Source organism: Stenella coeruleoalba, assembly GCF_951394435.1.
Source record: "Stenella coeruleoalba genome assembly, chromosome: X".
In the NCBI taxonomy this organism is placed as follows: domain Eukaryota; kingdom Metazoa; phylum Chordata; class Mammalia; order Artiodactyla; family Delphinidae; genus Stenella; species Stenella coeruleoalba.
In genome coordinates, this window is record NC_137152.1 from 97,412,919 (window position 1) to 97,484,758 (window position 71,840).

General features: G+C 44.9%; 2 protein-coding genes across 5 annotated transcripts; one reads left to right on the forward strand and one right to left on the reverse strand.

Moving 5' to 3' along the window:
- Nucleotides 1-3,162: 3,162 nt before the first annotated feature.
- Nucleotides 3,163-11,922, forward strand: ZBTB33 (zinc finger and BTB domain containing 33). Its single transcript, XM_079911091.1, has 2 exons — nucleotides 3,163-3,412; nucleotides 6,731-11,922. Exon 2 carries the CDS (start codon nucleotides 6,733-6,735, stop codon nucleotides 8,749-8,751), a length of 2,019 nt encoding a protein of 672 aa, XP_079767217.1. The 5' UTR covers nucleotides 3,163-3,412; nucleotides 6,731-6,732; the 3' UTR covers nucleotides 8,752-11,922.
- A 2,507-nt stretch (nucleotides 11,923-14,429) lies between these two features.
- On the reverse strand, nucleotides 14,430-59,553 carry TMEM255A (transmembrane protein 255A; the record flags this gene model as incomplete). Of its 4 annotated transcripts, XM_079911139.1 has the most annotated exons (10): nucleotides 14,430-14,588; nucleotides 21,200-21,343; nucleotides 27,684-27,846; nucleotides 34,848-34,936; nucleotides 35,345-35,416; nucleotides 36,792-36,860; nucleotides 41,926-42,015; nucleotides 44,176-44,238; nucleotides 52,831-52,973; nucleotides 59,496-59,553. In XM_079911139.1, the coding sequence occupies 10 exons, from the start codon at nucleotides 59,551-59,553 to the stop codon at nucleotides 14,430-14,432; spliced, it is 1,050 nt and encodes a 349-aa protein (XP_079767265.1). The 4 variants fall into 4 exon arrangements, with proteins under 4 accessions (XP_079767265.1, XP_079767267.1, XP_079767266.1 ...); XM_079911141.1 differs by lacking the exon at nucleotides 36,792-36,860; XM_079911140.1 differs by lacking the exon at nucleotides 35,345-35,416.
- Nucleotides 59,554-71,840: the final 12,287 nt, after the last annotated feature.

The window sequence follows — 71,840 nt, forward strand, 5'->3', positions numbered from 1 at the left end:
CCCATACTCCCAGTTTGTCCCTCCCCCTCTCCCTCTACCCTTTGGTAACCATGAGTTTGTTTTCTATGTCTGTGAGTCTGTTTCTGTTTTGTATATAGATTCATCTGTATTATTTTTAGATTCCATATATAAGTGATATCATATAGTATTTGTCTTTGATTTATTTCACTAAGGATAATACTCTCTAGGTCCATCCATGTTGCTGCAAATGGCAATATTTCCTTCTTTTTTATGGTTGAATAATAATATTCCATTGTATATATATGTACCACATCTCTAAGCCAATCATCTGTTGATGGGCATTTGGATTGTTTCCATGTCTTGGCTTTTGTAAATAGTGCTGCTATGAACATTGGGGTGCGTGTATCTTTTTGAATTAGAGTTTTTGTTTTTTTACTGATATATACCCAGAAGTGGAATTGCTGGATCACATAGTAGTTCTATTTTTAGTTTTTTAAGGAACCTCCATACTGTTTTCCATAGTGGCTGCATCAATTTATGTTCTCACCAACAGTGTACAAGGATTCCCTTTTCTCCACACCTTCTCCAGCATTTATTATTTGTAGACTTTTTGATGACAGCCATCCTGAATGGTGTGAGGTGTTATCTCATTGTGGTTTTGATTTGCATTTCTCTAATAATTAGTGGTGTTGAGCATCTTTTTTTGTGCTATTGGCCATCTGTATGTCTTCTTTGGAAAAATGTCTATTTAGGTGTTCTGCCCATGTTTTTGATTGGGTTGTTTGTTTTTTGGATATTGAGTTGTATGAGTTGTTTTTATATTTTGGATATTAACTCCTTGTCAGTTGCATTGTTTGAAAATATTTTCTCCCATTCTTTTAGTTTTGTTGATGGTTTCCTTTGCTGTGCATAAGCTTTTAAGTTTGATTAGGTCCCATTTATTTTTGCTTTTATTTCTTTTGCCTTGGGAGACTGAGCTAAGAAAATATTGCTACGATTTATGTCAAAGAATGTTTCACCTATGTACCTTTCTAGGAGTTTTATGGTGTCATGTCTTACATTTAGGTTTTTAAACCATTTTGAGTTTGTTTTTGTATATGGTGTGAGGGAGTGTTCTAATTTCACTGATTTACATGTAGCTGTCCAGCTTTCCCAACACCACTTGTTGAAGAGACTGTCCTTTCTCCATTGTATATTCTTGCCTCTTTTGTCATAGATTAATTGACCTTAGGTGCATGGGTTATAGGTAGCTTTTAAATTTTAGCTTAGTTTTTGCTGAGTTAGGGGCTGAGCGACATGGACAGAAGGGAAGAGACAGTTTCCTGCACTTCGAAGTAATAGGCCTTCATCATACCTCAGTTGTGGCTCCACACTTTTAAAGCCCTTTCAGGAAAGGGACAAAGGGAAGGCAATTCTGTTGGGGGCCTTGGTGTTGTTGGTGCTGGTGCAAAAGAAAATGTATTGCATCTTACAATTTACTGAGAGGTAACCAACACACATTTGATATCAAGAGTGGCAGCTACTGCCACTGTGATCTGTATTTCAAAGAAATGTCTCATTTTAGTTTTAGTCAACTAAGCTACTGAAAGATAAATAGATCCTAAACTTTCAAAATGTACTTTGTCTTATTTCCTAATTTTTTTTTTTTTGCTACTAAATTTTGGGGGAGGATGACTCAGAAAAATGGTCATTAATCTGCTAACTAGTTTTGTTAAATGCTCAGTTACCAGGAAAATACTACCATCTGTCTTCGTTTCTTTTACAACAGCACACTCCTATTTTCCATGAAATGTTTTTATATTAAACAATAAAACTTTCATAATTTTAAGGCATAATCAAAAACTAATAATGCAGTAATTCCCACATAGATTGTTTTCCCACAATACCAAACCTTGGAGAAACGCCTAAGGAATTTCATTTGGATTTCTTATCTCCATGTGAAAATACAGCTGTATTACACTACTTTGATGTTATGCTATGTGGCTTTACTTTATTGAGGAGAATGTAGAATAGATGAGAGATCGATAGATGATGACATCTTTGTCTGATTTTATGTTGAAGAAAATTAGAGATAGTGAGTAGCCTGGTGGACATTCCAACTGAATGGTAAATAAGTGCCAATTCAAGTTTTTGGAAACTGATGCAATATTATCCTATACGTATTTTTTAAAAGAAAATGAAGGTAGTGCATGGCTCTAGTTGTTGAAGAAAATGCTGCTATTTTGTTCTTTAGTTGAATATGATCAATAACCAGCCTAAAGGGAAATATTTTGCTCTCCAAACACCCATCCCATTGCTCCATTCATCGTGGTACTCAGTCGGAAGTGTATTACCAGAAGAGTTTTTAAAATTAGCACAACTCATTCATATATTCATTCACTAAACAATTATTGAACACCTACCATGTGTCAGACAGTAAAGCCCTCTGAGGAGGAAATGCTATGTAAATAAGAATAATAAATTAACAATGCAAGTGTTAATATTATTTATCTTTCAAGATGCAGCTCAAATTCAGTTTGCTACTCCTTTCTCTGTGTTCTGTACCTTACAAATATTTTGTCGATGTTTGAGTACCTATCTACTGAGCTCTTTGAAAAGGTAGAGACCTTGGTTTATTCATTTTTGTATTCCACAGAACCTAACATAAGATTTGGTACAGATCAAACAGGTGGTCAGAAAACGATAGTTGAAATGAAGGAATTAACATAGTGTTGCATCATTTAGTATTCAGTTAAGAAGATAGTACTTGTCCAAAAACTGAATTTATTTCTTCAAAGTATATATTATAATGCAGTTGTCATCGTGTTATCCTAGAACTTGGATTATCATAAATCATAATGAGTCGATACATTGTTTGATTATATTTATTCTGATTATATTTCAAGGTGGTTTATCATCTAACAGGCTATTAAATAGAGCAGTTTCAAACTTTCAAAAGAAATGAAACCCGTCTAGTCTCTCAGTTTTTACTCCCTAGAAGCTTACACGGAACGTAGACGAAAGCGACTACCTTCCCTCGCATCCCAACCGTTTGTGACCGCATTACCCCATCTTTCCTTTTTCCCACCCTTTCGCCCTCCGGAAGGGGCCGAGCTCTCCCGGTACTTCCCAGTCTTCCTCCGCCCCCTGCGGAAGGAGCCGAAGGCGGAGTGGGGCGCCGAAGCGGCGCGGCCTAACGCTCGGGCCCCTCCGGAAAGAGCCGAACCGCACTCGGAAGAGGAGGGCGCCTTTGCCTTTGGCGCCTCGCCCCCGCGCGGTGCCCTCTGTCGGCGGCTTGGGGCAGCTGTGGCAGTGGTGGCGGCGGGAGGCGGTAGCCGCGTCGACGTCGACCAAGACTGGAGCGACGTTTAAAGAAGGAGCCGAGTCGCCGCGGAGTCCGGCTTCTGGTTGTTGGAGGACTCCCACCCTTCCGCGCGGCCCGACGACGAGAAGCTGCAGCGCCGGGAAGCAGGTGAGGAGCCGGCCGCGACCCGGGAGGGGGCGAGGGATCGCGCCTGCTTCCTCCGTCCCTGGGCCGCGCCTGCCTTCGCTTTCTCCTCACTTGAACCAGGAAGCGGCGGAGACGGAGGCTCCGCTCCTCCGGCCCTTTCTTTGTGTGGGCCCGGGAGCGAAGGAGGGGACGAACCGGGAGGGCCGCGGCGCGGTCCCCTCCGCCGTCAGGGGCCGAGGGTCTGCCGGCGCCCGGGGTAGGCCCGGAGCGTGGGGAGCCCACCGCGGAGAACCGCTCGGCGTTTTCCTCGCCCCTCTGCCTGCCTTTTTTGCGCCTCTTTTCCCCTCCTAGCCCTTTGATTTAGAGCTTTTCGGCCTGGCCCATCCTCCCCTTCCGTCCCCTTCCCAGGGCATAACAATGCCGCCTGCTTGGCCTCATCCCCTCCCAACACCCCACCCTCCGGTTCGCCACCTTCTACTTTCCCCGGCTCGCCTCGCCTTACTACCCCCGCCCTGACTGTGCTGGCTGGACCTCCATCTGTATTTGCGAGAAGCTGCTTTTCCGCGTGAATGGGGGTTAAAAACCTCGGTTGCAGCCGGCCGGGTGCGAATGGGAAGAGGGGGTGGAAGGAGGAAGATGGGGTTCAGCTGCCGCAGGGAGCCGCGTGTCGGTTGTTTCAGTCTCGCGGGTGGTGTTTCTCTTTCCCACCTTCACCTGCCCTCGGTCAAGGATTTGTCTCACAGGAATGAGGAACGGCTTTTCCACAGTCGGGTCGCAAATCTTGGTTAGGGTGGGTTCAGACCGATTTGTGCTGTTCCTGGGTCCACCTTAACAGGGAAGAGGAGGTAACCTAAACAACAAAATGAAACCAAGTCCCGGTGTCACCTGGACACGTACATTTAAATCATTCCCCCATTGGGAACACCCATGTGCAAACGACAAAAATAGTGGGACCGTATTCAGAAAACCTATCTATCCACTGAAAAGGGACTTGTGTCGAAATCCCCATATTTCAGTAGCCCAGGTTGCTGGCTCGCTGTCCAAAGGTCACCCTTTCTGATGAATGCCTTTATGGTAACCTGGAATTCCTTGGTACCGTTAACAAGCAATGTCTTATAACATGATGTTTTAAATCCTTGATTTCTAGACTTTTCTCCTATTTTTTGTTTTTAAGCTATTATTTTGAAAAATTTAGAAGATATTTGAGACGCCCTGTCTTCCACGTGTATATAACTTAAGAACTGTGACAGTGGTACTACTTTGGTAACTCTAAAGAGAAAGAATATTAGCAATAAAAAGTGTTTCTTTACCAAAAGTACTTATCAACTAATTTTTCCCCCGCTTATCTATTTTATTTTATTTTATTATTTTTCAACATCTTTATTGGAGTATAATTGCTTTACAATGTTTAGTTTCTGCTGTACAGCAAAGTGAATCAGCTATACATATACATATATCCCCATATCCCCTCCCTCTTGCGTCTCCCTCCCACCCTCCCTATCGCACCCCTCTAGGTGGTCACAAAGCACCGAGCTGATCTCCCTGTGCTATGCGGCTGCTTCACACTAGCAATCTATTTTACATTTGGTAGTGTGTATATGTCCATGCCACTCTCTCACTTCATCCCAGCTTAACCTTCCCTCTCCCCGTGTCCTCAAGTCCATTCTCTACGTCTGCGTCTTTATTCCTGTCCTGCCCCTAGGTTCATCAGAACCATTTTTTTTTTAAGATTCCATATATATGTATTAGCATACGGTATTTGTTTTTCTCTTTCTGACTTACTTCACTCTGTATGACAGACTCTGGGTCCATCCACCTCACTACAAATAACTCAATTTGTTTCTTTTTATGGCTGAGTAATATTCCATTGTATATATGTGCCACATCTTCTTTATCCATTCATCTGTTGATGGACACTTAGGTTGCTTCCATGTCCTGGCTATTGTAAATAGAGCTGCAGTGAACATTGTGGTACATGACTCTTTTTGAATTATGGTTTTCTCAGGTCAACTAATTTTTAATTATATATACATGTATTTATTTATCTATTTATTTATTTAAATTCCGTGTCATTGTTATTGGATATATCTTCTGCAAAGTGCCAAAAATTGTTTTGGGGGTGGTACACAGCAATACTATTTATTGACAGTCCCCCTCCCCTTTTTTCTAGAGTGATGTCTGCTCTGTTCCAGTAAGTTTATATCTTAATTTTCACTAGTTCATTTGGTGTGAAGAAAGTTCTCATATCAATGCTCATAATTCTTTACCAACAAAATTCAATGTTTTGTGTTTTCATGCAAATGAGCTTTAAGAAATGGTAAACTTTTCTTTTCCTTTGTTTTATTTTTTCACAACAGCATCTGCTGACTTCATTTGGCACTCTGTTTAACATTCCGCCTCTGGAGATTGTAAGGGTAGGCAGGTGAGGGGAAGTGGCAAGGGGAAGAAGAAAGAGGAGAGGGTAAGAAAGGTGTTTCATAGTTTATCCAGATGAGGCATCCCAATCAAAGTAAGAATAGAAAAATAATAGAGGTAATAATTGCCAGTGTTTATAAATTCTGATTTAGTCACTGGCTGCAGGGAATAGCTGTTGAATATGTTCTTAAAGATAAGTTAAAATTTAGGAAGACTACATATTTTGGACTCAGTGTTGCACACACCAAGCTTTTCTGACATTCAAAACATTCATTTACAGGTGAAATAACTTTTATGTGTTCATGATGAAGATTTTTCTTAAAGTTTTAAGACAGTTAAAAATTAACTCTTGGGCTTCCCTGGTGGCGCAGTGGTTGAGAGTCCGCCTGCCAATGCAGGGGACGCGGGTTCGTGCCCCGGTCCGGGAAGATCCCACATGCCGCGGAGCGGCTGCGCCTGTGAGCCATGACCGCTGAGCCTGCGCGTCCGGAGCCTGTGCTCCGCGACGGGAGAGGCCACAGCGGTGAGAGGCCCGCGTACCGCAAAAAAAAAAAAAAAAAAATTAACTCTTAACTCTTCTTGAGGAGAAAATCCAAAATTGGAACTAAGAAAATTAATTTTAGTCTTTAAAACTAGCCTAGTGGTGATGCATGAATCTAAGATTCAAAGGAAGAGATTAATGTTCAAATCTGTAGATCAATTTAAAACTGGCTTGTCTCTTCTCAGGGGAAAGTCATGAGATTTGACATGTGGTCCAAAAACCAGCCTGTAAGAATAATTTATATAAAAACCAAAAAGTTATATCAAACTTCGGGTAAAACTCCAGTAAACTAGTTAATGATGCTGTAGCTGAAATTCTGAATGATGAAGTGCTTTTGTCCTTCTTTCCTAATCTCCCATCCTCCCCTTCCCTTTCTCTTACAGGCATGGAGAGTAGAAAACTGATTTCTGCTACAGACATTCAATACTCTGGCAGTCTGCTGAACTCCTTGAATGAGCAACGCGGCCATGGACTCTTCTGTGATGTTACCGTTATTGTGGAAGACCGAAAATTCCGAGCCCACAGGAACATCCTTTCAGCTTCTAGTACTTACTTCCATCAGCTCTTCTCAGTTGCTGGGCAAGTTGTTGAACTGAGCTTTATAAGAGCAGAGATCTTTGCAGAAATTCTCAATTATATCTATAGTTCTAAAATTGTTCGTGTTAGATCAGATTTACTTGATGAGTTAATTAAATCAGGGCAGTTATTAGGAGTTAAATTTATAGCAGAGCTTGGTGTCCCATTGTCACAGGTTAAAAGCATCTCAGGTACAGCTCAGGATGGTAATGCAGAAACCTTACCTCCTGGTTCTAGTGACAAGAACCTTGAAATACAAAAATCAAAAGATGAAGCCCAAGAAAATGGGGCCACTATAATGCCAATTATAACAGAGTCTTTTTCCTTATCTGCTGAAGATTATGAGATGAAAAAGATCATTGTTACCGATTCAGATGATGACGACGATGACGTCATTTTCTGCTCTGAGATTCTGCCTGCAAAGGAGACTTTGCCAAGTACCAATACAGTGGCAGAGGTCCAGCCTAACCCAGGCTCTGTTGCTATTTCAGATGTTGCACCTTGTGCGAGCAATAGCTCTCCCCCTTTAACAAATATCACACCTACTCAGAAACTTCCTACTTCTGTGAATCAGGCAACTCTGAACCAAACACAAGGAAGTGAAAAATTATTGGTATCCTCGGCCCCAACACATCTGACTCCCAACATCATTTTATTAAATCAGACATCACTTACTACACCACCAAATGTCAGTTCTTCACTTCCAAATCATATGTCTCCTTCAATCAATGTACTTGTGCAGAATCAGCAGCCACCAAACAATGCTGTTTTAACAGGAAACAAGGCCAATGAAGAGGAGGAGGAGGAAATTATAGATGATGATGATGACACTATTAGCTCCAGTCCAGACTCGGCGGTCAGTAATACATCTTTGGTCCCACAGGCTGAGATCCCCCCAAATACCGCTTTTGATGGATCGTTGATACAGAAGATGCAGATTCCTACACTTCTGCAAGAGCCACTTTCTAATTCTTTAAAAATTTCAGATATAATTACTAGAAACACTAATGATCCAGGTTTAGGATCAAAACATCTAATGGAGGGTCAGAAGATTATTACTTTAGATACAGCTACTGAAATTGAAGGCTTGTCGACGGGTTGCAAGGTTTATGCAAATATTGGTGAAGATACTTATGATATAGTGATCCCTGTCAAAGATGACCCTGATGAAGGGGAGGCCAGACTTGAGAATGAGATACCAAAAACATCTAGCAGTGAGACGGCAAATAAACGTATGAAGGTAAAACATGATGATCACTATGAGTTAATAGTAGATGGAAGGGTCTATTATATCTGTATTGTATGCAAAAGGTCATATGTCTGTCTGACAAGCTTGCGGAGACATTTTAACATTCATTCTTGGGAGAAGAAGTATCCTTGCCGTTACTGTGAGAAGGTATTTCCTCTTGCAGAATATCGCACAAAGCATGAAATTCATCACACAGGGGAGAGAAGGTATCAGTGTTTGGCCTGTGGCAAGTCTTTCATCAACTATCAGTTTATGTCTTCACACATAAAGTCAGTTCATAGTCAAGATCCTTCTGGAGACTCAAAGCTTTATCGTTTACATCCATGCAGGTCTTTACAGATCAGACAATATGCATACCTTTCTGATAAGTCAGGCACCATGCCTGTCATGAAGGATGATGGTATTGGGTATAAGGTTGATGCTGGGAAAGAACCTCCAGTAGGGACCACATCTACTCCTCAGAACAAGCCAATGACCTGGGAAGATATTTTTATTCAGCAGGAAAATGATTCAATTTTTAAACAGAATGTAACAGATGGCAGTACTGAGTTTGAATTTATAATACCAGAATCTTATTGAACTCCTTTGAAATATCAGAAAGTTTTGGTTTGGATTAAGGGTCAGGGCTTTCAGAAGACCTGTAAAACAAAGGTGAAAACAAGTTGATTTGATCTGCCATGTCATCTGAAGGTAGTCTAGTTGGATTATTTGTTGATAATTTTTTAGAAGCAAATTATTCTGAAAGTTTGAATAGAGATTGAGAAGTTTTTCCCCCCCAAGTATCCATTTTTATAGTTAGCTTTCAGCACATTTAAAAGAGGCAAAAAGAAAAAAAAAGCTTGGAGAGATAGTTTCCTGAATAGAATTTGAAGCAGTCTGAATGTTCTTTGAAAATAACTGGAGTTATTAGCATACCCTAGTATATCTTGCAACTTTCCCCTTCCGTGTTAGCACTTTACTGATGATTCTCAATTTTCTTATTATTGAGACTATAAATGTGTCGTGTCTTATATATGGCATAAAAAGTAAACAAGAACTTCTAAAGTTGTCCTGGAAATTTTCAGAATAAATCTCTGCTTGGTTGTGTATTCTGCTAACCCAAATGGATAGCAACCTCCTGCCCCTCATGAAAATGGCCGTGCAGACAAATCTCTCATTTGAACAATGAAGTAGTTTTAGCTAATTAGAATTAAACCTTGCTTTTATTGCCATAGTCTGGAAAAGACCTGTGGCTGGACTACTGTATATATACCTTTGCAGTGTGGTTTCCATGGGCAAAAATACTAAAGGAAAACAAATCTCTGTAGTGCAGACAGGAAGAGGTGAAATGATCTGTCGCATTTGTTTTGAATTCTGCACTCTTATATGATAGCGACAGAGAATGGAAGTAAATGGAGATTTCCTTTTTGCTTGTTATGGTTAAAAATATTCCCATGACATTTTTCAAATTTTGAATCTGAAAGCCACCAAATTAATCTTTATGTATAAATCTTTATAAATGACAAATTTCACAAATGAGACGCCTGTATATTTTGGGCGGGAGGCTACTGGCATATATTTTTAAATGTTCATATTACTTAGAATCTCTAATAGGAAGTTTTTATTTGACATAGTTGAGTCAGTGATCTAGTATTTTCCTTTCAGCAAGACCTTTTAGGTTTTTACTCCTTCTAAAATAAGTTCCATTCCATCTGCAAATTGCTGCAGTATTATAGCATTCAGAAGCTATACGTGGAAGTTAAATAGGCTTGTTGATTCCCATTTATCTTGAGAACAATAAATACCACCTTTCTCCCTTTTAAAATGACACATATTTAAACACTTAGAAAATAAAGTAAAAACTTATTGAAGTGCTAGTACTAAAAGGGAAGCAGGTTGGAACAAATATATAGCCTAGCATTTATAACAGGATTGACTTGTCGAACTTCTGTAAATGAATTTTTGCAAAGGAAAAAAATTAATAGATATTGAAAAAGATTGTTGTGCATAGTTATTAGTCATTTGTAACCTTGCTTAAGTATTTCTTAATTCAACATAGATATTTTCTTTCTCCTTAACCACGTATTTTTGAAAATAGTCTATTTCTTGACTTTGAACTTAAAGCTTTAATCATAATTTCTCATGTATACGTCATTCTTACAGTAATCTAGACTTGAAGATAATGGTTTCAGTGTTTCTTAAGATGGTAGCTGAGGGTATCAGGCATCAGTATTTGCAGTAATATGAGAAGAAAGAAAAATAATATACTCCTTTGCTTTACCAAGGATTAGAATGATGTGCATCTTTCCGTTTTCTGTTCTGTGAGTTGAGACCTTAAGACCATTTTGTAAACTAATCCTTGGAAATTTTTTAATTACCTTACAACTTAAGAGTCTGATCTCTGGAATTGCAATATCTGTTTCCTTTCTTTGTAGGTACTGATAACATTACTCTTTGACTATAGGGTACACTCTGAAATCTTTTCAGTGGAAATTTGTTTGTTTCATTAATGCTGTTTTACCAGTTAGACATAATTCTTCTACAAGTGTGAATGATACTGATATCAGCAGAGCTTCCAGTCCTTTCAGACTAAACTGCTAGGTAAATTAGTTTGTCATAATAAAACTTGGTGGTTTCTACAAGGCCATTATGACAAACCAGGAGTTAATTCTATAATGGAAAACTATCCATTCTTAATTATCTGGATATAATTATTTGCTGCTGCTGTGCTCTATGTAAATTCTGAGGGTGAAATTTCAACTTGGCCTACTGAAGGTATCTTCTAGAGTTTTTTGGGAGGAGGAAAACTGGAAAAATCACTTTAAATTGTATTTTTGCCAGAAGACTTTTACTTGCATGTATGTCAGGGTCTTCTGTTTTTCTACAAGTCTCTATATACAAAGTTCAGAATTCATGCAGAATACTCCTTTGGGATTAAAACCATTCACCCCCAATATTTATGGGGTTGGAAATCTGTGGCAAGAGGCTGTTCAAAGCTTGTCATGGGGTGTTCCTATTTTATACTTAGTTTTCTGGCAATTGAACTTCCTTTTTTTCCTTTCAAGTTGGCTTCAGATTTGCTCCTATGCTAAATTACCTATAAATATTCTGGATAGGAACTTTGAAATAGCAATTTGTTAAAAGATGACAAAATGAAAGTGCTCAAACAAAGCAAAGATTTTTTTTTTTTTTTTTTTTTTGCGGTACGCGGGCCTCTCACTGTTGTGGCCTCTCCCGTTGCGGAGCACAGGCTCCGTACGCGCAGGCTCAGCGGCCATGGCTCACGGGCCCAGCTGCTCCGCGGCATGTGGGATCTTCCCGGACCGGGGCACGAACCCGTGTCCCCTGCATCGGCAAGCAGACTCTCAACCACTGCGCCACCAGGGAAGCCCCTAAGCAAAGATTTTTAAATGTTGTAGCAATCTTGCAAGATTCACTTTAGAATAAATCTTAAATGATTATCATTTTGGTGGTAATGATCCCACACACACAACCGCTATGAGGAATTGATGCTGGGTTTTTCCCATTGTACCAAAAAGATAAAACAAATGGTAAAAATGATGAAGGTATTTTGTATTGTCAAGGCGTGCATATTCTAAAGAATTAAATACTAATTCAGCAGCACTGGCTTTCTCATCTCTGTCAATCATATGAAACCTTGTTCATTTCCATCCAATACTGTAATGTTCATACTTGTTCACTCTTCTCTGTCATGACTTTAAGTTCTACTTTTCATTAACCGTTACCTGATATTAGTTCGTAGAGCTTCTTATGGCAAAAATAAAATGTTTTAATTCTGATTTTTGAGTGCATTTTTTACAAGATGTTCTTTCAGAAATTACATAGCTTATGTTCTGTTGTTTTTCAGTTTTTGTAGCAGGAGACTGGAACTGTATTTCTGATGACGGCATGACAGAATTTCCCATTAGGTTTTATATGTTGGTTAATCACATGCCCATTGTATCTTGAACCATAATAGTCAAAAGTGAGTCAGCTGCTGTCAGTTGCTTTAGAGTGTTTGTGATACTTCTGTTGATTCCATGAAGACACATGTAAGTTGATAAGGAGGAGGATAGTTTTATTAATTTGAAACATCACAAAAGCAGTCTGGGTTTCCAACATGGCAGTGATACAGATTTTAAGCAACATCCAGTTATACACGTTCTGGATTAATATTTTAATGTTTCATGCCCAGTTCAATACTTTAAAGCAGAATTAGGAATAAAGCAGTAAATATTACAAAATGCAGTCAAGGTACATTTTGGAAATACAAATTCCTTCATTACAGCAAATGTTTTTGCAAAAGAGTAAAGCAGCAAATATTAACTTTTCTAAGGTAACATGCACTTTTTATAGTTCAATGTGATAAAAAAAGAAGCTGCTCAAATTAAGTGTTACAAAATCTATACTGTTTCAAGTTACTTTGTAAAGTAAGAAAAATACATAGAAATGAGTCATAGAATCTTGACACTTTAAGAAATGTGATGAATGTAGGATATACTATGTAATGGTGCCTTTAAAAAAATTAAATACCCATACACGTTCACTAAAGCAAAATGTAAAGTGTAAACAGCAAGAAATTTCATTGAGTATTACAAGTTGATATTTGTATAGTAAGTCAATTGGTTATTAGTCCCTTTTTGAAATCCAATAGAATTTTAATATGCTCAGAACTGTAGAAAATAATAGTAACTTTATATAACACAAAAGGATTATAGTTGTTCAGATTTGAAATCCAGATGAGACATCAGTCGTGATGCCGAAAGTTAAACTGAATGTTTTGCAAACATTTACTGTGAACAATGAGCACACTGGTTGTACCTTGGTAACTCTTGATGGCTGGGTGTCTACAAGGTAGATGGGAGCACCAGCATTTGCCTGCTACCTCTAATCCATGAAGTTGGGAGGTAGCGAAATTGGCTGGAAATTTTTCCTGTATGTGTTCTGTGTTTGCAGAACTGTCTAATTAGGTACCCTCCTGTAGCCCTGTATTTTTATGTTGTACAAGTATAGGATTATCAATCTTCCTTTAAATCAATCGATTCTCAGGTTAACATAAGATCACAATGAAAGTGTTCATTCTGAAATGAAGGCATGGTGCCGAAGTGTTAAATTCATCAGATTGAGGTTTAAAGCTATGTATAATTAAAAGAACTGTACAAATACCTACCACAATGTGCCAGATGGATTTTAAATCTACGATAACACTTAAGAATTTGTCAAGTTGGCTACATTTGAGGTATTGCAGACAAAGCGGCATTGTAACACTTTCATAACCTTGAACACTGTCATGATTGGTCTCAACAGAAAAAAGGACCAATAAGAGCAGTGGCATTAAAATACAGATGATTCTTTTGGGGTGGGGTGCAGGATACGTGCGGTTTGCTGGGATTGAAGCACAATATTTGAAGATAAACAGTCACAACGATTAGTAACAATCATAACACGACCCAAGAACCTAATCTAGCATTTTTGAACTCAATTTTAACCGTAAGATTTGTATCTCCTGCAGCAAATGCAACATGTAGTAGAACCGCTGTCTCCTAAGTTACCCGATGTATAACTGAGATCCACTTAAAACATCTCACATGTTCTGTGTATTTCAGTGCTTCTTGAACAATCAATCCTGTTCCCCACTACTCAAAGGACTATTGCACTTTTCCCTTTGGGAGGTACCAATCACAAAAGCTGAGCTGAATGATCACAATAGCCATTTTTACAATACAGAGAAGAAAGGAGTAAGAGACATGGGCAGCTTTTTTCAGCATCCAGACACAAGCAAACAAAATCTTAGAACTCTCTTCATTGGAACTACCGTGTAGCCCCATCATCTGGGAAATTTTCCTTAGGGACTGACTTTAGTGGTAGGGAAAGACAGGGCCTATAAGCCAGGCGCTTCAACCAAGGTGCTAGGGTGGCGATCTGCCAACGGCCGGAGGACAACACTCCATTTACACAAAGTGAAGCAGATGGCAACCACACTTCTGCTGCACACAGAGGCGGGGCCATAGGGTAATGCAGGTCCAAACAAGACAAGCTGCTTGCTGGGATGGCTCTCCAGCCTTGCGCTGCCCTTCTTGGAAGTGCTGGGCTCAGTCTAGCCACCCCTGCTCTGCACTGATAACAAATAAGCTTCTTCCCTATCTTTCCTTAGCCTGGCAGGCCATTGCAAAACTTTATGCATAAGAATCACACTTTAAAGTTTGTACCCTACACACTTCCACTAAAGCAGAAATATAAAAGCCACAATAATCTCAATAGCCAGCAGACATTCCTCTTTAGGGGCTGTAAGGGGGTGGCTTTTCAAAAGGCGGATAGTAGGGTGGAGAGTATCGGGGTGGAGCACTCGAGGACCACATGTAGCTGGGCGAAGGAGAGGCAGACTGGGGCTCATCAGAAAGTCCAGAGGGTGGGGAGGATGGAAAGACACTGGAATGCTGTGTAATCAAAATAGAACAACATCAGTTTAGGCAGTGAGGTTGCATTTCTCCAATGTCCGTCATTATTTTAAAATGAATACGGACCCAGTGTGTTTCTGTTTGGAACAACCAAGAGTTCCTAAACCTCGCAGGGTTAATGAGGGGCATGAAACTGAGCTGGTCCCACCTTCTCTCAGTCACTCAGGCTGCAGAGCTCACGCAGAGAGGCCTTGGAATCCTCCCCCACCCCTCCCTTTGGACCCCTCATTCAGTCAGTTACCGAACCCTGTTGCTCCTACTTCTGTGTCGTCTCTGGAATCCATCACTCCCTTTACCACGTTTATAACTCAAGCCTCCAACAACTACCCCCTGAGCCATGGCAACAGCATCCCAACTAGTCTTCAAAAAGGTAGTTTGGGCCTTAAGAATATTTGAGGTTAAGCCATTAATACCTGGGAAAGTCTTTGCTACAAAAATATATCATCACAGAGCCCATCTCACAGACCAAAACAAAACAAAACCAAAAAACTAAGGTCAGAGAGGTTAAATGGCTTTCTTGGATCTGGGGTCTTCTAACTTGAAGTCCAACAATTTCTATTTCATCTTAACTGTGGCCCACCACCCCAAAGTGCAGGGTATGTCGGAGGGCAAAGAGGAACAAAGGCGTGGAGGTAAGAATCACAAAGGTAAGAGTGAGGAGCGATCTACCAGGTTGCAAGGACACTGAGGACTCTTACTTGGTGCTGTCTAACTTTTGTAGTCTTTGGGAAGGGAGCGAGGTATGGGTTAAAAAAAAATACCCAGTGAACTGGAGTGTTAGGAGTCATCTGCCACTTCTCTTTCCCTGGCCCATGTATATACCCTTGACCCTAATGATTTTCCTGCTCAAGGAGAGTTGGCCTGTTTTGTTCACTGCTCTCTCCCCCAGAACTCAGAACAGTGCTTGGCAAGTAGGAGGTACTCTAACTTCAGGAGCATAGAAGATGAACTTGGTATGATTTTTTTTTAAATAAAATCTATTTTCAAAGACTACGGTCACATCTTGTGGGTACTGTTGCCTTGCTCCAGTGGTGGAGCATGGCTGAGGCCTGAAGGCTGGAGGGGTCTATAGGGATGGCAAGAGGCAGGAGGCCAGTTTTAGGCTCTCAGGAAGAGGAAACGTAAGCCAACGAACGGGGCTGCAGAACTGCAATTTTCTGTTGTGCCTTAGCTCTAGGAGGAACTGCTATATTAAAAAAAAAAAAGACCCACTTAAATCAAAAAATTTCTCAAGAGTTCAAGTGCTGTCTGGGGAGGTCAATGCCTTTTCTTTGTTCAGCTGGCCGGAGTCTAAGTAGATCACGTCATTTTCAGGCCTAGAGCAATCTAGAGTCAGCCTTGCCATGAGGTATCTGGAGCCCGAGACCAGTTGGCTGATTCTCCTTAGCACCAGTCCTGACCTCTGCACTCCTTAGAAAGCGTTGTCCTGCTTTCTAGGTCTTGCTTGAGACACTGAAATCTCCATCTCCCACCACATAATGTCAGGACTGAGAAGAGGCCGTAGCGGCCAACATCCCCTCCTTCCCCATCACATCCATCCTTTCGATCTGAGAGAAGGAATGACAGGGTCATAGAAAGCCTTTAAAGACAAAAGAACTTGAGGCAGTGGACTCGAGACAAGCCAGATTCCTTCCAAAAATCTCAAAATTTCTCCTCCCTCCAGGAGGAGATATGCTTTCTAAGACACTGGAATCGTGATTTCCTAGTTTTCCACTCCGCCCTGCACAACTCTCTCCTCTCTCTCCCTCCTCTTCTGTTGCTTTCCTCAACTAAGAACGCTGTCCTCTTAAACCAGAGAGGAGAGCAAAAACCCACCAGGGACAAGATCTCTGTGGCCGGGGATGTGCCACTCTGCCCTTCTAAATCCCGTTCCAGGATAGTGAGAGCCAGGAGGCCAGTTCTCTGTGGCCCAGCCACAGAAGGGAGGGGCAAGTTTCTGAAGGTGGAGCTAAAGGCCGTTCCGTCCTGAGAGGCAGTAAAAGGCTGCCGTGGGTAGCAGCTGCCGTGGGTGGCAGTTGTACACTTTGATAATAAGAGGGGGTGGTACAACGGCCTTGGGTTTTCACTTCTCAGTTTCATGTTTGGGAAAGTATTAAGGGGGAAGGGGGTGGGATGCTTCTCACTTCCCTTTGAGGATGCTGGGAGTCTTAGGGATAAACTCAAAGGGCTCCTGGCAGAGCTAGGGAGCTAACTGGCTGCAGTCCACACACACCCTTGGGATTTGTTGCGGGCGGGGGGGGGGGGGGGTCGCCCACCGTACCAGTGCATAGTTTCCTAGCAACAGGCAGGCACCTTGGGAAAGATCTGGCTTTGTTGCAGCTGGAGAGCTGGCCCAGCGCATTTTGGTTCCTGCCTAAGAGTCGACTTGACTAGGGACAGGCAGCTCAGAAGAACAGAGCTTTGAATCCTTTCGCACCACAAAGCATGAAAAGCATGAAAAGCATCTAAATAGCCTACTGCTGGGCCTGGTCAGCTAGAGCTTCCCGAGCTGCTGCTTAGAGGCTGGGGTGGCCTAGGGCGGTGGAGCTACAGAGGAGGGAGCGGGCTCTCTCTCCCGCCTTAGCCTGCCCCTCCCTGCCCCATGCAGACCCACAGTCCGCAAGACCCTTGTGCGTTTCTGTCACGTGTGCTTCTCTCTTGGAAGCACTGGGAGGCAGTGACTCCAAAAAGAGCCCCGGAACTGGCCGGGTGATAAAGGGTACCAGCAAAAGATGCTGTGTCCCAAGGGTGAAATCCAGGGTCTCTTGGTTCTTTGCATTCCCCCTCTGCTTCTGACCCAGAAAGCAAAGCCAGGGGAGACGGAGAGAAGAGTAGAGAAAAGGAAGAGGAAGAAAAAGGGAGGGATCAGAAACAAGAGAAAGGAGGGGAGGCAAGGAGAACCTCAGCAGGAGAGGGGAAATAAAAAGTTGAGTGGCGGCAGCAGCGGTGGCCTCCTAAGGCTCTCAGCAACCTACGCCATCTACCGCCTCCCCCCGGACTAGCGCGACTCTCTCATTCAAGGGGCCCGATTTATAATGGGTCCTGTTCAGTGGCTACGACGAAACCTAGAGTACCTTCATGTGATTTAATAAAGAGCATAAACAGAGGTGCTCGCATTTTGCAGAGGCTTTTGTTTTAAGCTAAACTTGGCGATTCACCAAATGGCTAGAGTGAAATAGCGGGTCTGGCCCAGTAGGCCAGACTGGGGAGTATGGCTGGAAGCCTTAAGGGATTTACCCCAAAGCTACACTGGGTTGAATTTCCCAGAAGTAGAAACGGATGCTTTATACCCTACAGGATATGGACTGCTTGGCCATGGGGAAATGAGTGCAGGGGGCAAGAGAAGTGAGCGCTGGGGAGGTGAGCAAGGAGGCACCAGCAGTCTTGACTTCTAAGCTTGGACGCCTTGGAGTCCAACATTTGCAGGAGTCACAACATCCTCAGGGCCGCTGACCAGACCCACGTCCTCGCTCCCGTCTGACCACAAGAAACGTTTCCCAAGCTTCCTGACTGGACAGCTACCCAATAAGAGCATGACTTTGAGGGGTGAAAACAAAACCCTATAAATCTCCTCTTCCTTCTATCAGCCTTGGGATAAAAAGGAAAGAGAAGTCTTCAAAGGCAAAGTGACATAAATAGTCCTATTTGGAAATGACCAGAATGGGGAAGTCATTCAGGAGAAAGTCTAGAAAGGTCAGTTTTCCTGCTATGATTTGGGCCCTTTTACAATCTGAGATGAGACTAAGGGAGCTCTGGCTTTTTATTTTTTGGGTAGGTCTGTGCTTCTGATGGTTTTATTGTCAGAGATGGTGTGCGTTTTGCTGACTACTTTCTATTTATCTGGGAACATAACAGATGTTCCTTCATCCTCTTGGCTTTCTTGGGGAAAGACTGGTATTTCCTCCTATGAAACAATAAGGGAATGGAACTTGGTGAACAAAAGAAAGCTCCACTCAAATACTAAAGTGAAATACTTTGTAAGTTCTAGAAGGAAACAAATCACTTAAAAACATACACCTTAAAACCCATAAATTTATAAAATCTCCAAAAACGAAATACAAAAGACGGCTTGAACCTACAGAAAGAACCAGGAGAGGTATAAGAAGTGTCCCAGAAGTCCTTGAAGTGGGGAGCAATTTAATAACATAATAAGAGAAAGTAAAGGGAATTCCCTGGCGGTCCAGTGGTTAGGACTCTGCGCTTTCACTGCCAAGGGTACGGGTTCAATCCCTGGTCAGGGAACTAAGATTCCACAAGCCGCATGGCACAGCCAAATGGAAAAAAGAGAGAGAGAGAGAGTAAAGAGACCCTTTCTGAGTCAATGATTAGGAAGCCCATAATTTAAACCAGTAGAATGCGTAAATATCCTAAAATTAACTGGGGAAAAGATCAGTGCTATACTCAGATTTATAGCTTCTCCAAAGAATCCCTCAAGCCAATCTCTGGCATCAGACAGACCTGGATACATATTCTTGTCCTCCATTTACCATCCCTGTGACTGTGGAGAGGTTACTTACTTCCTCCATGACTCAGTCATCTCAACTTAAAAATGGCAATGACAAGAGTTATTTCCCTCAAACGACAAAAATGAGATGATATCTGTAAAGCACTTAGCACAATGCTTGGTACATAGTAGGTGCTCATTGAATAGGAGCTTTCATTAAAAAGCAGAGGCTTCCACAAATCCCTGAAGTGCCTGCTTTGAGCCCACGGTGTAGGGTTGGGTTAGGTGGCTAGATTTGGATCCCTTCTCTGAGTTAGGTACCCTGTGTCTGGGTTTCCATAGCACTCTGGGTAATAGTCTACTTACTGTTTTGTCCCCTCTGCTGTCCCCTAACCAGTCCCCTTCAGGTCCCTAGACTGGTCTCTTAATGCAGGGCCTATGTCTCATTCAATCTCTACATCCATAGCTCCTGGCACAGTTCCTTGCACATGGGAACACAGAGTCAACATTGACTGAACTGAAACCAACAGCCTGGGCCACGACTAGCATTGGCAATCTTGTTTTCATGCCTGGGGTAGTGTTTGAATGAGGAATGATAGACAGAGAGATGGCTCCATCCCCTAAACAGGGGCTTCCTGTCTCAGAGCTTGCAGCAGCCATCACCAAGGAGGTTATTGTTACTACTTCAGGGGTTCGTTATAAAGTGAAAAGTCCTAAAATCAATATAGTCAATATAATTTACTTCGATGTAAAAATATGGAAGCAGCCTCTTGGGAGCCATGCATGGCCCCTCTGTCCCAGGATGAGTTTTTATTATGGGCGTCCCCAAAGAATGGTGACCCTCCTGTGCTAGGTTCAACATCCCTGCATTCTTTTTAAGGATTCCTTTGCCTCTGTCACTACTGCAATTATCTATGCCCTTTTAGAACTTATTTGTGTTTTCCGGTCTATATTGCCTATTTGGGGAACAAGTTCCCTGAGTTGTCTACCTGTGAATACAGTAGGCTTTAAAACAAGTTCTAACATCTTTTCCCAAGCTTTAATGGATGCCTCCTTGTGCTGGTGCTGTATTTTATGACAGCAAACAAATCCATCTTCACACTATAGGTACGTATTCCTATTGCCATATAGAGTCCCAGACCTCCCTGTACAGTATGTAAACCAAACCAAAGTACACTTTATTCAACTAAATAGGGGGTTTTTCAGTTTCAATTATTTTGTTAATCTGAAGTGGAAATTAGGTTGCCCAAGGGCTCTGTTTTTCTCAACTGGCTGGTTAATTGGGACCACCCCCAAACAGTCATGCTTTTATGTCCCCTTGGAGCATTCAGGGCTCTTGGTCAATAGAAGTAAATTCATTATGAGCTTCCCTCCTTTCAAAGGCATTTCCTTAGTCCCCAAATTTTGAATTAAACAGATTCGAGTGTAATCCCATCCTTCTGTGGTCCAGGGTTTAGGGTCACTGTAAATGCCTAAAAGACTGTTTCGTTTGTTTTCCTGAAGTGTCTAGTTCAGTGCTCTGCATACAATGAATTCCTTTTAATTAAGTGCCTTTTGGGTTCTGTTCTTCTGTGCTTAGTCTTAGCTCAAAAGGAAAACGGTAAAGGGCAAATTTGGTAACACTTATTTCTGACCCACGTGATAACAAGGCAAAAGAAGGGGAGGAGGGTGTTATAAAAAATATTTTCTCTGTAGAGTCCCAGTTAGGAAGTCTGGAGAAAAAGAAGGGACTTCTTCCTCATTACAGATTTGATTCAAACCCGTGTGTGGCTCAGAATGCCCTTGTGCTAAGGAGGCAGGCCTCTCCCAGTGGCAGAGAAATGGAAAAGGTCATTGTTGGACAGGGGTCCGTGGTGACATACTCATGAGTACCTCAGTGTAGGTCAAGGCAACTTGGGACACCTGGATCCTATCTCCTCTCCCCTTTTCTTCCCTCATTCTGTTTCTTCTCCTCTTGTGTCTTTCCCACACTCCCCATCTCTCCCATCATTGCCTGCCTATGCAGTCCTTAAGCTAGTCACTGGTACCCACAGGCTGCTAAAGGCCCTCAGGGATAGAGAGCCTGGCTACGTCATATATATTAGGAAGGGTCCATAATTAGGGAGAGAACGAGACAGCATGAGTGAGAGCAAGGGTAATGGAGAGTTCTTTTTCTCTCAAAACATACCTGAAAGTCATAAGCAGAATAAGGTGGCAGATGAGGAGGGCTATGGTAGTAGGTATTATAGGATGCCACTTGAGGACGAGCGTAGTAAGAAACAGTCGGATGGGCATTTTCAACAGAACAGTTCAGTGCTGGGAGAGCTGGGTTCTGCAGAAAAACATAAATTAGAAACAACATAAACGTTCATCACTAGGAGAATGGTTAAATAAACCATGGTACATTCGTACTACAGAATACTATGGAGCTACTGATAAACAATGATGTGCACCTATATTTAGTGACAGGGAAGTTGTCCAGGATATATTGTTAAATTAAAACAACAAAAACAAGCCATTGGCAAAACTATGGAGACAATAATAAGATTAGTGGTTGCCAGGGGTTGGGGTTGGGGAGAGGAATGAATAGGCAGAGCCCAGAGTATTTTTAGGACAGTGAAAATACTGTTTGCCACCATAATGATGGATACATGTCATTATACATTTGTCCAAACCCATAGAATTACAACAGCAAGAGTGAACCCTGGGGCTTCCCTGGTGGCGCAGTGGTTAAGAATCCGCCTGTCAATGCAGGGGACACGGGTTCGAGCCCTGGTCCGGGAAGATGCCACATGCCACGGAGCAACTAAGCCTGTGTGCCACAACTACTGAGCCTGCGCTCTAGAGCCCGCGAGCCACAACTACTGAAGCCCACGCGCCTAGAGCCCGTGCTCCACAACAAGAGAAGCCACCGCAATGAGAAGCCCACGCACCGCAATGAAGAGTAGCCCCCACTCGCCGCAACTAGAGAAAGCCTGTGCGCAGCAACGAAGACCCAAGGCAGCCAAAAATAAATAAATAAATAAATTTATTTTTTAAAAAAAAGAGTGAACCCTAAGGTAAACTATGAACTTTGGGTGATTCTGATGTGGCGATATAGCTTCATCCTTGGTAACAAATGCACCCCTCTGGTGGGGGCTGTGGGTAATGGGGGAGACCATGCATGTGTGGGGAAGGGGTACATGGGAAATCTCTCTATCTTCCTCTCAATTTTGCTGTGAACCTAAAACTGCTCTAAAAAATAAAATCTTTTAAAAAAGGCACCATGTTACATTAATGTAGCATAATCCCAGTTTATGTAAAAAATAAAGACTCAATTATACACATATGTGTGTTTGTCAATGAAATTAATCTGGAAAGATTCACAACAGACTGTTAACTATGGTTGTCTCTGGGGAGGGCAGCAGTACTAGGAAGTAAATGGGGACTCTTCACTTTCAATTATATAGCCAAGGTTTTCACAATTAATATGTATTACTTGTGTCATTCCCCCACAACTTATTATTTTGAAAAATTCAAACCTATAGAAAAGTTGAAATCATTTGTATGATTTTCAAAAACAAAAAAGAAAAAGAAGAAATTGAGACCCCAAATACAAAATGCCAAACGGACAAGGCTATTGCTATTCCTGTGACAGAAATGTGATCGATCACAAAGGGTTTATAAAAGTTGTAAGGATTCTTGCAGATTCCACCCCCACTTTTTGGGAAAACAAAGCAATGCAGAAAGAATTTAATACCATTCTTATAACATGGTGACATGTGTAGCCCTTCAAGGGTTAAAGCTAATCTTATCCAGGATGGGGCTGCAGATTTCAACAAGGCCAAAACACTGCTCAAGGAAGCCACCACCGCTCATTAGTTCCCAAGCAGGACTGTGCGCTGTACCTTATGAGTGCCACATGGGTCAAGGTGTGGGTAAATGTTCTTTCCATCATCCATGTCATTGACACCCCCTCCATTCATGTGGATAATCGACAGCTGTCTGTAAAATCAACATGTCTTGTTTCTGGTATGTATCGACTTTGCACTAACGGAGAGCAGAAGCTTCCTCTCAAGTGATGAAAATGTGTGGGCAGGCTTCGGCAATGTCACAGGCAACCATGGTGGGATGTTGGCAGAGGAAACTCCCTTATAGCAAGTTTCAACACAGTCTGTTGCTCTCTTCCTTGGAGTGGGTTACTGTTTACATCTCTAGGAGGTTTGAAGAGTTACAAGCCTCAGTCATTATGATGCTGCTCACAGACAACCAGAGAAATGTTTCTCAGCCTCTCTCTTGTGTGGGAGAGAACTTAGATCTTGACCATTCCAAGGGCTGGCTCGCGTTACAGAAGAGTGCTCAGAAATGCCCTTACCTCTCCACAAGGATTCCAAAAAGAAATGTCATCCCTGAGGAAGTCCGAGAAACCATGTTCCGTTGGCCTTGTGTCAGTTAAAAACACACCCTCCAGCTCTTGCAAAACGAAACCAGTTCTTCTATGCAAATAAACTAAGCCTAACCATAGAGAAGCAATCATGCAATGTAAACTCTATCTAGAAAAGGTTTTGTGCGTGCAGCGAGGCTGGGGGTCCAGGATAATCTTTGAAAGGAAGTTGACTATTTAGAGAAAGAAACACAGGCGGAAGATTAAATAAGCACAAGAAAGCCACAGAAGAGAAGTGTAGAGGACGTAGAGAAAATGGACGGGCACCAAGAGAGGTTGAGGGAGTGAAGGGGGGTGAAGTCAGGAGTCAGGCAGGGGAGAAGCAAAAGGGATGGCCCCAAATAATGGTCTGGTTATGGTTGTTGTTCTTTTTAATATTTACTTATTTTGGCTGCTCCTGGTCTTAGTTGCGGCATGCAGGATCCTTTGTCGCGGCATGCGGGATCTTTACTTGCGGCAAGTGGGCTTCTTAGTTGCAGCATGCATGTGGGATCTAGTTCCCTGACCAGGGATCGAACCCGGGCCCCCTGTATTGGGAGCATGGAGTCTTACCCACTAGACCACCAGGGAAGTCCCATGGTCTGGTTATGTTTTAAATCAGTAATTCTGATTTTCCAATAAATCTGGGCTCCATCTCTACTTGTGTGTGCATATAGGAGTGTGTGTATTTCTGTACCAATAATTCTGGGGCTTAAGTTATGAGAGCCCCTTTTTTGACCAGTAGCATTCTGAGCTCCAGTGAAACGAACAGTTACTAGGTAGCACAGGAAATGGTCAAAGCCGTCTCTCCTGGACAACACTGAGTCTCTTCTGAGACAATTGCGGACTTTTGGAGAGAAGGCCGCTTTGACTTCTCCTCACTTTACTCTAAACCAGAGACATCAAGTAGGAGAAAATGGCAAGATATCATCACCTTTTAAAGATTCACCTCAAATTCTTATATCTTTGGGCAGCAAGCACTTTGGTCATCAAACATTTGTTCAAGACACTTTTCACCAAGCCCCTCTGGTCAGGGAAAGAAGACGTCTTTTTTCCTTTCAGGTTCCCACAACTCTGGAAACGATGCTCTGAGCTGATCTCTTTGAAGGCTGCCAGCTCACAGCTTCGGGCTCCTGGCCTCCCTCCTCAGGAATGCCCTTCATCAGCCAGCACCCTTGGGCCTCCCTGCAGCCCCCAAGGCATTCTACTCAAGGTGGAGGCAAGCCAAGAGTCACCAAGCACATTTGGACCCAGGCCGAGGATTTTGTGTAGGCCTACCTGCTTGATGTTCCAGGATTTTCCACACCATGCCTCATTTTAATAAAGTGATCCAAACAATGGTTCCTCCTTGGTGCTCCCATCTTATAACTCCCGCTTGTTCTCTCCCGTCATGAATCAAATCTCCTGCCCCTGCTCTTTGCCTTATCTTTCGTTTTCCCCACTGGCCCTTGATTGGGTTCCCAGGCCTGGCATTTGATGACGCTCAGGTCTTCCCTCGCTCTCCTCCTTTCCTCTCCGAGAAGCTCCCAACAGGTGGAAACAACTTGCTTTTAATTTTTTTAATGAAAGCAACTAAACAAAGGAGGTAATATCTGTTAAAACACTTGTAAAACCAGAAAGGGTTCCACTCCCAGCTCTGCTATTTAGCCCTGGGCAGGTAACTTGACCTCTGTTGGCCTGTTTCCTCATCTGTTAATGGGGGGGTAATATTTACTTCAGGAGGTACCAGTGGTGGTGAGAAGCGGAGAAAGAGGAGAGTAAAGGGGCCATTACTGGCACCTCTCAGGACAGCCTGTCAACAAACCCCTATTCCCCTAGAGATCAAGGTCACAGTGAAATTAACAGTGCAGACTGTACACCTGAAACTAATACGCTATTGTAAGTCAACTATACTTCAACAATTAAAAAGAGTTCAGAAATAAACCTAAACATCAATGGTCACCTGAGTTTTGACAAGAGTCCTTGCAGGAGCCCCACAGAGCCTACCAAGTGGCCGCCAGCCACTCCATTTGTACATCAGGGCACTTGGCTGTCCATGTCCGAGAGCTCGAGGGATAATTCAGAGAAGCCTTAACACTCACCCTGATGTCCCATCTCAACTCGCCAGCCCCAACCAGAAGCTTCGTTTCCAGCCAGAGCGGCTCAGATTCTACACAAGGCCTCTGCTTTCACCTGCCCCCTGGGGAAAGTCTCCAAGAACAAAGGGCATTCTTTTCTCCAAAGAAGCTCCAACCCAGAAACAGCTTTTCTGAAGCTTTCTCACCCCAATGCTCCATCAGGCCCGAACTTACAGGACAGCCTTCTCCCTCCAAGGGGCCCCCCTACCTTGAGGCTTCCCCCGAGCTTGGGCTTTCCCGAGTGGGAGGAGGGCCCCGGGAATGAGAAATGCGCGTATGAGAGAGGGAGGGGAAAAAAGAGAAGGATAGTCGGGCTGGGCAGGAGCAGGGTCACCAGCGGGAACACTCAATACTTCCAGTTAGCCCGGTTCTACTGGGGACTTGGTGCCCAAAACTGCAGTTTTTTCTCTTCCCTGGTCCTACCGCACCTTTCACTTTCCATTACTCATCCTTTTGACAGTCCAGGGCCAAACTACAAACTGTCTTTCAGCTTCCTGTTCCTCAGTGACCCCCCAAATGGGACAGAAACAGCCAAAGGCCTAGGGGTTATCTGCCTCATTTCTGGGGTCAAAGGAAAACCTTTTTTAGGCACAAAATGATTCCCTAGACATGGGTGGGACATTTCTTTAAAGCAGCCATACGCAACCATGGCCACAGTTGGAGTCACCTGGGGGGCTTTTAAAAAAGTATTGATGCCTGGGCTTCAATTTAGACCAATCAAGTTGGCATCTCTGGAGGAGCAGTCCGGGCAGTCTGAATTTTTAGAGCACCTCAGGTGATTCCATTCTAATCTGAAGCCAGGTTGAGAACCATAGCTCTAAAGCTATTATCTCCATTATTAGAGATCAAGGTTTATTAAATAAGCAAATAAATACTTTGAAATGCTTTAAAAGCAAAAGAAGGAAGGACCCCACTATTATGGAGCACCTACTGGGCACTGAGTCCTGGGGTGCCTTTTCAGACATACACACAAACATGGAATAGAGTTGAAAGGGAGCACAGGGGACGCAGGGAGACTGAGAGTGAGGTTAAGGTTGAGGACAAGACCTGACCAGCAGTTTAGCCTAGGGCTGGGCCTTCACATGCAGAAAGAGTCCGGAGGCTCTTTCTGGAGAAACTCCAGGAGGAAATTCCTGGGGAGGGGGAGACGAGCAGTACTCTTACCTGTAGCTAAAAACGTCTTTGCTTCCAGCTCTCCCAAAGTCTGTTAATGGAAATACCACCCAAAAAGGTTTCTACTAAAAGTGTGTGTGTGTGTGTGTGTGTGTGTGGAGGGAGTGGGGGGCGGTAATTAAAGGCTATGTTTACATAACTAGCATGAGCCCCACCCGCCCCCAGAATGTGCCTCAAAAACACAGGCGGGCTTCCCTGGTGGTGCAGTGGTTGAGAGTCCGCCTGCCCATGCAGGCAACACGGGTTCGTGCCCCGGTCCGGGAGGATCCCACATGCCGCGGAGTGGCTGGGCCCGTGAGCCATGGCTGCTGAGCCTGCGCGTCCGGAGCCTGTGCTCCACAACGGGAGAGGCCACAGCAGTGAGACGGCCGTGAACCGCAAAAAAAAAAAAAAACAAAACACAAAAAAAACACAGGCGGGCTTCCCTGGTGGCGCAGTGGTTGAGAGTCCGCCTGCCGATGCAGGGGACACGGGTTCGTGCCCCGGTCCGGGAAGATCCCACATGCCGCGGAGCGGCTGGGCCCGTGAGCCATGGCCGCTGAGCCTGCGCGTCTGGAGCCTGTGCTCCGCAATCGGAGAGGCCACAACAGAGAGAGGCCCGCGTACCGCAAAAAAAAAAAAAAAAAAAAAACACAGGCAACTCATGTTAACAAGAAATGTCTGCAGGCTGATGGCATCACCTGGCTCCTTCGACTTGAGCTGTTTGAAACCAGCTACATTTTTTTTTTTGGCCCCACTGCATGGCATGTAGGACCTTAGCTCCCCGACCTGGGATCGAACCCAGGCGCCCTGCAGTGGAAACACGGAGTCCTAACCACTGGACCGCCAGGGAAGTCCCAAAGGCAGCTACATTCTTGAACCAACGGTTTCTGTTCCTCCCTTCAAAGCGTGGGTCCCCATTGCCCCCAACAGTCTTGCCTCGCCCCAGCCCTGACAGGAGGAGGGGTCTCTGTGGGATGGGAAGTCACTTCCTTCCTTACCATGTCCTTAAAGCCCCCCAGGACAGCGGCAGTGATGATGCCCAGGAAGAGGCCGACGATGTTGAGGATGGTGGCGGACCAGAGCAGGTGGTAGAGGTGGATGATATCCTGGCAGCTGCTGACGTCAATGTACTCATAGTAGCCACCGGTGATCTCCACCCGGCTGGACGGGGAGAAGCACATCCAGTCAGTCTCCAGGGAGCAGGCTGTCCCTCTAGGGCTTTGGCTACCATGCGGCTCAGTGAAAAGACAGATGGGCAGGTGGGGAGCTATCGTAAGGGACATCGTAGCCAACAATGCACTCGGGGAGCAAGATACGATAATCAATCAAAGTGTGACTACCGTTTATCCCCGAAACCCTCCTACCTGCCAGAGAAACACTTGTTACCATCAGCTAAGGCTAATCCTAGGTGGCAATTATCGACACCTGCTATGTGCCCGGCAAGGGGCTAAGCATTTTACAGACATGAATTCATTACATCTGTGCTAATATGGCGGCTTCTAGTCAACAGGTGACTATTAAAATTAAGTAAAAAATTCAGTTCTTCAGTCTCACCAGGCACATGTTAAGTGCTCAGCAGCCACAATTTTAAGGGCCACACTAGTGGCTGGTTACTGTACTGGACAGAGCAGATTACAGCATTTCCATCATCACTGAAAGTTCTATTAGGCTGCGCTGCAAATCCTTACAATATTGTGTGAGGTAAGTACTACCACCATTCCCGTTTCACAGATGAAGAAACTGAAGCACAGAGAGGTTAGGAATTTCCTCAAGTCGTAAGCGGTAGAGCTGGGATCTGAATTCAGGCTTCAAAGATTTCAGTGTTTCCTCTCCCAAAACAAAACACCAACAAACAAAAAACAACATCCCAATAAAGTACTAAAGCTGAGTTCCTGCACAAAATCTGAATATCACCTCCTCAGAGAGGCCTTCCCTGACCACTCTGTCCAAAGACATCCCCACCCCCACCCAGCCTGGTCACTCTCTAGCCCACTACTTGCCATGAACTGAATTGTGTTCCCTTCCAAAATTCATATATTGAAGCCCTAACTCCCAAGGTGACTGTATTTGGAGAAGAGCTCTTAGGAGGTAATTAAGGTTAGATGAGATCATAAGGGTGGGGCCCTAATCTGATAGGATTGGTGGCTTTACAAAAAGAGGAAGAGAGAACTCTCCACACGCATGCACACACTGAGGAAAGACCACGTGAGGACACAACAAGAAGGTGGCCATCAGCAAGCCAGGAAGAGAGCCCTCACCAGAACCTGACAATGCTGGTGCCTGATCTCGGACTTCCAGCCTCCAGAATTATGAGAAAATAAAGATTTGTTGTTTAAGCCAACCAGTCCATGGTATTTTGTTATGGCAGCCCAAGCTAATTTCCCTTCCCTAAATCCTCTGCAGCACTTACTCCTTACTAATGTGTGTGCTTCATTACTGTCTGTCTCCCTAACTTGAATGTGAGCTCCATGAGGGTAGGGACTTGGTTTGTTTTGTTCATTGCTGTGTTGGACACATGGTTGGTGCTACATAAATACTGGTTAAATTAATTAAATGGAAGCTCCTGTCTTCCTGGATGTTGCAAACTAGTTTACAACTTGGCCACTGGAATCAATAATGAATCTTAAACACTGTGATTCTTACAATTAAACTTAGAACCAAACCCCCTGGCATCAGGATAGTTATGTGTGACTCCCCTGCTATAAGAATATAGAAAATGAAAAAGAAAAAAAAATTAAACGTTAACCTCCAAAATGAATCAGGGAGAGATTATTCACAGAAGACTTTTAAACTTTACAGATGAATTATCTTAGAATTCTTTAAAACCAGTGCTTCTTTAAGGAATTGAAATCAGTGTGGTTACAGGACAGCCTGCGTCAAAATCTGTGTTTGTGTGTCTATGTGCCTGCCTATGTCACTGTGTTATTTGTGTGTGCCTGTGGGAGTCTCTGTGTGTCTGTGTGTGTGTGTGTGTGCATGCATCTTTGAGAAAGAGATGGTTAAACATGCAGATTCTGAGGCCCAGCCACAGTCCTACTAAATCTGGCAGAATCTCTTGGGGTGAGGCTCTGGAATCTGTGTTAATGAGCTCATTGATATTTGAGACCCGCTGTTTTAAATAGTAAGCTTCCATAGTGAAATTTTAATGGTGTTTCAATTCATCAGAATTTGAGCTAGATTTCAGGTTTTTCGGGAGCATAGCTGGACACCACCTGGAAGCATACACTGAGTGTCTCCTATTAGCTGGCATGGTACTCGAGCCTGGGGATGCGGCAGGGAGGATACACAGATTACTTACCGCTCAAAAAGGCACCGCTGTACAAGGACTCTCCCCTGAAAAAGGCAGGCCTGTGTATAAGGGCGAGTGTGGGGTTGTAGGGGTGCAGGGGAGGCTTGAGAATCAGCTTCTGACTTCTCCCCAGGTATCTTTGCTTATGTCCTAAAACACCGAGGGTGGGCTGGTAGCACTTACAGATGTGTGGTACAGCAGAGCAGACTCTGGAATCAGACTGCATTTGAACCCTGGCTCTGTCACTTATTTGCTGTCTGATCTTGAGCAACTTTCTTAACTTCTCTGAGCCCAGGGGATTTCATGAGCGAATGCACGGAAGCAGTACTCTAGCACATTGTAAGGGCCCCCCCCCCCAAACATGTAGCTGTGTTTTTTCCCTTTTAAGAGCCAGCCTCTGGCAAAATGATTCAAACCTTTGAATCGTGTTCTTAAAGGCAGTGACGCTTTAAAAGCACAGACCACAACATGGGGCTAGATTAGTAGTTCATTTAAAAGTATTCACTAATTGTAGAGAATATATGTTTGGTTTCAGTTTGAGTGGGTTCAACAGCTACTAAAATGATTTTTTAACTGAGCCGTGAAGCAAAAGAACATTAATACTAGATCTGGTTCAGGGTTTAGCTAATTAATGTGGTTTGTTTCTGTTTGAGATTCACGATTCCATTTGGTTCAGTCTCTGCGCAGAGCTTTGCCTGATATTCCATCGTTTGGATTCTCACTGCTCCCACCCTCAAGCCTCCGTGACTGCAGCGCCCTCCTGCCGGACCCCATCACTGCCTGGTTCAGCTTCCTAACACATTTGTAAAACTAAGTCATTCATTTAATCAAAAGCCTTCCCTGGCTCCCCATTACCTTCAGGAAAAAGTATCCCAATTCCTCAGTCTGCCATAATCCAACTCCAAAATGGAATCCACATTCCAGCCAGGTTGGAATCCTCAGAAGCACCAAACTGGCCATGCTGGGTACTTATTCCAGACCTTTGCTCAGATTTCTCCCCCTGCGTGGGAGGTACTGCCCTCTGTTCTCTGCCTGTCCTGATCTCTCCTGCTGCGCAAAGCTTCAACACACACTTCTCATTCTTCAAGGACTCCAGCACCTATTCATTAGCTTTGTACCTGGACTCCCACAGCCTCAGTCTGTTCTTCTCAGTTTGGCACGTTGCATATGTCAATAATTCAGCTATTCATTTCATCTGATATTTACCGAGAGCCTACCCAGTGCTGAGTACCGTGCTGGGTGCTAAAACCACAACCAAGGCCAAGGTGGACACGACGGCTCCGTCTAAATTCTAACCTCTGGAGGGCGAGGTCATCTCTTACACTTCTTTTGTGTCTCCCTCACTGCCTCCTAGCTGGGTGGTAGAAATGTTATGGGTCATCAACAGATACTTGGTGAATGAGTAACTGAGTTCAAAGACGGATCATTGCATTGATCATAAGATTGATTACCCAGTGCGGGCTTTTACCCCCTTGCTCCCAACTTGCCGGGTGTGACTGGAGAAACAGATAACCTCTCTGTGTTTCAGTCCCCAATCAACAGAGTAGGAGGCAACAGATCTTAGAGAAAGCCAAAGGGCATCCTTCTGCTCTTCCACAAGGGCCTGGAACTATTCACCAACTGTTGGTGGACAGGCAGCGGCTATGGGCAGCCTCTGTGCACCTTTCTCTCACTGCGTGTATTCTGTGTATCAGTCTAAACCCCCCTCCCCATAATCCCCCTGGTAAATTGAGTTCCTTAAGGGCAAAATGTTATTTTAAGGATATCTATCCTTCTAGAACAGTCCCTGGCACACAGTAGGAGCTCAGTAAAAGTTTGGCAAAGGGAGGAATGGATGAAAGTGAGCTATCATCTTTCATTTTATTCATCGTCAGCTGCGGCAGTTCACAAACCACGCCCATTTCCTTTCGCGTCCTTTAGGTTACACACCGAAAACCAGTGATATTGACTTGACCTCTCCAAAGCTGAGTGAAGACTGAAAGGCAGCTGCTGCAGAGCTGCGTCCTAGAGAAACCACCTTCCTGCACAGGGTGAAATGGAATCGTCTATGTTTGGTATTAAAACCTCGCTGCCCCTGACGTCAAAGAAGGTCTGTGGCTTCGAGGGGACAGCAGAAACTCTGTTTCCGTAGCGCTGGACAAATGACTGCCTGATGTTTTTGTTCCCACTTGTTTTTTTCTTGGCCTCCTTTCCAGGAAATGGACTAGAGGAGCTGGTAATTGATTAAAAATAGGCTTCGTGTGAGGAAAAAAAAATACGCATTCGGCAAAATTAAAGTCTCCGAGCCTCAGAATGCTTGCAGCTAGCTATATTTAGGCCTGGAGATTAGGTCTCCTTCGAGCTGGCTGGAAAAAGTCTCGGGTCAAAGAAAATCTTTTCCTTCTATTGTAGGATCATCACCTCTTAAGTCTCGCGCCTTGCTTTCTGACCGCATGGGACTGTGTCCTGATGAAAAGCTCAGTAAGTGCTTTTCTAGTGGCTTTGCCCTTGGAATCTCAACGCTACAGACCTGGGCAAGGCCTCGATCGCCGCCTGAGGCTGGTCCCCAGGCATCAGGTAGGTGAACAGCGTTTCCAGCTCAAAGGTCGTTAGGGGCAGTGTCCCCATGAACCCTCTTAGTTGTCTGGTCCAATAGTTTATTTTCCTGGGGAAAAGGGTGTTCCTTTTTGATCCTTTTTAATACATGTCACTCCCTTGTCATCAGGTCTTTCATTCAAGCCTGGTCCTGTGCCGGGGCCTGAGGATAAAGATAAGATGAAGTTGTGTTCGCTGCCTTTAGGGAGCCCAGAGTTTAGCAGAGCTCCTCATAAAATTCCTTTAGGGCCTTGAAGACGATCCTGGCACGACTTGCTATAAGAAAGTCAGTTATTATGAAGTTCAGATTGACAGGAAGATAAATTGGGCTTGAGTCTCCACTTAAAAAAAATTCACCTAAGGGCTCAGCTAAATGGAATTTAAGGTAGGATTTAGTTTATTCAGACCTTTTTCAGAAACACACCTAATTGTGGAGAGAAAGGTGTGCCCATAAGGAATCACTTCTCAGCCCTCTCAGCGGGCCTCCTCTCTCCTCCTGGGATCTCAGAACGGAAAGGGAAAGGAGAGGAGAGCAGAGCTGGCCAGAGGAAGGGGTGTCAAAAGGAGGGAGGGGGTAAAAACAGAGGGGAGGACTGAGCAGGGGGAGGGGGATGGACAAGGGGAGGCAAGAGGAAAGATAGCGAACTAACCCCAATTCCCCTAGGACCTATTTTACATTCCTTTGATCATTTTTGGAAGGATGGGCTCAGGAAGTACAATTATAGCCAGCTCTCCATCACCGCGAAGGAGGGAAGTCCTTTACAAGTGTTAGTTATTATTACAACATGAATAATTGAATCTCCCAGATAATCCCCAAACCTCATTTGAGTCTTTAAGTTTCTCTTCCTCCACCGCCAAACCTTTTAATGAAATGAGACCGAAATGAGACCGGTGCTAGCAAAGAAAGTAAAAGGGCTGGCGAGAGTCCCCCTTCTCCTCCCATCGCTCCACTGCCTCTGGTCTGTCAGGTCTTTAATCCTCAAACCGGAGACACTGGCCCCCCAAAACCATAAGTAGGGAGTGTGAGTGAGGAGGGGTGCCTCCTGCTGACCTCTTTGGACCTAGCTCCATCCGGGCCCCTTCTGCCAACTCCTCCCTCCCTTCCACCCTCCCCCTCCTCAGCACCCCTGCACTGATAGCTGAAAGAAAATACGTGCATGGCAGGCACTGGCTGACACACCCCACGTACAGGGCCGTTTACTTATGTTCTGCATCACCTGCTCACGCATTCCTGTCTATTCCACCTTCTAAATTGCTCTTAAAAGTACTCCTTGCTTTCCACCATCCCCAAACCAACTTAATCTAGACTCCGTTCCCTTTGGCCTGGACTCTTGCAGTGGCCCCCTAGTAGCCTCCAGTCTCTAACCACTCAAATCCATCTTGCACGCTATACCCTTCAATGGCTCCCAGTTGCTCACAGGGTCAAGTCCAGAGGCATTCCTATGGCCAGTGAGCCCTCCATGATCTGATCTGTGACCAGCGCTCTGCCCTCACCTCCCCCACACTTCTGGGAAGACCCTCCTCACCTCCACCCCACTTGGGTTTGTTTCCTAACTCCCTCCTTATCCTTTAAATCTCAGCTCCCACATACCCTCCTCCTTGACACGCCCCCCTTTGCCCCCAGTGACTCTGACTTCCAGTCATTTGCATAGAGAGGGTCTCCAGTACAGCCCCCAGATCCGCACTGCACTTCTCACACTAGACTGCAATCAATGGCTCACAGGTCGGTCATCCCTGCTAGTCTGTGAGTTTCTCCGCAGGACTCTCTGTATTCCTGGCACCTAAATATGTCTTGAAAGAGAATAAATGATGTTTTAACAATTGAAGGGCAGAGCGCCAGAGTGGTTGTAACAGAACTAGCACCAAAATCTAAGTTCTGTGAGGGCAAGGAATTTTGTTTTGTTTGCTGCTGAATCTCTAGCGTCTGGAACACAGTCAGGCTATTTGTTGAATGTTGTTGAACTTGGACTTAGACAGAACTGAGTGTGAACCCGACCTCTACCATTTTCGAACTCTGTGTCACCTTGAACTAGCTGTCTGTTTCCTCTGAGCCTCAGTCTTATCATCTGTAAAATGGGGATAATAATTCTACATACATCATAGGTAAGAATTAAATGAGATCAGATACTTGACAGCACCTAGCATAATGCCTGGCACAGAGAAGGCAGGTAATGCATGTCAGCTGAAATCCTTTGAAGACCAATGTCTTCTACTTCTCTGATCCCTACCGTGCGCCCTTCCCCCACCCTAGCCCTGCTCGTGCCCACTGTGGTCAAACCATCAGGGGCTCGGCACTCACTTGCCGCAGTTGTAGAGGTCACAGCAGAAGCAGGTGTTGCCCCGGATGCGAGGTGTGCAGAATCCACGGCTGAGGTGAGGGCAGTTCACCTGGGGACACACCACAGTGAGTAGGTGAGCTGGCACTGGATGGGAGGCGGGACCCTCTGGGATTGGCACTGTGAGTTAGTGACTGATGGAGACGGTAAGGATGGCTGTGAAATGAATACACCAATGCACGGGCAGGATGGGGCTGGGCAGGTGGCTGGCTGAACTCGTGTGTGAGGCAAGTCACTGTGGAGCTGGGCTCACGTGCAGCCTCGTCCACAGCCCTCAGGGCCCCATCCCTGAAGGGTGGAGATGGAGAGGAGGAAGGACGGATGGAAGGACGGACAGAAGAACAAATGGATGGTAGGAAATGAGGATACAAGGGGCGGGAAATCAGGGTATGGGGGAAAGGGGACCAGATGGGAAGGAAGACAGAGGGGCCATCACATGCACTTTGAAGTACAGTAGTACCTCTCGAGCTGCCTGGGTAAGGTTCCTCATAACCCTCGCAGAAGGAGAATTTTTGGTTGAGGAACTTATGACCTTATATAGGAAAAATAGGGTTAGGGGGACCAGGGTTACAAGTGAACCTATGGAAGTCATTATTAACATTTTTACAGTCACCAAGTTAACACAAGAATGAGAACACGATGAAATCCAGAGAATAGCAATGATATTTTACACATCTCGTGTTTGCAAAAAAAATGTAAAAATTAACTTCCATTTATCATCTCTTATTTGTGAGAAATCTTCCAGGCTCTCCCCCGCCCCATATGGATGCAATGAAGTGCTTGTAAATTTGTTTCACTGTGTTATAGAGAATGTTGGTGGTAAACGCGCACTTTTTTCTATATTGGGTCCTTCATCCAAAAGCTCATGCCTTTCTGATAAGCTGTTGGCACATACATCTTTCTACTCCTTTCTAACCCGAGAATAGTTAGAAAAATGGTAAACTGGTGATTGGGGAAGGAAAATGGGGCAAGTGGATGGCACTGTTCACACTGTATGTCAAGGAAAACAGCTTCCCCTGAAGTTATGCAATGCAGTCACCATTTTATATCCACTTGCCACCTTTTTCTAACAGTCACAAGTTTACCATTTTTCTAACTATTCTCAGGGGCGGGGGGGGGCATTGACTTTCAATTTGAAGTTAATAGAGAACCAAATGGTCGAGGTTGCTAGAAGCACATGGTAGAGTTTTATATTAAAGGGCTCTCTGGATTGGAGAGAGGTGAATGTGAGCTGAAATGAAAGCTCTCCAAAAATGACCTGGAGCCGAGCTTCACCTCACCGCCCACTGCCTCTGCTTCTGTGTGAGGCAACAAGGAACCCAAGGAGAGCCATGCGGGGCAGGAGAGACACACCCTCACGTGTCCACTCAAGCAGCAACAGACTGGCCTCCGGGCGTGTCGTGACAGGCCTCCCCAGAGCCTCAAAGTGGACAAGGCTTCTCAGTGACCCTCATTGGCTTCCTGACCCCTCCCATATGTGGGACTCAGACTCTGCCTCCCCGGTCCAGGCCTGCTGCCTTGGTGGGGCTCCCACTTTTCTTCCAGCTGGACATCAAGTCCAGGCAGCTGAACCATCATCCACGGACATGGGGGAGGGACCTACCCTGTGGCCTCTGTACTCTTCGTCTGTCCCTCTCGGGATCAAAGCCATACACTGAGAGGCTGCCTGCTGGGGTCAGAGGGGCAGCCTGTGGCCACAGAACAAAGTAAATCTGATTAGGCCTCATGAGGCTCTAACCTATGACCATGGCCCCATTAGCACTGTGCTCTGACCCACCGAACAAATCAACTAAACATACCTTGTAGCAAGCTGTAGGCCTGGGAAAAAGAGTAAAAGAAAGGGGGTTCCAGGCAGAACAGGAGACTTTCCCCAAAGGTAAGACGTGCAGCCTCCTTCTGGCTCTTACCTCCTCAGCTTCCTTCTGGGATGTCTTGGGCACATAGTGGCACCGGTTAGCATAGAGTGGTTTCAGATCCTGGAAACGGAAACACCAAACCAAATGGGTTTTGGCTTTGGAAAATAGAGCAGCAAGTGCTCTGATTGGTAATAAAAGATTTGAATACACACACACATACACACACACACACACACACACACACACACACACACACACACACCCCAGAGCAGGTAGTGGGTTGGGTTGATTTCTGAAAGCTGCCCATCTAGGGAGCCTGAGAATGTGAGGATCAGATAAAAATGTTCTAATAACTGCTTTCTATTGGGCCACTTGGTTAATGAGAAATTAGGAAATTGACTGAGAAGTGGGTTTCTTGAAATTTCCACTCTGGTTTTCTTTTATTTCTAGTCTTTGTCTCTTTGCAAAGAGTCCCCAGGGAACAAAAGTCAAAACTCCAAGTTATTGCAACATCACACTCCCAATCGGAGGGAGGCCAGCTCCAACAATGAGGATTCATTATCACCTGGGGACAGGACCAGGGCTGGCTGACACGTACCGTCTGCTGTCATTGCCACAGCTTTTTCAGAAGGAAGAGCTCAGGAAGCAAGCCCCACGGGGATGGGTAGCCATGGAGCCTGCTGTAGATTTTAACTCAACTGAATGATGAGCCATTTTCACTCAATTACACAGATTAAAGACAGTGAACTCCAAAAATACCACTGAAGCCCAGAAAACTAACATGGGGCTCAAGGACAGTTGACTAACCCTGCTGGCTTGGGCAGCTTCCTGGTGAGGGAGCTCTCAGACACAGGGGCTGGGGTGGAACAGATAGATGCAATCCAGTGCTACCTGGAAACTGTCAGTCAGGGGATGCTGCCCACTTTCCGGGGGACAGTAAACATCCCCTGACTGGTAGGGGGCTTCGACCAAAAGCAGGTTAGCACAGGACAAGCAGTTTATGCAAACTGACCTTTGGAACTCGGCCAAAAGCACCTTGGCAGAGGGAGTTTATCTATTGCCCCTCCTTCCCCCTAAACCCACTTCTCTCACCGTTTTCAATAATCCTGGTGGCTGCTTTTCCCCACACATGTGATTGAGCATCTCCTGCACCAGACACCCAAGTGCCTCCTTGCCTCCCTGCCTGCTGCCCCGTCAAGGACCTAGGACCTTCCATCAGCTGCTTCCACATGAATGTCCTGACCGCTCCGTGTTCTGAAAGTACACTGCCCTGTGGGCTCAGCCTGGAGTCAGGCTGGAAAGGAATGAGGGTTCTCATGGTCACTGCCAGCAGGGTTTATTTTCCGACTTTGGGCAATGGCAGAAGTCATCATCATCCTGCCGAAGGGGAGGCTTGATGTGCTGGTCGGAGCCCTCCTGACCTCCTGGTTCTCCAAAGAGCATTCAGCCACCAACTGCCTAAATGAAGACAGACGTGTGTGTGTGATGGTCGCCCATATGCTGCCTCTGGGTGCTCTTGTGCACTGAGGCCCCAGGGGAGGAACAAGCCCATGTGACTGGCCAGTAAGAAAAGGCCACTTAGCCGCGCAGCCTTTTCCATCCGAAGGGCTAGCGACTCCGGAGTGGAGGGCTGGCCACGAGACTGCTTCTTGCTGAGTGTCAGTGTGCTCTGGGCGAGGCCCTCTCAGGGCGCGTTCACACCCATTATTTCATACCGTCCTCATGTTAACCCTGAGAGGCAACCAGGTTACTATCACATCCACGTGGAAGAGGAGAGACTGGGCATGAGGAGGGAAAGGGATTTTCCCAGCTAGTTAATTGCTATATTCGGGGAGGGGAAAGGAAGGAAACTGGAGACGAGAGAGAAGGAATGAGACACATTTAGAGGGGGGTCAGGAAGTAGGTCTTAAGGGGAAGTGCACATGTCCCCAAGCCAAAGGACAGGGCACCAGGAGGTTAAAGGGCTCCAACAACAGGAAAGGCTGGCTCTAACCCACCCGAGCGGTGCTGGGGTCCAAACGTGCCTTTCATTTAAACTGGCCAACAGACATCACCATAGATTAATAAAGCCTTCTCCCTCAAAACTGTCTGGGTACCAGTGAGGACTGGCAGATGTCTTAGGACAGGTACAATGTAGGCAAAAAGTTGTTCTCAAAGACTCCTCCAGCCTTACTCCAACCTCCCGAATCAAATGCTCTACTGCAAGCCACTAACGGCAGGAGGTACAGAGGGCCTAGACTCAGAAGCTGGAAGAAACTTCCAATAAATATAATTTGGATTTTTCTCGCATTGCCTTTGGCTGAGGCCAGTGATCAAAACCTTTAGGAGTTTAGGAGTCGGGAAAATGCAAATCAAAACCGCAATGAGAAACCACTTCATACCTACTAGGATGGCTAGAATTTAAAAGTCGGATAATTACGGGAGTTGGCAAGGAGGTGCAGAGACTGGCACACTCAGATACTTCCAGTGCGAATGTAAAACGGTGCAGCCACTTTGGAAAATTGGCAGTTCATCGAAAGGTTAAACGTAGTTACCATATGACCCGGTACTTCCAATCATAGGTATATACTCAAAGGAAATGAAAACATATGTCCACGTAGAAATTTGAACACAAATGTTTATAGCAGCATTATTGATAACAGCCAAGAGGTGGAAACAACCCAAATGTCCATCAACTTGTGAATGGATAACCAAAATGTGGTATATCAATACAATGGAATATTATTAGACCATAAAAAGAAAGGAAGCAATGATACATGCTACAATATGGATAAATCTGGAAAACATTATACTAAGTAAAAAAAGTCAGGTTACAAAAGACTACATATTATATGATGCCATTAACAGGAAATGTTAATTAATATAGGGAAATCTATAGAGAAAGTAGAGTAGTGGTTGCCTAGGACTTGGGGGAGCAGGGGGAATAGGGAAGTGATAGCTAAAGGGTATGGGGTTGTTTGGGGGATGATAAAAATCTTCTAGAATTGACGTGATAGTTTGCACATACACGTGAATGTACTAAAAGCCACTGAATTATATACTTCAGATGGGTAAATTATATGGGACGTGAACTATATCTCAATAAAGATGTTTAAAAAAAGAAACATTAGGAGTGGGAGGAGGAGGGAAAAGGAGGAAGCCATTTTAGCTCATGATGCCATGAAAATCTACTGCAGGCTTCTTGGCCACTAGGCCTATGTTGCCATGGAGACTGCCTCGGAGTGAAGAGCGCTTGTCAAATGGGGATAATAACACCTGCCCTACATATCTCACAGGATTGCTGTGGGTCTCAAATGAGATAATAGATGTTAAGGCACATTGAAACACTAAATTCACTATACAAAAACAAGGAATTATTGTTATTAAGATGGCGCCTGTTGAAACAAAATAGCACACGTACTATGATTGTCTACAAGCATGCTACAAAAATAGGTATATACTCAGAGGGTAATATGCAAAAATTGCATATGCAATAGAATTGCTATGTTAGGGTGGTAGGATAGTGGATGTTACAAGTTCCTGTTGTGTCACTTGCCTTTTCAAAAAGAAAAAGATGAAGAAAAAGATGGCTCTCTCAGCTAAACTCAAAAGGGATGAGTCTGATATAGGGGCTGACATATTCCTGACCCCAAAAGAAAACTGGGCTAAAAGCTTCTCTCTTCCATCCCATACTTTTCCCCCTGCCCAGTAATTATCTCCTGACATGCCAGCACTGACCATAGGAATTCCACTAATCTTGGCAAATGAGGGACTGACTCTTATGTCTAGGAGGAGAGTCCAAGAGCAAGTTGGGATTGAAATAATAATGTTAATCATATGCAAATGTTAATATTATGTTAATAATGCAAATCATCCTTTCCCAGATCCATCCATACCCAGGACGCTCCCTCAGGATGACCTGCACTATTAGCCAACGATTGAAACGGAATAAAATATGATGGATCCACACAATATTCTGATAATACAATTTTTCTCTAATTCAATTGTTTTAGAAAACATATAATTCCAACTAGTTCATAGGATGTCTTCATTTTCAATGTTGGTTCACTTGGGGGAAAAAATGAGTATCTGAGGTTTTTGTGGGAGCTCAGGAAGCTGCTTGGTTTGCTCTCGATTTGGGTTTGTGGGCCAGATCAGGGCTATACTATGACCTCCCTGGGACTTCTGCCTTTTGTGGACAGCTTCCTCCATTAAAAATTGTTGAAAATGATATTTCATTTATTTTGATTATATCTTATGACTGCATTGGTATAAAGACAAATTTCTATTATGTGTGAAAACATTTTTTTTGGCCTAAAAGTTCATCATTTTTCTTCTGATTTGAAAAGAAATGATCATATTTTTCTGGGACCCTGAAAGTCCGTGGGTCACAGGCACTGTTGTCTGCTGAGCCCAACAGAGAAGGCGGCCCTAGGCCAGATATCTGGAATCGTAAGAGATGGAAAGCGCCGACCGAGGGGTGAGGGCTCCTGCAGGGAGCCCTGTGGGAAGGACCCGAATCCCAGGCTTCTCCAAGAAGGAGCACAGGTTTGGGTTTCAGGAGTAAAGTAGCCTTACTCGAGGCACAGCTTCTCCAGAACAGGAAGCATTTGGCGCCTCTACTCCAGAACTGGGCTCGTTTTGGAGACTCCCAGCTCTGGGGCTTCCTCCGGATCCCAATCACATCACTCCTCTCCAACCATGAAGACAGCGAAGTTCAGGTATCCTAGAAAAGGTGTCTGTCCTCATGGGCTGCTCTTGTCACTGTTGGAGGTGGGGGAGGTCAGCTATTGCCACCTCCAAGGCTCTCAGGAAGTCATGTGGCTTCCTGCGGCTCTCTCCCTACCTGCTCACTCCCAACACCAATTCCAAGCCAGTCCCCTGGCCCTTGTCTCTGACTTTTCCAAATGTCACCCACGTGTCAACAAAGGCTTAGCTCCAACCCCTCCACCGTGGGGAAGCCTGCTCTGATCCAAGGTAAACCACTTGGGCACTTAGAGTTTATATGCCCAGCTTAGACCAATTTCTCTAGATGCCCGTGTGTGTCCAGGGATGTCCTCATTTTGACGTCACCTCCTTGAGGCCGGTGATGTCACCTCCCTCTCCTGTACCCCTCACAGCCCTTAGCACACACCCAGCACACACACACTCGATGAAGCCTTGTTGTATTGCCCATTTACTTTAACCCAGGACTAAAAATACTCACAATGTGTCTGGCAGCGAAGACCCCGTCGACTATGGCACAACAAAAGGCTGCAATCACACCAAAGCTGATAAAGACGATGGAAGCCACCAGCTGTGGGAGTAGGGGTGGGGGACAAAGCAAAAGTGTCTGTTAGCCCTCCACTATTGCTGCTTCTGGAGACAAGGCGATCCCCAAGACACCGCCAGCCAAAGCAGAACTCTGGCCTGCCAGCCCGTGTGAAGAGTGAATGCCCTTTTCAGTCACGCAGCACGAGTGGGAGCGGGGGAGGGCGACGCGGAGAAGGGGCCATTGAAGCACTTCTTACACTTTCAGGGCAAGCTAAGAAATTCACTCCAGGAGTCTATGAGTGCCCAAGGAAGAGAAGGCTGAGGAACTAGACTGCATGGCTCTTCCATTCTCAGACTCAGAAAAATGTTGGACCTTTGACATCATGAAGTCCCACCCCCTATTTTATTTATTGTGGAATTGGAGGCTCAGAGAGGGGAAGTGGTGTGTCCAAGGTCACTATCCAGTCTATGGAAGAGCCTGTGCCCACCAACTCCTAGTCTAGTGTTCTTCCCAACCCCTCATGGTGGGCAATGATGAAGAAGGGATGATTCTGAGGCCCTGCGCAACCCTACATGGCCCTGCATCACTGAAGAAAGAGAACACTCAACTTATTATGGCTTAGGTGTCAAAGACATTTTACAAGGGTTGAAGTCTCTGAAATTGATCAACTCTGTGTGGTACATACAAAAAAGTTCAAGTAAGAGAAATGTTTGCTGGAAGCAGACTGCCCTATTCTCTGATCGTGTTAGATAACAGAAATTTTCCTAGTAATTTGTCTTCCATTACAAGGGCGATACCACAACCCAACGTGGGGGTAGGTGTTTCAAGGCGTAACCAGGGGCAGGGATAGGTACTGCCTAAGCCCACCATCTGCCCGTGTTGACCCTCAAAACACCCTCTTTGAGGTGTTTGGGGGCTAAAGTAGAGAAATAGCATGGCATTAAGCTGCTCCCCAGGGAGGAGGAGGAAATCACAGTCAAGGCCACCCTAAGGTCCTCCCATCTCACAGGCTAGAAGGTAATACTGATCTCCTTTGGGAGTTGTTCAGAAACGTCGCCCCATAAATCTCGCTTCACAGCACTACCGAGAGTTGGTAAATAATGGATGAAAGATGTCATGAAATTGGCATTATCAGCTATGCTATGATCAGCTCTACAATTAGAACTCCCCTGTCATTTTGAATAATTTAAACCCAAAGTGCAAACACAACTGGCAGCGGAGAGCCCAGGTGAAATGGAAGAAGAGAACTATTAGAACCCCTCTGAGGGTGATTCCCTATATTGCTGGGGGGAGAACACACGGTTAGAGTTCCCTGTCCCTGGAGCTATTACGTTATCTGATTAAACTTGCTGTTGAATAGACCCTAGCATCAGTCTAGATGCCACAGTGACTTGTACGGGGAAGCCTAATCAGTCCACCATCTGACAACTCACCAGGCATCTTGATTTACAAGCCCATAAAACTGCAATATGCTTGCAATTCGGTCTGTACCGTCTTCTCTTGCCCTCTAGGAAGCCTTCTCAGGCTGAAGCAAGAAAATACAACAGTCTGCCCTTGCGGGCCCCCATTCGGACATAGAACTTTGTGAGTTTTACCTCCTGTTATATGCGTACCCTTCCTCTCAACGTTACACATACTTAGCTTTGAACTATGTATGGGTAATGGGAATACTTGAGGTTGGCTTCGTAATTTCATTTCGTCTTCTTGCGCCCTAAATATATTTGTTCTGTTAATTAAAGTCCCCTAGATTGGAATCTCCTAAAAGGCAGGAACCCTCTGCGAAAACTCCTCTCCAAGATTATGCATCAGAGAGGAAGGTGTGAGGGTCGCCAGTGAGCCAGGGCTGCAGCAGCAGGAATCGAAGACACAAAGGCATCCGATGCGAGGACAACTGGCCTGACTGGATAGGCTGGCACACTCCTTTGCGAAGGAGGAGAAAAGCAAAAGGCAAGATCCAGATTATTCCATCCCTGTGACTTAAGGAGACTAGCTGGGCCACTGAGGGAACATCAGGCAGGGTGAGAACAAGTCCCATACCACAGGGTCACTTTAAAACAAGTTCCCCGGAGGCTTAGGAGAAAAGTAAAGTAGCTGTTTCTTTTGTGGCCCAATTTGGGCAACCTTAAGAAATGTGTCACTTATCCACAGAAATGTTGAGCTTTTTCAGGTGAAGAATTTGATTCTATAACGATGAAAACTTACCATTTGCCGTTTGTTCTCCACGAGGTTTGATCCGATGATTCCAAGGAATGAGCCAAAGCCGAGCTGCAAAGCAACATGGCACAGGTAGCACGTGGGAAGATGGTTAGCCTGACCGCACGGTCGTTCCACCCCTGGGATACAATTCAGGATAACAGAAAATACCCGGGGTACAGATGCTAAACCCGTGCAGCTGTTACACAAATACAGTATGAGTAAGAAAAGTATTTCTCCCACCATTGGCCAATTTTTCCTCGTAGATATGAATCACACCTAAAAAGAAACTCGTGTGCCCAGGAGCTAAAAGTAAAAGTCAACCATAGCTTTTCAGAGGCTGCTTGTTTCAATTTCAATATCCATTACCTAGCATGTGACTGGTGAGTCAGTAAAAGATGGATAATGGTGAAAAGCACGCATTATATTCTGATCTTTATCTTTTCTTTGAAAAGAGACCTTCTATCCTGATGCACGAATTACAAAATAAAGGTTTGAAATAGCGATTTCTGATGCATCAGACACGCTAATCAAACGCAGGAAGTACTTTAGAAATCAGCAAGCACCTTAACCTAGACTTAAAAAAAAAAAAGAACTATTTTTTGAAAGCCTGTATTTGTGGTTGACCCACTGCCGTTTATGTTAGCACTTATTCACCTCTTCTTCCATCTCTGCTTCATTTATGGACAGAAAGCATTCATTAAAGGGTGAATAGAAATGGCGGTGTAAAACCCTGAAAAACAATTTCCCTGCCTAAGCGGCTGGGATGATGGCTCGGGGTAGCAGATTCCACTTTGCTCTCAGTTCTGCCATTAGTGGATTGAGTCTGCCATTCTCAGCTGAAAATGATCACTAACCGATGGCTGCTGTCAGGGGTGAAAGTGGAAGAAGTAAAAAGTGGTGGGAATGGACCAATAAATCTTAACACAAGTCCAGCAATGTAGTTACACTTCTCTTGAGCCTCACTAAGGATCTGGCCTTCCATCTGCCGCCTTACCTTGGCTCACAGGGACATCTCTTTCAGTCTGAGGCCCCCAAGCCTTACACCAAGTCTTGGAAATCTAATGGACCCAAGGGCTGGGCAGGAGCCTGGTGGGGCAGTGTAGGGGGACTGGGTGCTTGCCTCAGAAACCTAAGCATGAAAGAAGAGAATGAATGGAAGGAATGAATACAAATTTCCAAGGACTCATTCTGCAGGGCCACTCAGCCAGCAACCCCTCTTGAGAAATAGAAGCTGAAGAGAATAAAGGTGTAACCCATGCCGTCCAAGACTCTACTGAGAACATCCTCACTCAACGGTTAAACTATACCTGTCTCCCGCCTGGTCTTATTTGAAATGTAATTAAAATGTGTTGTGATGAGGTATAGTGATTAAAACCTGGTCATCAGACTAGCCTGGCTTCTAACCCCAGCTCTTCCACTTGTGGCTGTGCGACTTGAACAAACTGACTGACCTCTCTAAACCTCAGTTTCCTTATCTGGAAAATGGGGACCATAGTAGTAGCTGTCTTATAGGATTTTTATAAGGATTATCCAGGACAATACAGTCAAAGAACTTTGCACAGGGCCTGGCACACAGTAAGTTCTCAGTAAATTCGAGTTATTGTTCTAGTGATTATTATTACTATTTTTAAAGACACCTAACTTTGGGGCAGCTCTAACCTGATTTGAGCTGGCAAATCCTATCATTATCTGCTCTGTTTCATAAGAGTTTTGTATTCTGTCTTATCTCCCCTCCCAATATGTTGCACAGCTTTTATTTTTCAGGAAGAATTCCATGAATAGCCTGTGCTTATGACACTCTGGGCCATTTGTGGAGACTGAAAGAAAGTCAGAGGGCAGTTTCTTACATGGAAAATAAGTCCTTTCACTGAGCAGTTCATCAGTTTCCACAGATATTCACTGAATGTTCTGAGCCTCAACAGCAGTCTTTGCCTTAAGACGGGAAGCAAAGACACTCGCTCTTCCTGACACTCTCAAATAACTCTCTGATGGCAGTGACCGGAAGAGGTGGCCTGAAGCCTCATGGAATTGGCCGGAAAGACAAGGTGCTCTGGGACTGGAAATCCCAGGCCAACCAGTTAATTCATCCAGTTCCCTCCCCTTTCCTTCCATTCTATTTCTATTCCACTCCAACTCATTCCATTTTCTAACACTCACTGAGTACTTTTGGGAGATAAATAAGATGACATGGCCCCTACCCTGCAGGAGTGCATAGTCTAGTGAGGGAGAGGCAGACTGTGGCTTAAGGACCACAGGCGAGGTAGAAACAAAGTGCTGAAGGAGCAGAGAATAATTCATTTTGTATTATATCCTTGGCTCTGCTACTTATAAACTGTGTGACCTTGGGCTAGTTCTTTAGCCACTCTGTGCTTCGTTTTCCTCATCTATTAAATGGGAATCATAATGGTCATGACCACACAGGACTGCTGTGAGGATTAAATGAGATAAGGTATGTACGTAGCGTGACCTGCATAAGGTAGGCTGCTAAATACATATACATGGTCGTTCTCAGATCTCACAGAGGGGATAAGTGGGGTCAAAGACAGGTAGAGTTCACCAGGTGGGGAACTAATATCAATTGAGTCCTGGCTGGAAGAATTCATTCATCTGGATGACAGGTTTATGAACTAACTCACCAGTATCACTAAAACTACCTTACATTTGAAGAGCATTTGAATTTAAAGAAGCGCTTGCCATGGTCACAGTCATGTTAGGGAGTTCGGTGGAGCTCATATCATTCCCATTTGATAGATAGCAAAACGGAGGCCTAGAGAATTGTATGGGCTCATCCCCTCTTACAGCAAGTTCACGGCAGGGCCAGGACGAGCCCTCAAGAACACCCTAACAGCTGGTGTTCTTCCAGCCACACTTTGCTGTATTTGTGGCCAGTGTTAGCAGAATAGTGACCTTCACCTCTGCCCCCCAGGGAAGAAGTTCCCTGTAAGGATGGAGTGAGAAGTCCTATTTGAGGAAGAGCTGAGGGGGTGAAAGTAAAGAAGGAAAAATCAACAGAATTTCCTGAAAATGGGCAGCTGCTTCTAATCAACTGTTTGCTCTCCTGAGGCCTCCGAAAGGTAAGCTCTGTGGTCCTTGCTCGAGAACTGCCCGGAATCATGGAATGTTCAGACCTTTGGAACTCCATCTTGACTCCCCATTACCTGAACAAATAACCAGTTTGCTTTGTTTTGGCTGCCCTCCACTTGTAGAAGAAAAAAAGGCAAATCATGAGAACTCAGTTTCAAGAGCTCTTTTTAGGCTGCACCCTATAATCTATGCCTATTCCCATCCACTGGGACTGAGGTGCAAATGGATTAATCATTCAACAAGTATTAATTGGACATCTACTCTGTGGCAGGCACTGTGCTACACCTGTGATATGGAGGCCAGGAAGCGGGGTGGGGTATGATACCAAGACCAACAAGACTCGGCCTGGAGGAGCTGTAATTAGATAATGGGTCCACAATCCCTTTCTGTAATACTGAAATCAACAAAGCTCTTAAAACCAAAAGGGTTTTTGGTAACTAACTTGGTGGCAAAACCTGACCTTGAACTGACGTGAGGTTATTTTATAATGTTTATCTACTTAGTGTAAAAATTCACAGTTTATTGTAGAAAGACGAAGGTGCTTGATTATGGGGTATATCTCAAGACCCCACTGGGATGTTAGATAATATATGATATATGCAGTCTATTATCTTTCTGAAATTAAAAACAAAACAAAACAGTCTAAAGTTGCAAACACATCTCACCCAAGGGTTCAGATAAGGGATTGTGGACCTGTATAAACAAAGCTAAATGAGAATATAGCCCAACATCCCACAAAGCAGAATGTGACTATTTCCCAAGAACTATGAGTGGAAGGAATCTACAGTAGGGAGTTCAAAGATGGTAGACACCACTGTGGATCCCAGTAGCTGAGAAATGTCCCAGCTGTGTCTTTAAGTTGGAATAGGACAGAGCATTTGGATAAACAGAGAGAGAGAGCACAGGGAGGACGTTCCAGCCCAAGTCATGTTCAGGGGACTGTGAATTGAAAATTTTGGTAAAAGAAAGGTATGGGAGACCAGGCCAAGGGCATCTTCAGAGAGCTTTGAATGACAATGCTAAGGAGGCAACAGGAAGCCAATGAAGGTTAGTCTTATCTAGTAAATCAAGGCTCAAGTGTCATCTCTGAAATGTACTTACTAGCTAGGAACTTTATCTTAGAATGATCTTATATTTTAGAAACATTTTCAACAAGAGGTAGAAAAAAATTCTGCCTAATTCACAATAAACCACAAAATCCCACTATCCAGACCTCCTTCTACTTCCTGAACATTCAAGTTAGTCAAAACTTTCTTGGATTTATCAAGAGTCTTCACATGTGAAGCTGAAGCCACGCTGGCCTAGAGGTTTCTGACCTATTGACTGTTTTGAATGATCCCTGTTGTCTCTGTATCCTACTACCCCATGGCAACTCTGATATAATTTTCAATTAACTGGACACCCCCCCCTTCCCCCACCTGGGAGAGGGGACAGAAGCTCCTGGTTTCTTTCCTAAAAGAAAACCCAGGCTGGTGTGGGCCCTAGCAGTATAACAGCTGGTGGAGAAGGTTCTAGAGTGAAAGGCTTTCAGCACTGATCAGGTGGCCAACTCCATCTTGCGGGTTGCATGGGAAACACATGTAGAGGCCTTGTTCTCCTGGATGTAAGGTTAGAGAGCTATAGAGAAGGACCTGGCTCTCTCCCCTGCATTTTCCATCTTCATACAACCGAGGCTCTTGGTTTTCTTTAGGCCTCCAGAGTAGAAAGCTCACTGGAACGCTTCTGGAACGGACTATGTCTTGAACATTCGAGGACAGTAAAAATCCTAAGCCAGTTTGTCTTTCTGTGTTCGTTTTAATTTTTTTTTAATTTTACATTTTAGCCTGTACAGATGAGCACATCTGTAAAGATGCCTGTTGCATACATGTCTTAGGATGATGATACCACATTCTAGCTCAGGTAGAGTAGCTAACACCCTATCATAATGCACCTCACTGTACAAGAGCATCTCGTTTGGCAAAATAAAGATGGCTCAGAAAAGTTTTGCATGACTTAGAGTTATGCAAACGCGATTATATTTTTCAATGCCTGAGATCTCAATATTTAAATGAATTGTATGGTAAGTAGTCTTTAAGTCGTCTTTAAATCTAGTAACTGCTCCCTAATTTGTTTGTTTTAAAATTTTAAATTCTCATGTGCACATTTAACCAGAGTCCTAAAACAGCAGAGTTCCAAATAACCTGACATTTTCCCACAAATCTATACCATGATCTTTATATTCAAACTGACCAATTTGATAGTGTGGAATCTGAAAATGACACATTTTGCTCATTCTGGTTTTATTGCAAGCATACTTTGTTTATTGTGGGTATTTTCTTTTACATCTTTATTGGAGTATAATTGCTTTACAATGGTGTGCTAGTTTCTGCTTTATAACAAAGTGAATCAGTTATACATATACATATGTTCCCATCTCTCTTCCCTCTCGCGTCTCCCTCCCTCCCACCCTCCCTATCCCACCCCTCTAGGTGGTCACAAAGCACTGAGCTGATCTCCCTGTGCTATGCTGCTGCTTCCCGCTAGCTATCTATTTTATGTTTGGTAGTGTATATATGTCCATGCCACTCTCTCACTTCGTCCCAGCTTACCCTTCCCCTTCCCCATGTCCTCAAGTCCATTCTCAACGTCTGTGTCTTTATTCCTCTTCTGCCCCTAGGTTCTTCAGAAACATTTTTTTTTAAGATTCCATACAGATGTGTTTGCATACGGTATTTGTCTTTCTCTTTCTGACTTACTTCACTCTGTATGACAGACTCTAGGTCTATCCACCTCATTACAAATAACTCAATTTCGTTTCTTTTTATGGCTGAGTAATATTCCATTGTATATATGTGCCACATCTTCTTTATCCATTCTATTTATTGTGTTTTAGTTCTCCAGGTGGTTGCCAATCCACCTGAATTAGACTCCCCTGGGGTGTTTATTAAAATACACACCAAGGTGGGGAAACCACTGGCTTAGAGTTTATATAATACCTCTCTAATAACCAAACTATTCAATTAGTGAAAGCACCCCAGTCCCGGATAAATCTGGATTCCCAGGTATTTATTGTTTCAGAGGTATGAGTTGTTTATTGTATTTGTTATAACATGATCTGACCTATCAACTCAAATGGATTTTTCTGCTCTTCGATCTGCAGTCTTCCCCCCTTCACTTCCTATAACTAAAACCCATTTTAAAGAAACAATCTACAGGAACTATAAAAGCAAAAAAAATTAAGATTAAACCATAGGGCACACTGCTAGGGCTGGCTCTCCTATTAAGATTTCCATATTAGCTCTTAGCCAGACGCACACGCACAGACACACGCCCCCACTGCTTCAACTTCCAGTGCTAGCTGAACGTCAGGTACTCCAATAACAACAATCACGCGCCCTCTTTCCTTTGTTAATGTATTCCAACCCAGCCACCCACAGGCAGATATTCTACAGAGAAGGTTCAGAAGCACCGTTCATGAATAGTAGTTGCTACTCTTAAATGACATGGAAAATACCTTCCTCTCACCCAGGGAGAGTCTGAATCTTGGCTTGAGCATTTGCTCATCAGTCGGAAACCTTTTACTAAATGCAGCTACCTGAAGCCCACGAAGTCACGTAGACCCTATAAATTGCTTTCCCAAGCCACCAAAATGCAATCTTAGCCCCCCCTTCCTCTGTCCCCCGCCCCTCTTGTGTTTAAAAATAAAACCCAATTCTGCTGATGACTGGTTTTCTTGCCTCACCACAGGAAGTGGACCGGGTGAGTTCTCACATCACATGCTTAGCAGAGGGCACCAGACGGTGTCTGTGGGACACCTGCCCTCGGCTCGGCTCAAGAGCTGCGAAGGAACTTCCCGGGAAGGGCGGGCGGCCTTCAGCAGCTGGGCCCCAGTGTCAGGCCCCGGCTCCGCTAGGGCTATTGAGACGGCTGACTGCGGAATCGGTGACCTAGGCAACAGGCGTCAGGCTTGGTCACTCCCGGCGCTGGTTTGTCAAAGGCATCCATCTTTAATCCCTTCCCCTTTCTTTGCTTCTCTTTCCAACACCCCCCACTCCAAAAAAAGAGTAAAAAAGAAAAGAAACAAAACAACAGCAACAAAGCCGTCTGCCCTCCCTGATAACCTAAAATGTAAACAACAACAACAAAAACCCACCCTAACCTTCCTTCCCGCTCTCTAGCAGTTACAATTGGGAAGTCATTTAGTTGATATTCAAAATACGATCCAACCTCTAGAGTTAGGTTTTAGGGTTCGATAGCAGTGTGTGTAGATCCAAATGAGGTTTTGGTTTGGTTTTCTTTTTCTTTTCTTTTTTCCTCAATTATATTGAGGTATAATTGGCAGATAAAATGGTATATATTTCATTTCATTTCATATACAACATGATGATTTGATATAAAATGAGGTTTTGTATGCAAAAAGAGTTCAGCGCTTTCCAGAGTGGATTGCATGCAGCCCGGGGATCCGTAAAACAATCCACTGACGTATGGAAAGAAATGATTTGAACTCTTGTTTCCTATTTTTTGTTTATCTAAAAGAATAAGAAAGAAATTACGCGTTACAAATATTCAGTGAACAGACTGTCACTGGCGCCCTCCCTCGGTGTGAATGTCAGGTGACAAGGCGAGAGCTATCGTTCTGGAGGAGGGCAGGTTCCAAGCAGCAAAGGGTTGGTGGTGGGGCAGCCACCACGTGTGCCCGGATAGTCTTATCTAGTCTTCACTAAACTAGTCCCAAGAAAATGGACAAGGAGTTTGGAAAGACTCCTGTTGATAAACCATGAGTTGAAGATGACCCTAATAATGTAACACAGCGAGAAAATGACAGAGCTGACCCTTGGAACTCTCAGGGTGAGCTCTTTGTCAGCCACACTGTGAGATCACATGAAAAAAACAATGATGCTCATGACAATCTGTTCATATCTGAGAAGAAAGCACAAAATATTCAAAATTATCTAGTAAGCTATTTGAAATAACGACTTACAGCCACTATCTTCAATGAGATTTCATGCGAAGTGCATACCATTCCTTGAAATTTTAGCTAGTGTTAGTATGAAGATATTAAAAATTAAAGTGTATTTCATTTTCATCTAATTTTTGAACTTCCATTTTTGTACGTGTTATGAATATGCATATAATTTGTAAATGAATAATTACACATATTTGAGGAGTAAGCATCCCACATATTTTTCCTGAGAGGAGGGCAGGATGACTTTGGAGATCAGTGCTGTGCGTCACAGACTGTCAAGCTGCAAGGGTCCTCAGATTTCAGGTAAGGTCAGGTGACCCCTATTATATATCTAGGAAAGCAGATGCCCAGAGAGGAAAGGACCTCAGCCTAAGGTTAACACTGCTCATTAGTAACATGTCCTAGACGAGAAAACCGAAGTCCTAAAGAGTGAGATGACCTGCTCAGGATCACACTGCTAGTTAGGGATGGCGCTGGGATTCTTCTGAGTCTTAGTTCAGTGCCCTCCTAAACCAGCCCAGAGGAAATCTGAGCAAACACAGAAACTCAAACAGAATTGAAAACCATCAGAGTAGAACCAAATGTCTGTAGCCAGCAAGCTACTGAGACCTACCTATGCCTTTGATACTCACAATAACTCCCGGGTAGTAACCTCCAACAGTCACATTCTGGGTCCTGGTGGTTGCGGCGAGGCCCACCGTGAGAATTAATACGGACACGATAAGCAAAGTCACGGTGACATAGATGGAGTTTCGTTTCCTCCGATTAAAGGCTCCTGAAAGCACACAGAGAAACTGAAATTGCTCATTTCGGCTGGAGAAGGGATGGACTTCCAGAAACAAATCACTAGGAAGGTTTTCCTTTCCTACTTCAACTGGTAACTGGGGTTATCTCTGGGGAGTGGGATTATGGGGAAGAGATGGAGCTTTAGTTTTTTGCAGTCATCAGGTGTTACGTTTACAATAATATATATATGTTTCCAGTTTGAAAATAAACAACAGAAGAAATTGTACCAGTTACATAAAAAGTAAACGCATTCGATAAAAGATGTATCATACCCACTTAGTGAAGTGTTTCTTTTTTAAGCCAAATTATAAGGTACATGATAGATGGAAAGTGTACTGTGGAGATATTAAATGAAAATATTTTAAGGCCAATATGCAACTAAGGAGGGTTTTTTCATAAGATGGAGATATGAAATTTCATTTTCAGTGTAAATATCAGAACCAAGCCAGGTACTGGGATTTTTTTTTCATTTATTTCTGACATTTGCCACCTCATGTATAAACTTTAAAAATGGTGTGTTGGCAAGATTTGCCACATAACAAATGTGTGTAATAAAGTAAGTGTTTGGAGGCCATTAGTCCACAAAGATATGTATCGGGGGAGGTAGATGGGGAGGATTATAACTTACACCGTTTAGGCTTATGTGAGGGTGACATAAATACAAATGATGAGAAACCCGTTCTTCTACTCAGTGCTTATCGGACATGATAGTGCAAACCAATATTTTTTTTCGAAAACAGGCTTATTAAGTCAGATAGAAAAATGGTATCTAGACTCGCTTTTGAATTTAATTTTTTTTTCTAAGGAACGAAGCACTGCTCAACACTCTGCGTGCGTTTTTTCTGGAGGGGGTTCTCAACAGGAAATACCAGGGATGAGTTACACCTAGGAGTTCTCATAAAAATAAGCAACTGGGGGACTTGCTGTGAGAGTCCAGTTCTCTAGTGGGGAGCCTTATGACAGGGTTGCCCACTCAGGTGGCTTGGCTGTCATTTATGGGCCTAAAGAGGCCACTTGGGACTGATCGCAGGACCCCGCCATTCTGGGAGGCCTCGCTGCAGCCTCAGGAAGCAGCTGCCTTTGAAGCCGCCCAGACTGCACCACTGGGAGGGAGGGGAGAGGGGATGAAGGAAGGGGGAGGGAGGCGAGAAAACCAGGGAGACCCAGGAGGCCTGATGGTGCTGAGAGGGAGGCACTGTGGCTGGCTCTGCAGCCCCCAGCAGATGCCCCCTCCTCGAGGGAAGAAGAGCGTCAGAAGTGCCACCCTGGGTGAGCCCCACCATCCGTCTCGTCTCCCCCAGTGCGGTCCCTGCCCAAGGCTCCAAGGGAGGTGGGAGGGGCTGGCGGTCTCTCCCCTGACGTCAGCCTCGAAAGTGAGGGCCGTGACTCATCAGGGTCATTTCTAATACGGTACTATTCCAAGACCATTTTACATCGAAATGTAGAAGTGGCTTGAGCGTTTGGAGGCACCCACAGACTAAAGCGCCATATCGCACCCTGGGAGGAGAGGTAAAGTGAGTTGGGAAACGAGGCTCCTCTCCTGGGGGGCCTGAGTCCAGCCTCCAGGGGGAAAAACAACGGGACCGCTGGAGACACCTGTGACATCAGGGCCCTTTGTGTGAGAGGGCTATTTGGGATGCAGATGGAGAGCTGACTGCTGGTAAACAGAGGAGCAGAGCGGGGAGACACAGACTGCGAAGGGTGCGGGGGGAGAAGAGCAGGGATTTATTTCTTCTGTTTATCTGAAGGTTAGTTACCCCTCCTCTAGATTTCGAGGGACCTTAAATGAGCCTCCAAACCAGGATCCCTAAGTCCATTTGATGATAGCCAGTTCTCAGTGAATCTGCCAGTTGGCTCCACAGAGGGGCTCTAAATAACATAAACTTACCAACATCGCCCCCCACCCCTGTCTGCATTTCTACACCATCTTAGCCCTCCCCCACCCCAAACTGGCCAAAGAGAGTGAGGGAACATCTGGAAACAAGGGTATCTTTGTGGCACACCAAAGTGTCTCAACACCTCACAGGGGAAACATGTCACCTTAGAGACTAGATGTGGGGGTGTGTGTGTATACAGTCTTTCTAAATTCGGAGTATCACTCGCCTGCTCCTTCCCGGCCAACTGGCTTTTGATCTTATTCACAGCTCTTGGGTCTCCTTTGCAAATATCACTCTAACTCTTAAAAGAACAGGAGCCAGGTCAGAAAAGTGACTCAGCAAACCACATGGTGTCATTTGAAAAATCTATTTTTTTTTCCTGCTTTGGAACCTGAATTGAAAATCCAGTCAGTTGAGAAACCCAGGCAGAGATCCTGCAGCTCCACAGGGGCCTTGCCTCCAGACAGGATTAGTTTGGGATAAAATTCCTAAGAAAACTCTCCCATCACTAGGTTGAATATCTATTCTCTGTCCCCTCACATCCTCCCCCAAGTCACCCCTTATTTTACACTTATAAGGACTAAAATTGTGTAAAATGAAATTACTTCTAGCTGCACTTGGGGAGTTGACCATTTTAAGGAACCCCAGGGTGAAACCCTTTGAAAAGTGAAGAATCATCCCTTCCATTTATCTTTAGTGTCAATTTGACTGAAAAGTCACATCTACTTAGAGCAAGACGCACCTGTCCTCTAAAGGAAAAAAGCAGCTCTTTGTGTCTACTTAGGACATTTTCCTGGCTGTTGTTCTATTTAAGAAGGGAGAAGTAGAGTTCTGTTCTTATTAGGGTACAATTTGGGGCCTGCCTTAGATGTTCCCGTAAACACAGGAACATCTTATTCCGATTTTGTTTAGTAAATCAACATATAAAAAAACCCTCAGACACCATAGGGTACTTCAATAAAGCAGCAGGTATGTGAAAACAGTGCCCATCACAGTGTCTGATACCTAGTGAGCAGTCAATACTTGTTGAATAAACAAGTCAACATCTCAGAATAGCTTCCTTTCTAATCAAAAAGGCTGTAGGGGGGAACTGTGAGAATAAATATGGGCTACGCTCATAGAATTGGTTTTTTAAAATAGGGTACACCCAAGGGCTCCCCAGATCTAAAAGCTTTCTGGCCAACTAGTGTCGCAACCCCAGTGGCTCTCACTAGCCTGTCTACTTGGCGCCCAGTATCTCTCTGTTTAGACAAAAACAACCAGCCCTGCAACCAACAGCAGTGGGAGAGTCTGAATCCCATTACTGGCACTGCCTGCCCCCCTCCGCCCCCAGCAGCCTCCCTGCAGAACTACTGCAGCCCTCCCTCTCTGCAGTGCCCCTCCTCCACCCCAGATTCGTGACGACCAGGATGCTCTGCTCTAGAAGGGCCCAATTATTTGCTGTCTCCACCCTTCCCAGTACAGCCAGCTTCTCCCTCCTCCGAGTCCCCTCCCTGGTCAGAGCCCCACCTGCACTGCGGTCTTTGAATCTGAGTCCCTCCCTTCTTCTGAAACCTTCTCAAAATTCACCTCCTCCGAGAAGTTTTTCTTGATCAAGCTCACTCTAATCACTCATTATTTCATGTCCCTGAGTTCCTAGATACGTCACTCAGTAAGTATATTAATTATAACTGCTACAAGTACAGTTGTAATTGTGGGTCTGGTCCACCACCCATATGATGTCCACCAGTTCCAGGATTACGTATCTGACGGGAACCAAGGTGTGGGTTGCCAGAAGGTAGGATGATTGTCTCTGCTCACTTGTTTTTTCACCTAGTACCTGTTCTTGATTCCACCCCTTGATTATAGGGTGTGTAATCTCCGTCAGAGTGCAGCAAGGATGGAGGCCCAGTATCCTGTCCTGTGCACTGTGTTGTTGCTGACTGGCTAATTCTTCGGGCTGATCTTTGAACCGATTCGGATTTGCTTACCTGAGTCAGCTTTGCCATACAGGGAGGCTCCCAGAAGTCCCAGCCTTGAGCATCGGTGGAAACAGGTGGCTGCCCACACAAGAGCCTCAAGGCTCTGCCAGTCTCCCAAACATTTCCTTAAAGGTGCTGAAATCCCCCCTTTGGGCAATTCTTTGACCGGAGACATCCAAGGCCACCGGTGAATCACAAATATGTTATTTGCAAGGGAAGGAGAGCCCCGCTGTAGTAGAGGTGCCTTAGCGCCTGGGGGCGGTGTTGCCAAAAGGGAGATGGGGGTAGCTGGGAGGGGATGAAGGGGCGCCGGAGTCAAATTACCAGCCACGCGCCTGCTCCGCCCCAGCCAGCCAGCAAGAGTAGAGTGCAGGCACCTTGGTGCAGTGTGTGTCCGTGTGTTTTATATTTTATTGTTTTGGCTGCGGTTGTGTCCTGCCAGTAGAGGGAATCCCCTCAGAAATGCTGCCCTTGGAGGCTGAAACACTAAACCCACCCACCTCCACTTCCCTTCCCCCCCATGCAAGGGAAGGAGGCGTTGCCGGGGCTGAGTTAAGTGGGCGTAGCTCCTAAGTAGCCTAGACGCTGTTTCAGGCCCGGGCTGTGCGGGACCAGCGCCAGGGAACTCCGGGGAGACTCCCCTGTCCAAACTCTGGAAACCCAGGGTTACCACTCGACTGGGGAATTTGCTAGTGCCCTCGGTCTGCGCACTTTACGAAGCGGGCTGCGTGGAGAGGGCTCGCGCGTCCATACGGGATCTCTGATTCTTTCCCCTCAGTGTCGAGTCTGGGCTGGGCGAAACCCACTCATCTTCTTGTTGCGCAGATCTTTCGGGAAACGCATGATTGGCTGAGGGCCCCTGGGAGCCCAAGAAAGAGCTCTCTTCATCTCGTTCCCCAACCCACAGAGCAGGGTGCCAAGGAGCAACGCTCTACGCCCGGGGTCCCTAACCTGCCCACTCCCGCACGGGTAGACGGGCGGGCGCGGGCGGCCGGGTTTGCAGGCGGTTGTGGCCCACTGCGGGGATGCGCGCGGCCGAAACCTCGCATTCTTCCACCCAGCCCTCCCTCGCGCACTGGCCTGGCGTCGGGGAGCCAGGGCTGCGTTGGCGCCACAGCTGGCCAAGGTGAGGAGTGCATTCTGTGTGCGTGTGCTTGTGCGCGTGTGTGCGTGTGTGTATGTGTGTGCGCGCGTGTGTTCGGGAGAGAGAGCTGGGGGGGCTGGTACTGCTGGGTTCTGGATTCGGACCCGAGTCCTTGGCCTCATTTGTACCACGTTGCAAATAACTACGCCCTTAAAAATAAAAAAAGAGCAAATTCTTATACTGAATATGCAAAACCACTGGAAATACGGATCTTTCCACCATCCAGGAGATAACACTTTCTGGGGCCCCTCCGGTGAACGAATTCTGTTGAGACGAGGTCTTTTGCAGGCAGTAGGGAGCTCACGTAGGGGTTTCAGCCCCCTCCCCGCCCCCTCCCCTCGATGTTCCCGCAAATTCTTCGGAGAAGACCTGAGCCGACTGTATGGCAAGAATTCGGGACGGAGGGATTTTGCAGAATGTAAAGTATGTTGGAAAGAGAGAGTTCGATTTGGTTAAAGTGTATCCGAGGCGAATTTTAAGGTTAGGTGGGATCATGGTTTGACAATCCCCTCCCGCTCTCCTGGGCTCCAAATTAATTTCTCCGCCCAGTGAAATCATAGTACTTGGGAAGGTGCCTAACCGCTGAGTGGGACTGGGGTTTTTGTTTGTTTGTAACTACCAAAAAGCAGCTTCTAGGGGCAACCAGGTTGGTGCCTGGAGGCAGCTGTCCCCCACTTTTCATGAGGAAAGGTGTTGAACCAAATCAGGCTAGTGGGTTCCCCCTCCTCCCTCTCCCTTCCACCCTGAGAGGAAAAGCGCGACTTCAGAAGACGCGCGGGCTCGCGCTCGCTTTCTTTCTCGCGCTCTCACTCGTCGTCCCCCCTCTTTTTTCACACTCACGCACAATTCCGGGCATTTGGAGCAAAATAGGAATCGAATTCAAGGAATGTTGATCCTGCCGCTGCAGACGGCAGGGCTGGGCGGTCTTGAGTGATTCCTCAGGAATTCCCCTCCTGCCAGCCCCCCTTTTCTTCTCCCCACCCCCCGCCGCCCATCCCCCAGGGTTGCGCAAACCCCCCCATCAGCGAGGTGCAAGTCAGGCCTCCCCCACCGCAGCTCTGAATTTCAGGGCAGCTTCGACAGAGTTGGGAGGGGGCGAGGACCCTGCTTCTTCTAGTTCTCGTTAGTCGTGAGCTCTTAGAAGTGATGGGGACTTTGCAAAGAGGGAGCGTCTAATAGAAAGCGAAGGCGCAGGTTGCAGGGAAGTGTTTTGATCCCCAGACAGCTGGGATTTACCACCGGCTGCAAGACTGTCGGCACACGCACACAAACACGCACACACCCGCACTCCGGGGCAGGGATACTCCGACGCAAGCTGGGCGCTCGCATCTCCGCGCGTCGTCCCCGCCCCCGCCGGGCCGCTCCCCTGGGGCTCGGGTCCGGGACCCCGACGCTGGGGCGCGCGGACCCCCCTCCCTCGCCCCGCTTCCCGCTCCCTGGCTCTCGGGGCGGCCGGGGCGCTCGCAGTCCAGGGGGCAGCGCACTCACCCCTTGCCGCCGCCGCCCCTAGGCAGGGCGGCTAGACTTACCCATGGAATCCGGCAGGGACATGTCGCTGGACCGCTGCTGAGTCAGGGACTGATGCATGGTGAAAGCTGCCCTGTGGCCCCGGCCCCCGAAGCTGCTTCACGCGCCCCAGGCTCAGGGCGCCCCGCAGAGCATCCTACTCCGCGGCTGCGCTCCCCGTCCCTCCCGAGAGCTGAGAGAGACTGCCTCTGGTTGCGAGCTGCAGCCCAAGTGCCGCCTCCCCCTCCCTTCCCCTCTTCTCCCTCCCTCCTCTCCTGCCTCCCTCTGCTCCGGGAGGCAGCAGCATTGGCGGTCCGAGCAGCGACGTGCGCTTGCGCAAGACCCCCCTCCTCCCTCCCCCTCGGCCCCCCCATCCTAGTTATCCACCTCCCAGCCTCCCAAGCCAGACAGGGAGCCGTTTTAGCCCCTTGGGGCCAGGACTGCGTAGAGAAAGAGGGGGAGGCTACAACCTGGGGCCGACCGGTCTTCTCTGTAGTTTGGAGAGAGGGTCTTGGGCAAGCACCCTGTTCTAGGATTTATAATTGGGGAGGGGGCAGAGTAAGAGGTTCAGAGCTGAGAACACACACACAGACACAGACACAGACACACACACATTTGTGCAGGTTTGGTCTTAGTGCTTCCAGAATGACATAATGGAGCTGGAGATGATCCAGAGAAGGGCCACTCTATAATCAAGAGGATGGGGGAGGGTGGAGGGGGCTGCCATATGAAGATAGATTAAACAAATGCAGACTCTTTAGTCTAGAAAGATGAAGGCTGGGAAGGGATGTGACTAGAGTGTATAAAATTATGCAGAGATGGAGCAAGGGAACACAGCCTTATTCACCAGATCTAAGAATTCTAGAACCAATAGCCCCCTAAGAGCTAGAAGGAGATTCAGCTAAAGCAAATATGACTCTGCATCAGCGCCCGAGTTTGTGCTTTTGTTCAAGGTGCTTTTATGTTAAGGATCTCATTTTCTCGTCACAGCAGCCATGCAAGGCAGGAAGAAGAGGTATCGATAACCCCATTTTACAGTTGAAGAAACTGAGTCTCAGAGAAGGGATGAAAATTTCCTGTATTCACTCAGCTAGTACGTGACAGAGGTGGGATTTGAACCTAGATCTGTTGGACTCCCAGCTCAGCGCTCTTCCTGCTACGGCAGCTAGTAGAGAAACGCAACTCTATCTAGTATATTGAAAACCTGAGGAAGTCATTAGCCCCAAGAGGTGAAATAGGATGAAAACACAAGTAGCCTTGGAAAGAGTGAGAAAGTCATGGCTGACAGACCCCCTGTGCATCGCTAAGGGAAACTGGGGATGTGGTAGGAATGTTCCTGATCTTGGAGAACAACCAAGTCCTTCCCCAACCCATCCTCCCAGACCCCATTAGGATATTGGGCTGGAATCACTACGTTGTTGGCCTAGAGGGTGGTTCTGATGTCCCCAAAAGGGCTGAACAGGATGAGGCCTCCTTGGAGTGCCCCAAGATATCTGGCTGGTGGCCAAGGGAGGAGGAAGGTGAGGAAGGGGAGAGCAGTGGGCTCCAGCTCCTTCTGGAAACTCAACCCTGCGGGCCTGGCATTGCAGGGAATTCACCTGTTTGAAGGCACTCATTCTGCCCCAGTGAGAGGTCCCAAGTTCTGCTTGCCAGGTCTCCTTCCAACCACCTCCCCCTGATGACTGCTGCAACCCTCTCTCCATGTGCACCCTCAAAACATCCCCAAATCAAGTATAAAACACTCCTGAGAGTCGATGGGATGAAGGAGAGTACTTGGTTCTTTCCAGCTCTAGCTTGCTAATCTACTGCGAAGCTTCATTTCCTTATCCAGGAAATGGAACCGAGGGCCCTTGCCCTTTCCCATCTTCCAAAGGAAGAAAAGAAGCTTCCTGAAGGTTGAAAAGGAAGCCCTTTGTAAAGAACTCAGGGCACCCCAGGGGCCACGCTGAAGGCCATGTGAGGTATTATTAGCAGCTGTACACTATAGATGCAGTTTAGAAATCTGTGATACATGCCCTAGATAGAGACAAGATGCCCACTATTGTAGGGGTGTGTGTCTTAAGCATGTTTGGCTTATGTATCAGAGTCTCCATAAACTCCACAAAGGCAGAGAGAAACCCCATATGTACACTCTTGCCATGTGTGTCTCCAGTTCTGTTTACTAGTCTCTTCCTTCCCCCAGTCTAAATATCTCATATATTTAATGCGAAGAACTCCTGCAACCAGCACTGATTTCTCAGGAGTACTTCATAATTAACTGATTTTGTTTCTGTGAAAGTAGCCTTGAAGAGGTTTTTATACAGGCTGGAAAAGACACCTTCACACCTTCTTCGGGGATTTGGGCCCCCCAATAGCAATGAGACAGCTAGAGATCCCTAAAGAAGCCAAATAGAAACTTGTTACTATGCTGGTTTCGATGCGTAGAATGAGGACTTTTCACTTTAGAGAGAAGCACGTTACGGGATAATTGACACAGAAAGCGTATGTAATCTGACCTTTATAATCAAAGCCGTAAACTGGGGAGGTGCCCTTAATGGAGGTGAGCCTTGCTTTTTGCAACATCCATATTCCTGAATCTGGCGTGAAAATGAAACACTATTTTAAAAAATACTAGAGGAGCTAGCTATTTCAAAGAACTGCATACTGTATATTTCCTTCTTACTGTCTCTCGGGGTACCGTATGGGACTTGGAACACAGCAGGCTCTCAGTCAAGTTAAAAATGACTTTGAGACCAGTAGCAGTGGCAATAGCAGCAGCTGCAGCAGCTCAGAGAGTAGTAGCAGTCTTCTCCCCAGAGATGCTGTGCTTGTTTGGTCAGAGGATCTGGGATAAGGGGAGGAACTAGAAGGGGAACTTGGGGATAAAAAAACCACAGCACATTTCAACTGAGCCTGGCACAGAGACCCCCCTTCCTCCAAAAGAAAGTTTATTTTAACTCTGAATGAGATGGACAATTAAAACGCAAGAGGCGAATTTTCATGGGCTCTATTCTGATTTCCTTCATGTCAGAACACTTGTGGGTTTTATACATAAATTAGCTCATAGTAAAATTTACCAATAGTCAAGCCACCTAGATGAAGAAACGGGTCTTTCATGCTAATGAAGGCTACTATAAAACTGCTTGGTTAGCTTCTGATAAAAAAGAAATTATTAAAATGCCTTAAAATAAATCCTTTTCATTGCAAGCTTAATCAAGCATACAGTGTTGCCCTAGGTTGCAAACTGTTTTATAGCATGAGGAAACGTTTGCCAATGGGGCTGCAGCCTGCTTCTCTCCGTCTTCTTCAAACCAATGATGAGCGCGCTCCCCAGAAGCCTTCAGACCACTAGAAAAATGCCAGATGGCGCTCTGCCTCTAATACGTTCGCCCTGGGAATAGTCATAGCACTTCATCACGCCCTTATTTTGATGATCAGTTGGACTGCTTAAAATACCATAGTACCTTCCTGATTCCAAATATGGGGATGCAAACTAGAGGGATCATGTCTACATGTGTACACAAACATACATGCATTCATGCATATTTGAAATAGTGGCTGCACAAGTATTCACAAATGCACAGACACGTGTACACACACATACCTATTTACATCCTAACCATTCCCTCTCCACGGTGGTTACCACCACCTACCTCTCAGCTGCAGACTTGAGTTGATCAAGTATAGAAAGGAGCTTCAGAATAATGGAGAACCTGAAAGAGTCCAAACATCCCTAATTGAGACTGGAGTTGTGCCCACCAGGTTACCTTAGGTCAATGCCTAGTACCCAGTGCCTGCACCACAAACAGCTGAATCAGAGGAGAATCATGGCTGGTGGTGTTATTTTGCCCACGAAGCTTGACTAGTTCCCATCGGCAGCTGGGCATTTTTTTTGAGTACCAGGAAAATCGCCACAGCATCAGGGAATAAAGCTGGTACTTGTCTTTACTTGTTATTGTTTTCTTCCTATTCTGTGACCTGCTTCAGTTACCAAACACTATATCATAAATAAGTGTTTTCCAATACCAATACAAAATTTTTGATAACATGATTTTAAACACATGGAACATCATTTATTTATCATTCCCTGGTATGGGATATTTTAGAGGTTTCTAATTTTTCACCATTATAAATAACACAATGAACTAAATATTTGCATCCTTATTTCCATAGGATACGATGTTACCGTGGACTTGTTGGTTCAAACGTTTCAAATATATTTCCCAATTAAAACATTTTAATCAACATACAGTAAAGTGCACAGGCCTTACGTGTACATATCGATGAGCTTCTACATAACTATATTCCTGTAACCATCACCCAGATCAAGATGTTGAACCTTCCCAACATCCCAGATGGCTCCCTTGAGCCCCTTCCCAGCCAATAACCCTCCTAGACGTAACCAGTATTCTGATTTTTATCATCCGAACATATTTAAGGTTTTTAATAGATATTGCCAAATTGTCCTCCAAAATATTTGTAGCAAAGTATATTCCCACCATCAGCATGTGAAAGTACCTGGGGCCTCGCACCCTCTAGGCTTTACCTTGCAAAAGAGATGTTTTAGCACTTAAGACACACCTGGTTACAGTCAGCGACCGGAAGGGCCAGTCAAGAAGCCAGCTTGGAGTTCAGCTGGGCGCTAGGCATCCAGTGGGAACCACAGATCTAGGAGCCAGAGGTGGAGGGCAGTCCACAAGTACCTTAGAAACTGTCAACTGCTCAGTTGCTTTCTCTCTGTTGCACATACCCAAAGTCTTCTTTTTTATGCAGCTTTCAAACTTTCTATAGTGATCACTTAATTATGCCTGGTACACAGTAGGGACTTAAATACTTGTTAAATATATGGCAATTTTTATCCATTGCTTTTTTCTGCTTACTGAAATAAAACATGACACTGTAAATATTCTCCAAACTGCAGAGATGCATGGTGCAGCAAATTACCCTCTCCCCACAATTCTACTCCCCAGAGATAACAACAATTTACGGATTGGAGTGCATCTTTCCTGGTTTTGTTCTCCATGTATACTTTTCCTTTTGTTTGTTTTGAGAGTTAAATACTCCTTTTAAAAAGTAAATTTTCTCAATAATAAAATAATATATTTTTTGTTAGGCATTGTAAGTTGCATTTAGTAGCGTTCCAATATGCCACATCAAAGTTCATCTTCAATCAGTCAAACCCAACAGTAGTTCATCCTTGCACAATAAAACCCCCTTCAACTTGTATTACAATACCTACTTAGCTCTTATGGGCAGGAAATGGAAATTACATCTCGCTTCTGTTCACTAATGTGTGATGAAGAATATCAAGAGAATTATATGAAAATGAATATAAAGAAATGATTGTGATTTCAAAGTACGTGGTTTGGAAACATTACCAAAAGCATAAAAAATGATACAGGTATACATACTTCTAGTAAGTTCTTGATAGGAAAGTTCTGAAGAACAAACAACCTGTTTCTTCCTACAGAAAGAAGGTAGTTTCTTTTTAAAATCAGTGTTTTTTTTCCCACAGAATTTCACATTTTCCTAATTTGAAGGCATAAAACAGAGAACAATAATGCATGCAGAAATAATACACTAGGGAAATCTTGATATTCAAAAAGGCTAGATCATGCTTTTTTGAATTTTAGAATAAATGTGACAGGTTAATAATCACAAAATGTTAAGGTTAGAGTGAGATCAGTGATAAACAAAATTACCATATTTTATACTGTAAACTATTTATTGAAGGAAAAAAATCCATACAGAAAAATTCACCATATGTACTGCTTTACAATCAGGAAAAAAGGGCAGGAGATGATGTTGAGTGGCCTCAAACCCACAGGAATGGGTTGGGAGATCATTTGGTGGGTTTCACCGTTTGGATGCCCGGGTTTACCTGCCAGAGATGGTGGTTGGTGGGGATCGTCGAATAGGATTCAGTGAAGCTGTAACTGCCTTGTTTCTTTCCTCTAATTAATTACAGAGCTCAGTACATCCTTTTCCTTTATCCCCATCAAAAAACATTCATTAAACACCTAATTAGATGTGGCATTGTCGCGGGCAGGGGCGTGTATGTCCAACTGCTTTTTGCAGGTTTGACTGGAGAGGATTTCTGTGTTCAGTAGTTTCTGGGAAGCAATAGATTTGCTCCCAGTTCAAACTGCTCCACAGAGCCTTTAAAAATGTTTACACTCTGTGACCCAGTATTTCCACTTCTGGGAACCTGTACTAAGGAAAGAGAAATCTGGACTAAGATTTATGTGCAAGGATGACCATGGCAATGTTATTTATAATAAAGAGAAAAATTGGGGAAAAAAACCCTGAAATGCCCAAATTTAGGGGAATGATTAACCAGATGATACCACAGCCATATGATGCACATATTATATAGCTATTAAAATTGGGTTTTCAAATATTAAGGACATAGAAATATCCATAATAATGAGCAAATATGTAGGTTAAGAACTGCATGTATAGTGTGATCCTAATTTTGTTTAAAATTGCATACACATGCACAGAAAAATGCCTAGAAGGAAAGTCATAAACATTCACTGTAGTTACCTCTGGGAGGTGGAAATATAGGCGACTACCTTCTTCTTTATACTTTTCTGTACCTTTCAAATATATCCAGTGAGAATGTATTATTATTCACATTAGCCCCCCAAACCCTCCAAATTCTATTTTATAAACAAATTAAACAAACAGGTGAATGTTTCATAATTGTACTCTGTTCTCCCTGTGGTGTGTGCTTGGGGCCACTCAGGGCTCACTTACTCTGGTTCTTCTCTCTCTCTCTCTCTCTCTCTCTCTCTCTCTCTCTCTCTCTCACACACACACACACACACACACACACACACACAAACGCACGGCTCTGCTTTCAGTCTTCCTTGCTTGAGTACAAGTTTCAGGCAAGGTGTCACCTCTCTAAAGGGAATCTGTACTTCTCTTTCATTGTGTGATTAAAGCTTGTTGATGCTGGCAGGTGGTAAGTGTACTTCTTCTGGTCCAGCTCTTTCTATGCCCCTGAAATTACACCGGTAGGGGGCTGTCTACTCTGTGGATTGCCTGAAAGGAACAGCTTTCTGGGAAACTGACCTGCCTGGGAAGATAAAAGGAACTCTGCCTGGGGTAGGGTGAGGTGACTGTAACTTGAGGGAAAGATAGAATATAGAGAGGGATCAAATGAGCAGCTTTGTTTATTAGGGTACCATTAGTAAGGTTGTATTTTAGTGTTTTGCTGTTTAAAAGAAATACAGCACTGCAGCTCAGATGGTCCTGTAGGAAGTTCTGTTGAAGGTGAAATGCCCCTAACTCCATGCCTTCCTCTCAGCTCTGCTAGGAACCCAGATCCTGCTATAACGAGGAAGCAGCTGCTCAATAAAGTCTGCCTTCCTTTAACAAACAGCCAGCGTGAGATATGCACCTAAATTTCGAACAATACAGAAGTGTATAAATTAAAAAGTGAAATTCTTTCCCTCCCCAATCTCACTCTTCAGAGGTAAACTCTATTAAAAGTCTGGTCTGTATTTTCCTAGACTTTTCCACTTTTTCTATGCATATATAACAAGTATATGCATACACACACAGGGACCTACACACATAGGTAGTGAACAAAAATGGAACCAAACTATAAACATTATTTTTCAACTTACTTTTAGAAAACCCAATATTATTTCATGGGCATGTTTCCATATCAGTATATATAGGTTTACCTCATTTTTTTAGCAACTGCATAACATTCTGTCGTGGGAATGTTTCAGACTTATTTAGCCAAATCCCCATGGTTGGACATTTAATTTAGTTTCAGTTTTTCATAGCTACAAGCAATAGTGCAATAAACATCCCTGTACATATACCATGGAATCATCTTAAGGGGAAATCTTCTTTCCATCAGCTGTGCATTACCTAAGCATTTGCAATTAGTTTCCTGGGCTCTGGAGAACAGTTTTTAATGGCCATGCCAAATGTTCTGTAGCATCCCGAATGGTCCAAGGCATCCTTTCCAATTAAGTCGCAGCCTACTACATACTGCATTTTAAACGACATTATGCTTTAAGGACAGGGCACTGTCTTACATTACTGACACAGTGTTATAATGCTCTATCTTCATATTAATGCCCTGGACTTGAATGGGTACTGCCTGTAGAGGGTGGGGCAGCCAGAGACTGCTGGTACACATCAGCAGGGGCAGCCCAACCAACCCAGGGAGACACAAATACGTGATCTTCCCTCCTCCACTTCCACCCAGCATCTCTCCACCACTTCTGGCAGGAAGATCCAACTAGAGATAAGGTACTTCATTTGCCACCTACTGGCTTGGGGAAAAGAAATAGGGGAGCACTAATTGTAACATCTGAAATGAAAGAGACCAGGCTGCTTTCCACCCCTCTCGCCTCCCCACCGCCCTCCCCGACACCCAGGTGCTCACTGTCTCCACTCACCTTCTGGCTGTTTGCAGGCCCTTTCTCTGGAAAGGGTCACCCTACTTGGAGGTGACCTCAGCCATTGCCTGCACCGCCATCAAAACACATCTCTTTTTAGAACTCTCAGTTGCCAGTATTCATTTGTGTTAGCATGACAGACAGCGCTTAAGGTTTGGCATCAGGAGACCATTTTCTACCCCTTGGACTTTGATCAAATCAGTTAATCTCTCTGAGCCTCCATTTTGACATCTGCAAGATGGGGATAGTAATAATATCTTCTATCCCCATCAACCCTGGGTTGATGTAGAGAGGAAATGAGGTAGCATAGGGGAAGGTCCACTGAAAGCAAGGAATAGTGTTCTGTGATTGTAAGGTGCCGTTATTATTTATGGATTCTCTCTTCCAGATAAACCAGTTTGATTTTGTTTTGTTTAAACAGGGGATTTCTGGAGACTACAGTGTTTTAGCTGGGAGGAGTGCTTATTACAGTGAAAATGTCAGGCAGTGGAGCAGGCCAGTGGGGAAGCTGTTTTGAGATGGGGAAACCCTTCCAGACCTTCAAAGCCACGTGTGTAGGGGGCTGCTGGCACCGCCAAGATGGAAGGCTGACCAGAGTCCCCCAGGCAAAAATGTCAGAAAGGTCTTTGTTTCCCTTTTCTATCTCCGGGGGAGAGGAAGATCGGTTGGAAGGGGGCAAGGACAGCAGAGATTTCTGTGGGGTGGCCTGAGGACCTACTCTCCCCGGGGAGATGTGTTCTAGCAACTGTTTGGTATATTTTTAAAGGTCAGAGAGGCTTTGGCTCTATAGGATGGAGTGGCTGTGACACCTGATTAATGTCTGTGCAGTACTTTCCAGAATGAAATTTAATCAGCAGAATGATTGCAGCAAGCAGCTGCCTGGAGGAAAATGATCCTGTTCTAATGGTGGCTTGTTTGATGTGTTGGCATTGTAGTGGGGCACGTACATTATAAGTCCAGCCCAGGGGGGCCCAACTAGGACACTGGATCAACTAGTAAGGAAATGCTGCAAACAGCAGCAGCCCTTCTATGGCTCTGTGTAGGGTCATCACTGTCGGATTGTCAGCTCCTCCCCACTCCAAGGACCTTTACTGTCCGCCACCTTCCTGCCCCCAGGGTCTTCCCTGTCAGCTCCGTTAACCCCCTCCTAGCATTATTATCCATTCCCTGAGTCCCCTCAGGTCCATCATTCTTAGTGCTTCCCCCCTCCAGCTTCCTCCAGCACACTCTCGCAGACACACAAGCATACGTCCCTTCCCTCCCCACACAGGTGTTCTCAAGGCTTAAGTGAAATGAAAAATGGTCTCTCCTCACAAAATGACTGGAGTCCCTTGGTCTAATTAACCCTTCTTGGTCTATTTTCCCATCAGAAGCACAGAGGTTGTTATACTGACTCACAGAAATTCTGTAGTCAGTATTATACTCCTTAACAGGTAGGAAATGCAGCAGATACCTAGGTGACTGCCATGTCCTGCCACTCAAATGCCATGGTGTGCCTTACACCCAAGCTGACTGTGCTGGGCCTTCTTCACCAAGGATCTGTGGTTTGAGATGTTTTCCCAGTAGTAGAGCCAGGTTGAATGAGCTAGTCACACTTTCTTGTTGCTCTTTGTTTCCCCAGTTTGAAAAACTTCCACTTAACTCCTCCAGGGTGTACCCCAGAATCACCACAGGGACCTGACCCAGGATGAGGGAAGTGTTTGGAATTATTGAGGCCCCAGTTTACAGTGGAAAGGGTAGCCTTTCAGGACTAAAAGGATCAAAGTGGATTGGGCTGTAAGAACCCTTTCTAAATGCAGAGGGCTGAGCAGGCTCTTTCCCTGGGCAGTTGGGAGTACTTCAGGACTCCCAGGCTTGGTCTGAGGCACCGCCCCAGGGTCCTATGTATGAAATGAACCTGAAAGCCAGGAAAAACAAAGAACTGACCAGTGTTCCTGGCCACAGCAAGTTGTGCAGCCGTGTGGGAGGGGCTAGAGGCGGAATTGAACCAGAGAGAGTAGAGACTGTCTTTAAAGTTAGAAAACACCTTGAATAGTATAGGACAAACCATTATTGAGCACTTGCTATGTACCAGGCCCTAGAAATAAACAAGATTCAATAAATAGATAAAATCCTCAAGGAGGAACTCTCAAGGAGTTCACAGGGTTTTTTTTGTTTGGTTTTTGGGGTTTTTTGGCCACATGGTGCAGCTTGTGGGATCTCAGTTCCCCCGCCAGGGATTGAACCCTGAACCCGGGCCCTTGGCAGTGAAAACATGGAGTCCTAACCACTGGACAGTCAGGGAATTCCCTCAAGGAGTTCACAGCTAAGTGGGGGAGAGAGAGATCTGTAAAGAAAATAAACAAATAAAAATAATAATTTCAACACAAAAAACTAAATGCAATGGTAAAGGAGATTTATCCCGGATTCTGACAGAGGACTGAGAAGGGAGGGGAGAAGTGGTGCCTGATTTAAGTATTAAAAGATTTACTCATTCACTCATTCATTTTCTAAGATGTAAGTCCCATGAGGTCAGGGGCTTGTTTTGTTCACTGTTGTAGGTCTAATGCCTAGAACAGTACCTGGAATATGGTAAGAACACAATATTCATTGAATAAATGAATACATGCCTATTCTGTGCTAAGTGCTGTGTTAAGCACTTGGGATACATGGGGGAGGGGTGCTGAAAAGGGAAGAGTCAAGGAAGATTTCTAGGTTTTTGGCTTGAGCAGAAGGATTGGTGTTAATTCTTCCGTGGTAGAATTTGGCAGTGAAGCTATCTGGTCCGGGCTTTTTGTGTATGTGTGTATATGTGGGAATTTTTGATGGCTGATTCGATCATTTTACCTGTATTGGTCTATTCAGACTTTCTATTTCTCCTTGAATCGTTTTGATAACTTGTGTCTTTCTAGAAATTTGTCCATTTCATCTATGTTATCTAATTTCTTGGCATACAATTGTTCATAGTATGCCTTTAAAGAAATTTCTCTAAGGTCAGTAGTAACGTCCCCAACTATAACTGCTGAATTGTCTATTTCTCCCTGTAATTCTGTCAGGTTTTCCTTCATGTATCTGGGGGAGGGGGTGTTTTTTGGTATGTATATATTTACAATTGTTATATCTTCCTGAATTAGTGACCCTATTATCATTATAAAATGCTCTCCCTTGTCTCTAGTAATAATTTTTGTCTTAAAGTTTATTTTGATATTAGTATATCAACTCTCTTTTGGTTACTGTTTTCATGATGTCTTTTTTCATCCTTTTAATTTCAATTTAATTGTGTCTTTGAATTCAAAGCATGTCTCTGGTAGACAGCATATAATTGGATCATGCTTTTTTATCCATTCTTCCCATCTCCTCTGCCTTTTGATTGTAGTGTTTAATCTATTTGAATTTAATGTAATTAGCAAAAAGGTAGGATTTATGTCTGCTATTTTGCTATTTGTTTTCTATACTTCACATCTTTTTTGTTCATCAGTTCCTCCATTACTGCTTTCTTTTGGGTTAAGTGGATTATTTTCTAGCCTACCATTTTGATTACCTTTTTTAAAAAAATTAATTTATTGTTTATTTATTTATTTTTGGCTGCTTTGGGTCTTTGTTGTTGCACGCAGGCTTTCTCTAGTTGCAGAGAGCAGGGGCTACTCTTCGTTGCGGTGCGCAGGCTTCTCATTGTGGTGGCTTCTCTTGTTGCAGAGCACAGGCTCCAGGCGTGTGGGCTTCAGTAGTTGTGGCACGTGGGCTTCAGTAGTTGTGGCTCGCGGGCTCTAGAGCACAGGCTCAGTAGTTGTGGCGTGCTGGCTTAGTTGCTCCATGGCATGTGGGATCTTCCCAGACCAACGCTCGAACGTGTGTCCCCTGCATTGGCAGGCGGATTCTTAACCACTGCCACCAGGAAAGTCCCCCTTGTTTCTCTTATATTTTCAGTTATTTTCTTAGTGGCTTTTGGGGATTGCAATTAGTATATTAGTTTATAAAAACCAA

Bases quoted from the DNA above. Each gene is read 5' to 3' on its own strand.
- ZBTB33 (XM_079911091.1), top strand. From the start codon at position 6,733: ATGGAGAGTAGAAAACTGATTTCTGCTACAGACATTCAATACTCTGGC.